The sequence below is a fragment of the Pinus tabuliformis genome, chromosome 3_1 (genome assembly GCF_031772625.1).
Source record: "Pinus tabuliformis cultivar Carrire ecotype Pingquan chromosome 3_1, CPIR1, whole genome shotgun sequence".
Classification (NCBI taxonomy): Eukaryota; Viridiplantae; Streptophyta; class Pinopsida; order Pinales; family Pinaceae; genus Pinus; species Pinus tabuliformis.
In genome coordinates, this window is record NC_142301.1 from 629,961,828 (window position 1) to 630,033,916 (window position 72,089).

General features: G+C 36.9%; 2 protein-coding genes across 2 annotated transcripts in view; both read left to right on the top strand.

Moving 5' to 3' along the window:
• Nucleotides 1-55,305: 55,305 nt before the first annotated feature.
• Nucleotides 55,306-56,508, top strand: LOC149188629 (agglutinin alpha chain-like). The gene is made up of 3 exons (XM_089413063.1): nucleotides 55,306-55,420; nucleotides 55,811-56,052; nucleotides 56,167-56,508. Exons 2-3 carry the CDS (start codon nucleotides 55,828-55,830, stop codon nucleotides 56,395-56,397), a joined length of 456 nt encoding a protein of 151 aa, XP_089269189.1. The 5' UTR covers nucleotides 55,306-55,420; nucleotides 55,811-55,827; the 3' UTR covers nucleotides 56,398-56,508.
• Nucleotides 56,509-70,132: 13,624 nt separating this feature from the next.
• LOC149188630 (agglutinin alpha chain-like) overlaps nucleotides 70,133-72,089 on the top strand; it is a 20,067-nt gene continuing 18,110 nt past the window's right edge. Inside the window, exons 1-3 of the mRNA XM_089413064.1 lie at nucleotides 70,133-70,218; nucleotides 71,111-71,352; nucleotides 71,720-71,896. Coding sequence (XP_089269190.1) covers nucleotides 71,128-71,352; nucleotides 71,720-71,896 — 402 coding nt within the window. The 5' untranslated portion in view covers nucleotides 70,133-70,218; nucleotides 71,111-71,127. The remainder of the gene's footprint in view (nucleotides 70,219-71,110; nucleotides 71,353-71,719; nucleotides 71,897-72,089) is intronic.

A 72,089-nucleotide genomic window follows, 5' to 3' on the forward strand; every position in this document is an offset into this window, starting at 1 on the left:
AGTTGTGTCCAATTTTCAGTCAAATCTGCAGTCACTAAAGCTGTCAGAGTTTGTGTCAAATGAGTAAATAATGACTCCATCGCCCAATGGTTGAAAGCACTGGTCTGCTCTCCCAGAGGTTTGCGGTTCTTGGCACCTCCAAGGAGCTACCATCCCCATTGGAGCCAATGTTAGAGTCGGTCTAGTAGCCCTCCACCAGAGATCAAAGCTCTTTGCATTTCATGATTAGGTGTCCCATCAGTGTGATCATGTTGCATTCCGTTAGGCATGCCATAATCCTGGTGGAGGGAGTTTGTGTCGTTATTCCCCTCTTGTTTGGCACTGCTGGTTCAGGTTTGTTCAAGTAAATAAAATCCTCAAAGGGTCATTCATCTTGCTTTAAGTTTTAAGGTCTTAGGTCTAGGGTTGAGTCCATTTTTGTCTTGAGAGGTCATAAAGGACCAGCAGGCCAGAGGGATGTCCTTCATTAAACATTATTTCAAAAAATTTCATCATTGTACAGCTAAATTTTCACCTTGTTCTCAAAAACTCTGTTTTTGAAAACAAAGGTCATTATCTCATTTTTGTAAAAATTCTCAAAATTTCAAATTCTTCAAATGTCGAAGTGCAGCCTTGGTCTCCTTTGCCAAAGCATCCTAGAAGCTATCCCTGCAAAACATTTTAGAAGAAATCATCATTTCAACCAATTTTTCAAAGAAAAGAAATCAAAGGTCAGAGCCAATTAATTCAAAAAGTGTCAACACTCAAAACATTACAAAGTGGGTTTTGGGCAAGTAAAAATCAAAAGGAAACCTATAAAAGCACATCACTCCTCATTTGCAACCCATTTGCCTCTTACAAGCTAAGTGAATCCTTGCAAAGTCGATTTGAGGAGTTCTTGAGCAAGTTGAGCAGTTTCAGGGGCGCGCTACACGTCAGGAGAGGCGCGCTACGCGTCAGGGGCGCGCTACGCGTCAGGGAGATTTTTTCAGTGTTATTTTGCACGTGCGCTACGCGTCAGAGGGGCGCTACGCATTGGGCAGGGCGCGCTACGCGTTGGGGTTTCAGCTCAACAAACTGCCAGCAAGTCATCAAATCGATTTTTCTCTCAGGCAAAGTGCAGGTAGGCTTCTCCTCTATGCCTAGATTTGGTTTTGCAAAATGAAAAAGAGAATTAATATGTTCAAATGCTATGTAAATGATAAATCAAAACCCTCCCTTGTTATGGAAAATTTAAAGTTTCAATGGTACTAGGGTTTCAAATTTCTCTTGCTGTCCAAGGTTGCCCATTTATAAATCCCTTTTTCCCTCATTTTCATCACCTTTCTCCCTCAAATTTTCCCTTGAAATTTCATCATTCTCCTCTTTAAAATTCCTAAAAGCATACTTAATTCCTAAACCCTACTTCACTTTAAAATCCCACAATTTTGTAATTTCCCATGCTTGTCTTCCCTAAATTCCTTCTTTGTGTTTATTCTCCCTAATTCCCACATGTTCCCCTATCCCTAACAATTCCCTTGTATTTATGTCCCCTTGGTGACAGCATTTGAAAAAGTCAAAAAGCAGTTAATTGGGTGCCAAGTCAGCAATATATTTCAGTCATCTTGCCTTCATAACCATGTCAGAAACCGAATCAGATTATGAGCAGAGCTATGACAGTGATTCAACACCAGAGGTAGAAGTGCCAAGGAGGCATCATAAGGGTGGTAAGGGTGGTCGGCATGTCAGAGAGGAGCCCACTTCATTGGCTCATTTGCAAGCTTGTCCACTTGCAATGTCATGTTTTCGGTATCAATCATGCTTTGGATATTGTGAGAGGATCTCACAAATTCAACACCATAGAGAGCTGGTCCGCTTGTTTGTCCTACATTTGCACAATGGCCATGTGAACCTGTTGTGCCATACAACAACCCCCCCATTTCATATCATTTATATTCCAAACATTAATGTATGAAATGGGTCCCTTTTAATTTTAATTTGGTATCAATGCTCTTGTCATCCAAAAAATCCAATAAATAAATAAATGCGCTTTAGAAAACCTTCGGGGCAAACCCTTAAAAAGAAATTATGAATAATTGGTCATTACGATAAAGCAATCGCAAGATCGCATATCGCAATGACATATGGATTCTAATGAAGCACCCAAACGTTTTCCGCCGATGTGAATTCGGGGCATTCAGCGATCGGCAATTCCCCATATATGTTTTATATCGACCATGCCAAAAGATCCGACGCGATGCGCATTCGGCGATCGGTGAAGTGCTTCAGCAGTGGTAATGTTCCCAAAGGCTTGTCCCGATGCGATGCGAAATCAGGAATCGGGCATCATTGCGCCCAAAGCTTTTTGCCGATGCAATATCACATTCGGCGATCGCTGATATTCAAAGCACGCCATTAAAACACGCTTATCACACCCCGATTGCGACCCGATAAAGCGCGGTTTTCAACAAAGAGCCGTTAAGTGATGGGATGGCGCAATTCAATTGTAATAAAAGCTTTATCTTTCACGCAGGCCTCCATCTATGCTCAACTGCCAAAACGTCCATCTGCATGCTTAAAAGGTTCACTCACCCAAATAACGATATTAGGAGCATTTAAGGAATGGCGGATTAAAAACGGCCAATTAATAGGAATTATGTCCTAAAATCTTTTTACAAATTGGATCTGCACCCATGTTAAAAGCTAAATCCCTCAGTTACGCTTCTATTCGTATGTGCTGTTTCACTTAAGAGTTTTTATTGCCATCTCTGTATATTACGCCCAATTTCTTCTTTGTGCAGAATTCATTCGCAGAAACCAGGCCTGAGATGATGGGAAAGAAGTCCAAGAAAGCTGCAGGTGCTTCCTCAACACCAACAGCAGCACAAGCATCCGCGAATACGAAGAAGGGATTAATTTCTGATACCACTTGCACGGGGCTCACCAAAGCTACTTGGTCAGGCACTTATAACTTAATTGAAGCTGAGAAACCAGAAAAGACGGTGGAAGAAGCTACTGTGGACTTGACCAAGAGGTCTGATTTAACTCTCAAGGATCTAGCCGACTCTTTCCTGCATAGGATAGCGGCCAGAGAACAAATTCTTCCTTATACTGACATTGTGCGATGGGCAATTGAAGAAATTCTCATCACAGACAGAATTTTTAGAACCAGAGATGGGAGGATCTTCGGGTCATTCAGGCCAGAAGACCTAAGGCAAATGTATCATTTGCCCGAGCCAGAGAAAGTATATAACAAGGCCTTTTTGGAGAAGTTTGCAAGCGAGAACGAGATCGAATCTGAACCTATCAAGGATTGGAGGCAAAATCCCAACAAACACAAGCACGAATCCTCCGGTAAGTACTCGGTAGATTCTTTAGCTTCTCCTTATTGTTATGCGGGGATTATGATGTGTAGACTGTGGGGTTTGCATGATTCTGCCAATTTTACCATTGAAATGGTTCCTCTAATGGAGGCAGCAGTAAATGGTTGGATTATGGATTGGGCCACTATTCTTTCAGATAAATTAGCAGTGGCTGTTCGAGATTTTAGATTTAAGACTGTTGTTACAGAGAGGAAAATGCCCCCGTTCTACTATAGTGCATATATCATGGACGTTCTTTGTTTCAATTCTGAATTTCCTGTTCTAGGGTGGAGGTGGACTGCACAGGACCCTTCACCCATCCATATATATTATCAAAAATTGTGGAAGTCTTCTTATAAAGACCATCTGTACCAAATCTGTAATGGTTTGATGGTGCCCATTTACTATTCCATTTTTGATAAACCCATTCCAAGGATTTCCTATGAAGCTTCCTTCGACTTACCAGCTGTAGCAAGTTGGTTTGGAGAGGAGAATTTTACCTATATTAGGGTTTTCGGGAGCCAGGCCAAGCCGCATGTTCTTCCGTTATATGTTCCAGACAAACTGTTAGCCCGAGAGATCTCCTACCAAATTATGGCCGAGAGTGTAACCCAAACTCTGAAGAAAGAGAAGAAGAGGGGCTGGCCCCCTTTTCCCTTGAGGATTGGTGTTTATACGCTGCATGATCTGAAGCATGCAGAAAAGGAGGCAACAAAGATGCAGGCTTTATCCCTAGCCACTATCCCAAGCAGACTCTATGATCCAAACCAAAGGGCCTACACTGCCCTAGAACAGGCCAAATTAACAAAAGTTGACCATCAAGAGGATGAGTTTGATGACCTGTTCGTAGGTACCGATACAATAAGCCAAACCAAACAGCTTGCCAGGATGAAATACAAAGATGAGAATTTAACTGAGTTCAATAAACTTAGAGAGCAGAGGTTGCAAACTCTGCCTCTAGATTTATTGGCAACAACCCCAGCATCTTCCTCAAGCGAGCCTGATCGGCAACAAACGAGCCAACCTCCTGTTATAACTAAGGAACAAAAGAAACAACGGGAGGAAAGGCAAAAGGAGCTGCAGGCAGAAAAGCAAGGAAAAGAGCAAGCTGAGAGGCAGAAGAAGGATCAAGAACAGAGAAAGCAGAAAGAGATAGAGGAACGGATGAAGATAGAAGAAGAGGAGAAACAAAAGAAAGAACTGGCAGATAGGCAGAAAAGGGAGCAAGAAGAAAAAAAAAGAAAAGAATTAGAAGAGAAGCAAAGGTTAGAGCATGAGAAAGAGCAGCAGAAGCAAACCACTGATGTCAATGTGGACACTACTACAGACCCCAGTTTATTACAAGAATGGCAACAATTTCATTCCATCATCTGTGGATTGGAATGTTCAAAAGATGGGGATAATTCTAAGACAAACGATACGCAGGATGTTACCTCTCCTCTGGTTCTAAGTGGAACCAGCGGCCCACCAAGTTCAAAGGAAGTTGAAGTTATGCCAAAAGACCCCTCCGACCAGGTTATTCTACATATAGAAGACATTCCGCCATTGGATGTTTTCTACAGCCCAAAACATAGGGCAGTTGTAAGTCGGTCAAGGAAGAGACGAAGGATTGATCAACCTTCTATCTTCCCCGAACCAACGGTCACGGGTAAGGTATTATGGAAGGAGGAATTGGATCCCGCCGATGACTTAACAAAGCTATCACAGTATGCAGGCGCTTACTCAGCGGCAACAATTGACAAAGCATCGGAAGTAAGCCTCCTATTAAAGAATAAGGACCAAGAAATCTCTGCACTGCAGGCAGAATTAGTTGAGGCAAGGCAAAGGACAATACAGGCAGAAGAACAATTGCTAGCAAAACAACAAGAAAATGATCAGCTGACTCAGGAATTGCGAGCAGAAAGGCAAAGGATCGATCAGGATGCAATCCAGAAAAAAGAAGAGCTGTCAAAGGCATTGGAGGATTTGCGAATGGCGAATGAACAAATGATAAAGACCAAGGATGAGCAAATCACCCAAATGGCATCACAGTTGGAAAAAATGAAGGGAACATCGCATGTGAAAGAATTTAAGTCGGAGGCACTATTAATAAACAATGCATTGATAGCCCATCTTAGACTCTTATGCCAACAGATCGATCGAGCTGAGCCCCTTTGTGAGCTAACTACAGCAGTGAATCAGTGGGTAGAAAAGGCCAGAGCTGAACTAGATCAAGCAGATGAGGACATTGCTGCATATATTGAATGGCAAGATACCGATTTGGGAAAAGCAGCAAAATTACCCAGGATTATGGAAACAGAGAAAAATATACTTTTCACTGAATGGCATACTCAAATGATGAAAGCAGAAAGGGCGGCTTCACGGTGTAAATCAACCGCCAGCAATCTAGTGGATCTAGTCAATAACACTCTTTACCTGGCCAATATGATTTCTAAATGTACACCGGGAAAGATGACTATGGCAAATGCATTACAGCAGACATGCTACCCTGTGTTAGAAGAAAAAGGAAAATTAATCGCGGGAGTAAAAAGCCTATCCTCAGAGGCATATTGGCTCTTTTTAATTAAGCCGCATACACAGAGATCTACCCTAAAGTGCCTTACAGACGCAATCGGGTATATAATTCCCGAACTCCAAGATGCCACATATGCTGCACAGCTCACTTCACGCCTCAACAAACCTCCGGAAGTTGAGCCGATGCTTGCAATTAATCAGCTCAGATTCAAAGGAAAGGAACCGACTTGATGAGTCACCCGCCCGCTTGCCAGATCGCCAGCCGAAATTGGATCAGAAGTTATTGATACCAGCTTTAGTAGCTTTTCAGTTTCTGAGATATTTAGATTAGATTAGTATTTATAGACCCTTTCATTGTTTTGGAAAGGGTCGTAAAATTTTGTAATAGACTTAAAGGTTGAAGTTTGCACTATTGTGCTTCAGTCTATATTCTTTTGTGAAACTCGACCAACGGTTCTTAATTTTGATTAGAAGGTTGTTTTACACAATTGCACATGACTGTCTGTTGTTTGGAATGCTTTCTGATTAGAAGGAAGGACTGCGACATAGTGATTAATATACTGGATTGATCGAGCAGCTTACATGGTACTATTATCTGTATCTGTGTTCTTTCTTATTATATGAATTGCTGTGTTAGTATCTTTGCTATTGTTGAATACATGTATGTGATATAACAGCAAATCTTCATTTCATTTCACTATTGAATGTTTTGTGATTTGTTATCTCTTTTACTCATGCATGTAGCAATGATATAAATGACTAAGTGTAGTAATTCGCTATTATCGCTCTGCATAACTAATTATGCAGAGCAATCTTAAATGGTTTAAACCTCTATGCTTTAGTGTTAGAGTCATCTATATGCCTGCCTTAAAGCACAGATTATCAAACGCTACGCTTTAGAAATCGATAACTCCCCGGGATAGATTATAGTTGTTATATTCCTGCTGATAATTTTAGTCCATCGCTTATCGCTAGAATAGTTTATAAGTCACTCATCCATCCCATTTATCTATATTTCTGGGAAACTGGTCCCATCATCCCCAGTCGGAGCCACTATTCCAAACGGAAAAGGAGCTGTACTAAGGTCCGGACCGGGTGGTTTCCCCAATGTTGTTGCTGCGATTTTCGAGGCTTCAACATTTTTGGCGCTAGAAGGAGGGCCTTGACTGTGAATGGCAAGCAGACCCAAATCGGCAAGTCATTCTAAGAGTAATTCTCCCTCCAAATCTCCTCATTCTTCTCAATCGCATGCTGGTTCGCCAGCCCATAATCAAGAAGAAGAGGAATCAACTACCACTGCTCAATCCCATCATATCCAAGAACAGCTAAGTCTTGAATCTCCTGAAGTCCAGTCTCTAATCCATAAACTTCAAAGCTTCTCGATCTCACCACAGAAATCTGAGATATCAGAAAGCAGTGCGACTTCGCAGTTCAATCTCACTCATCCTCTTACCAGACTTCAGAGCGAAAAACTTGGTATTGAACCCACTGAGTTTCCTTTACCCAAAAGGAAAAAGCCAAAGAAAAATACTGAAGGATCTGATAGTGGGGATTTTTCTTCCACATCCTCCATTTCATCTCCTCATCTGCAAAGTCAACCACCCACTCCTCCATTACATATTGTTGTTCATCAGGGAACAGGAGCCTCAATATCCCAACCTACTCACTCTTCATCTTTGATACCTCCCCAAACATCTGGAATTCCAACAGTAGTGTCAACCACTGTCGCTAGCATAATGGCAGACCCATGGACTAGGCCGGGTGCGGTCAACATGCCTGGACCATTGCATGATCTACCAGATGCTCCCGAAAAATGGCTGCCTAAATTTAATCCAGATAACGGAACCCAAGCTGAAGAACATATTAACAATTTTATGTTAGCAGTTAACTTAAAAGGAGTGACAGAGCAAGATGTTGTTGTAAGACTCTTCCCCTATACCTTACAAGGATCAGCAGGATCCTGGTATTTTTCCTTACCTGCTAGTTCAATTACCAGTTGGAACACATGCCAAGAGCAGTTTCTTACCAAGTATGGAGATGATAGGTCCTTAGCTACTTTAATAAACGATCTCTCCAATCTAAGGATAGAGCACAGGGAACCAATAAAGGAGTTTAATGCCAGATTTAATAAACTCCTGAATAAAATCCCTACCGATTCTAAACCAAGTGAACAAATCCGAAGCGAATGGTATATTACCGCCCTACCTGCCAACATAGCTATTTTTGTAGACAGGGCTGGGAAACCTACCTTAACTGAAAACATGAAAGAAGCACTTGCTGTTGAAAAGCGCATTAATGCTCTTGAGAAGAAAGCTGCTCTAGAAGACCGAAAAGCTAAAAAAGTCTCGTTTAAAGAAGATTCCAAGAAGAAAACCCCAAAGGACCCCTATGACATGGAAGGTTTACAAAAGGTCCTTAAAACATTGTCTAACGAAATGGTTGACATCAAGAAGCAGGTGGCCGAAACCTCAAATAAAAGACCATTTAGAACTTACAAGAAAACTGAATCAAAGCCGCCCAATGTTATATCCAATGCAGACTCAGACCAAGAAGAAGAGGAAGAGGAAACAACTTTACAAACCGATGATGAAGAAGAAGTAGCTGAATGCCATGGAATGTGGGATTTCATACTCCCAAACTCTCATAGAGAGAATGAAGAAGAAGCCTTTCCGATTACTACAAGAAGTAAAAGTACTTCCGAACCTGCTCAGGCAACATCGAAGAAAAGAAGTGCAGGTGCTTCTACAGCAAAAGAAAAAGTTCCCCCTAAGAAATCGCCTGTAGTAGCTCCCCAAAATCAGCCTTCAACTTCTAATTCTCCTTCAACATCCAAGACATTAGTGATATCTGATTCAATGGAGTATAACATTGTTGATGACATGAAGAAAACTAAGGCAAATATAACTATGTTTGAGCTTAGCAAATTAAAGCATCAACAAAAATTACTTCTCAAAGAATTAAATGCAGTTCCCTCTACTCCCCTTCCCAGTGCAAGAGCTGCCAACGATTCAGGTCAGCCTCCTGCAGGTATGGTTGAAGCTACCGATTCAGTTCTAATTGGAGATAAGTCAAATTCTCACACTCCACCCTTCCTGCTGACGTATGAGATTTATAATAGAAACCTGCACAACTGTTTAATTGATTCAGGGGCTTCATCTAATATAATGCCAGCTTCAGTTTGCTCTAAGCTGAATATTGAACCCCAGAAGTCTGCCACTCATATTGTACAGTTGGATAGGACTAAAGTGCAGGTTGTGGGAGAAATTAATTCTGTAACCATCAGGTTGTCTGCCGACCCTAGGGTTGTACAGAGAATTGACATTTTAATTGCTGACATACCTGAATTTTATGGTTTAATTTTGAGCAGAGATTGGTCCGAAAAACTGCATGGGTATATTTCCACAGATTGGTCACATATGTGGCTTCCCTACAAGGGAAAGCCAAATCAAATAAGGATCGATCGAGAGAAACATATGACCCACACAGTTACTGAATTTGAGCAAGAAAATCAACCTGTTGCGTTCAACAACAACATTTTGGGGAACTATTCATCAGAGTCATTCTTTGGCAACTTTGTTGCCCAACCATCTCCTTTTTCAGTCAATCATTTTACATCTCAAATTGAAAATTTTTCACAAACTGATAGGTCCAGATGTTTCAATGATGCTGAGAAAACTGTAAATACATTTGATAATACTTCTTTATTCTGGTCTTTATATTTTGATGGCTCTAAGTCCAGCGAGGGCTCAGGAGCAGGTTGCATTTTGGTTAGTCCACAAGGGGAAAAGACAATGCTGTCCTGTAGGCTAGAGTTCGAATGCACTAATAATACAGCCGAATACGAAGCTTTGGTCCAAGGATTATATAAGGCGATCGGCCTTAAAGTCCAATATCTTAAAGTGTTCGGCGATTCTGAAATCATTGTTAAGCAGGTAAGGAATGCAATTCATTTCCTTTCAAACCACCTTAAGCATTATCAGTCGCTAGTGCAAGATCTTACCTCACATTTTTCAGCATTTAACATTTCCTCGATTCCCAGGTCACAGAATTCGGCAGCCGACCTACTAGCCAACGTAGCTTCCAAACTTCTGCCTTCTCAAGACTACAGCCTTGATAGATTTTCTGTAGAATTGATTTTTAGGCCTTCTATTCCTGACAATGTCACTAATTGGAGAGTATTTAATCATGACGAAGATATTTTGCAATTCTTAACCTCTGAAAAGTCCTATGATAATCAAATCATCGAAGAAGACGAGCATGACTCCCAAATGAAGGAAATACCTCAAGAGAATGCGATTCCCAAACCAGTGGTAAAGCTCGAAGACCTTTATGATATCAAAGACAGGTTTAAACCTGTAATTAATGCAAAGCTTCAAAGTTCTACCCTTAGGTTTGAGTTGATTAATCTAGGTACTGAGCAAGCTCCTCAAAATATCAATTTAGGATTAGGACTTTCTTCAGTAGAAAAGGAAGCATTTATTAAACTGTTGAGAAAAAACAAACAGGTTTTTGCTTGGAAGTATGATGACTTAAAGACTTATGATACATCCATTATCCAGCATACTATTCCTATGCTTCCCGATCAGAAGCCGATTCAGCAGAAGTTAAGGAAAATTCACCCAAACTTGGAGAACCAAATAAAGTCGGAACTAAACAAGCTGTTGAAAGCCAAGATTATTTTTCTGGTCCGACACTCAAACTGGGTCTCTAATATGGTGCCAGTCAGAAAGAAAAATGGCGACATTCGAATTTGTATTGATTTCAGGAATCTGAACAAAGCGAGCTTAAAAGACAACTTCCCATTACCTACTATGGAGCAAATCCTCCAATCAGTAGCAGGTTCTGAATTGATGTCCTTTCTTGATGGATTCTCAAGATATAATCAAGTTCTGGTTCATCCCGATGACCAACTTAAAACCACATTCAGAACAAAATGGGGAACATATGCATATCAAAAAATGCCTTTTGGGCTCATAAATGCAGGAGCGACATTCCAGAGAGCTATGGATATAGCCTTTAGAGGGTTGATTAATCGGACAGTAGTCATCTATCTTGACGATATTACTGTATATTCTAAAAAGAGATATGATCATTTGCATGACTTGAATCAAATCTTTCAGCGATGCAAAAGGTATGGTATCTCTCTGAACCCAAAAAAGTCTTTCTTTGCTCTTGACCAAGGAAAATTCTTAGGCTTTATTGTATCTAAGGATGGCATTTATATTGATCCTGATCGAATCAAGGAGATTTCCGAAATCCCTTTCCCGCACAACAAGAAATCGATGCAGTCATTTTTAGGCCAGATTAATTTTGTTAAACGATTTGTTCTGGATTTTTCTCAAATTGTATTACCACTACAGACAATGATTAAGAAGAATTCAATTTTCAGGTGGGGATTAGAGGAAAAGCAAGCTTTTGATGTTATCAAGCAATCAATAATCAACGCCCCAGCCTTGAATACACCAAATTTTTCTAATCATTTTACATTATATACCATTGCGTCCGATGTGTCTTATGCTGCAGTTCTTACGCAGCCAAATACGCACAATTTAGAGGCACCCATATCATTCTTCAGCTCAAATCTGCAGGGTGCCGAATTGAATTACTCCGACGTTGAAAAACAAGCCTTTGATGTATTCAAAGCGGTCAAGCATTATAGACCCTTCCTTCTGAAAACCCATACAAAAGTAATAGTTCCTTTCCCGGCAGTTAGGCAACTATTAATTCAAAAAGAGTTGGGTGAGAAAAGGGCAAATTGGGTCACAGCGCTTCAAGAGTATGACTTAGAAATAAAGCCAGCAAAAATTGTTAGAGGTCAAGGTTTTTGCAGGATATTGGCAGGAGCATCAAACATTCCTGAATCAAGCGATATGGATCAGACTGAATCAATCAATCAGATAAGTGTCACTAATTCTGAATCTCAATATGCAGATTTAATATTTTATTTGAAGAACGGATATGCTCCTCCAAATTTATCTTACAAAAATAAAAGGGCCATTAGGTTAAAATCAAAGAATTTCACAATTATTGATGATGTGCTTTTTAAGAAAAATTATGATTTTGTTCTATTAAGATGCCTTGAGAAACCTGAAGCCCAAAAGGTTTTGCAGGAATTACATGATGGACCAGCAGGAGGACATTTTGGAGCTGACACAACAGCTCATAAAATTATTCATGCTGGTTACTATTGGCCTACTTTGTTTAAAGATGCTCACGAATACGTAAGGAAATGTCTGAATTGTCAAACTGCTAGCGGAAGACAACGTAAACCGGCTTTCCCTTTGCAACCAGTCAACATTGAACAGCCTTTTGAGCAATGGGGATTGGACATCATTGGGGAGATTAATCCACCTTCTTCCAAACAGCACAAGTACATTCTTACTGCTACCGATTACTTTACAAAGTGGGTTGAGGCAATCCCTTTAAAGACAGCAAATTCCGAAGCCATCATTGAATTCATAGATCAATTCATCATTACCAGGTTTGGTGTCCCAAACGCTCTTGTTTTTGACAATGCTTCTTATTTCTCAGGCAATGCCATGTTTGATTTCGCTATTAAAAGAGGGTTTAAATTAAAATATTCTGCTAATTACTATCCTCAGGGTAATGGTCTAGCAGAGTCAACTAATAAGAATTTGATCAAAATTATTAAGTGAACAATCGAAGAGAATCATAGGAACTGGCACAAATCCTTAGTATTTGCATTATGGGCTGATAGGATAACACAGAAAGCTTCCATAGGAACCTCTCCGTTCAATCTTGTATATGGAAAAGAAGCAATACTACCAACCAATCTTGTTCTTCCTTCTTTAGCCCTAGTGCAGTTTATTGAGGAGACTCCTTCTTCTTCTATCCAGCTTAGATATGATCAAATTCTCAAATTAGAAGAAGAAAGAGAAAAAGCTAAGGTTATTCATGCCAAGCACCAGCAAGTCATCAAAGCAGCATTTGATCTAGTCTCATCCGGTTCAAAACAATTCCAAGTTGGCGATTTAGTTCTGAAATGGGACAAAGCCCATGAAGACAAAGGTAAACACTCCAAGTTCCAGAAACTGTGGCTTGGACCATTTCAGATCTGTGAAAAGATAGGCCATTCAACCTTTATACTGCAAGATTTATCAGGGTTGAGAGATTCTCTCCCTGTTAATGGTCTGATCTTGAAGAAATTCTTTAATTGAGGAGGTAACCCCTTCTCCTTTTAGATTCATAGATTTTTATAGTTTGTAGGATCTGTAGAAAATAAGGTTGTAAGATAACTTCCATTGACCTTTTGCTATATTTGAAAAGTTATCTCACTGGAGTACTATCAATATTTGCTTTTGAATAATAGAACTCTTAACCAAGAGGGATAATTTCTGGGAAATTACATATCTCTGTATTCTGAAATCGCAGTCTATCTTTTGTAAACTCCTCCCAAAACATAAAAGTTCTATGAGTCATGTTGGGTTTTCAAAATTGGTCTCCAAAGGTTATCTATATTAAGATAGAAGCTAATCCATCTTCAGCATCTTTAACTCTTAACCTGTCATCCATTTACTCTTGAGGAGAAAATTGTTCATCCCGTTCACTAAAGTTTATGGTTACTCAGAGTGTAATTCTAAAATATAAAAGATTAAAGATAAGAGGTCTTATTACAAGCCTACTTACCATGGTCATAGGAAAATAATTTAACTGACATTACCAAAACTGCATACCAAACAGGGTAATGACTTGAAATTACAAGACAAGGGGTCTCATCACGAGCCAGCTTGATCAGTTAGATTACTACCAGTGAATGGCATTGTCAACAGCTGGCCACCAAACCAGGACAATGGTTTTTATCTTAAACAAAAAAGGAAATGAAGTACAAAATATGAAAATAGGTTTTGAATTCATTCTGTTTAGTCACACTCTTAAGTGAATGGAACAATGGACAATAGCATGGTTAAAAAGGTAACCCTGTCGAGACTATAAACGTTTGCTGGCAGCAGAGGCTCTACCTATGACAGAAGGGTTTATTTTAAAAGCTGAGTTGAGAAAAGTTTTCTATTTTATCATTATAAACCATCAAAGACCTATTTTAAAACTTAGAATGCATTTATTTTCTTTACAAAAAAGAGGAAGTCAACAAAAGAATTCTACTTTATTCAAAATGAATAGATATCTAGTTATATTAGAAATTTTCCCTTCCTGATTGAGATTCTATGTTAAAAAGTTTAAGTGTTTTTATTAGTTCCAGAGATAACTGGTTCTTCTAGCGAATCGCCAATTGTTGTGCCATACAACAACCCCCCCATTTTATATCATTTATATTCCAAACATTAATGTATGAAATGGGTCCCTTTTAATTTTAATTTGGTATCAATGCTCTTGTCATCCAAAAAATCCAATAAATAAATAAATGCGCTTTAGAAAACCTTCGGGGCAAACCCTTAAAAAGAAATTATGAATAATTGGTTATTACGATAAAGCAATCGCAAGATCGCATATCGCAATGACATATGGATTGTAATGAAGCACCCAAATGTTTTCCGCCGATGCGAATTCGGCGCATTCGGCAATCGGCAATTCCCCATATATGTTTTATATCGACCATGCCAAAAGATCCGACGTGATGCGCATTCGGCGATCGGTGAAGTGCTTTAGCAGTGGTAATGTTCCCAAAGGCTTGTCCCGATGCGATGCGAAATCAGGAATCGGACATCATTGCGCCCAAAGCTTTTCGCCGATGCGATATCACATTCGGCGATCGCTGATATTCAAAGCACGCCATTAAAACACGCTTATCACACCCCGATTGCGACCCGATAAAGCGCGGTTTTCAACAAAGAGCCGTTAAGTGATGGGATGGCGCAATTCAATTGTAATAAAAGCTTTATCTTTCACGCAGGCCTCCATCTATGCTCAACCGCCAAAACGTCCATCTGCATGCTTAAAAGGTTCACTCACCCAAATAACGATATTAGGAGCATTTAAGGAATGGCGGATTAAAAACGGCCAATTAATAGGAATTATGTCCTAAAATCTTTTTACAGATTGGATCCGCAACCATGTTAAAAGCTAAATCCCTCAGTTACACTTCTATTCGTATGTGCTGTTTCACTTAAGAGTTTTTATTGCCATCTCTGTATATTACGCCCAATTTCTTCTTTGTGCAGAATTCATTCGCAGAAACCAGGCCTGAGATGATGGGAAAAAAGTCCAAGAAAGCTGCAGGTGCTTCCTCAACACCAATAGTAGCACAAGCATCCGCGAATACGAAGAAGGGATTAATTTCTGATACCACTTGCACGGGGCTCACCAAAGCTACTTGGTCAGGCACTTATAACTTAATTGAAGCTGAGAAACCAGAAAAGACGGTGGAAGAAGCTACTGTGGACTTGACCAAGAGGTCTGATTTAACTCTCAAGGATCTAGCCGACTCTTCCCTGCATAGGATAGTGGCCAGAGAACAAATTCTTCCTTATACTGACATTGTGCGATGGGCAATTGAAGAAATTCTCATCACAGACAGAATTTTTAGAACCAGAGATGGGAGGATCTTCGGGTCATTCAGGCCAGAAGACCTAAGGCAAATGTATCATTTGCCCGAGCCAGAGAAAGTATATAACAAGGCCTTTTTGGAGAAGTTTGCAAGCGAGAACGAGATCGAATCTGAACCTATCAAGGATTGGAGGCAAAATCCCAACAAACACAAGCACGAATCCTCCGGTAAGTACTCGGTAGATTCTTTAGCTTCTCCTTATTGTTATGCGGGGATTATGATGTGTAGACTGTGGGGTTTGCATGATTCTGCCAATTTTACCATTGAAATGGTTCCTCTAATGGAGGCAGTAGTAAATGGTTGGATTATGGATTGGGCCACTATTCTTTCAGATAAATTAGCAGTGGTTGTTCGAGATTTTAGATTTAAGACTGTTGTTACAGAGAGGAAAATGCCCCCGTTCTACTATAGTGCATATATCATGGACGTTCTTTGTTTCAATTCTGAATTTCCTGTTCTAGGGTGGAGGTGGACTGCACAGGACCCTTCACCCATCCATATATATTATCAAAAATTGTGGAAGTCTTCTTATAAAGACCATCTGTACCAAATCTGTAATGGTTTGATGGTGCCCATTTACTATTCCATTTTTGATAAACCCATTCCAAGGATTTCCTATGAATCTTCCTTTGACTTACCAGCTGTAGCAAGTTGGTTTGGAGAGGAGAATTTTACCTATATTAGGGTTTTCGGGAGCCAGGCCAAGCCGCATGTTCTTCCGTTATATGTTCCAGACAAACTGTTAGCCCAAGAGATCTCCTACCAAATTATGGCCGAAAGTGTAACCCAAACTCTGAAGAAAGAGAAGAAGAGGGGCTGGCCCCCTTTTCCCTTGAGGATTGGTGTTTATACGCTGCATGATCTGAAGCATGCAGAAAAGGAGGCAACAAAGATGCAGGCTTTATCCCTAGCCACTATCCCAAGCAGACTCTATGATCCAAACCTAAGGGCCTACACTGCCCTAGAACAGGCCAAATTAACAAAAGTTGACCATCAAGAGGATGAGTTTGATGACCTGTTCGTAGGTACCGATACAATAAGCCAAACCAAACAGCTTGCCAGGATGAAATACAAAGATGAGAATTTAACTGAGTTCAATAAACTTAGAGAGCAGAGGTTGCAAACACTGCCTCTAGATTTATTGGCAACAACCCCAGCATCTTCCTCAAGCGAGCCTGATCGGCAACAAACGAGCCAACCTCCTGTTATAACTAAGGAACAAAAGAAACAACGGGAGGAAAGGCAAAAGGAGCTGCAGGCAGAAAAGCAAGGAAAAGAGCAAGCTGAGAGGCAGAAGAAGGATCAAGAACAGAGAAAGCAGAAAGAGATAGAGGAACGGATGAAGATAGAAGAAGAGGAGAAACAAAAGAAAGAACTGGCAGATAGGTAGAAAAGGGAGCAAGAAGAAAAACAAAGAAAAGAATTAGAAGAGAAGCAGAGGTTAGAGCAGGAGAAAGAGCAGCAGAAGCAAACCACTAATGTCAATGTGGACACTACTACAGACCCCAGTTTATTACAAGAATGGAAACAATTTCATTCCATCATCTGTGGATTGGAATGTTCAAAAGATGGGGATAATTCTAAGACAAACGATATGCAGGATGTTACCTCTCCTGCGGTTCTAAGTGGAACCAGCGGCCCACCAAGTTCAAAGGAAGTTGAAGTTATCCCAAAAGACCCCTCTGACCAGGTTATTCTACATATAGAAGACATTCCGCCATTGGATGTTTTCTACAGCCCAAAACATAGGGCAGTTGTAAGTCGGTCAAGGAAGAGACGAAGGATTGATCAACCTTCTATCTTCCCCGAACCAACGGTCACGGGTAAGGTAGTATGGAAGGAGGAATTGGATCCCGCCGATGACTTAACAAAGCTATCACAGTATGCAGGTGCTTACTCAGCGGCAACAATTGACAAAGCATCGGAAGTAAGCCTCCTATTAAAGAATAAGGACCAAGAAATCTCTGCGCTGCAGGCAGAATTAGTTGAGGCAAGGCAAAGGACAATACAGGCAGAAGAACAATTGCTGGCAAAACAGCAAGAAAATGATCAGCTGACTCAGGAATTGCAAGCAGAAAGGCAAAGGATCGATCAGGATGCAATCCAGAAAAAAGAAGAGCTGTCAAAGGCATTGGAGGATTTGCGAATGGCGAATGAACAAATGATAAAGACCAAGGATGAGCAAATCGCCCAAATGGCATCACAGTTGGAAAAAATGAAGGGAACATCGCATGTGAAAGAATTTAAGTCGGAGGCACTATTAATAAACAATGCATTGATAGCCCAGCTTAGACTCTTATGCCAACAGATCGATCGAGCTGAGCCCCTTTGTGAGCTAACTACAGCAGTGAATCAGCGGGTAGAAAAGGCCAGAGCTGAACTGGATCAAGCAGATGAGGACATTGCTGCATATATTGAATGGCAAGATACCGATTTGGGAAAAGCAGCAAAATTACCTAGGATTATGGAAACAGAGAAAAATATACTTTTCACTGAATGGCATACTCAAATGATGAAAGCAGAAAGGGCGGCTTCACGGTGTAAATCAACCGCCAGCAATCTAGTGGATCTAGTCAATAACACTCTTTACCTGGCCAATATGATTTCTAAATGTACACCGGGAAAGATGACTATGGCAAATGCATTACAGCAAACATGCTACCCTGTGTTAGAAGAAAAAGGAAAATTAATCGCGGGAGTAAAAAGCCTATCCTCAGAGGCATATTGGCTCTTTTTAATTAAGCCGCATACACAGAGATCTACCCTAAAGTGCCTTACAGACGCAATCGGGTATATAATTCCCGAACTCCAAGATGCCACATATGCTGCACAGCTCACTTCACGCCTCAACAAACCTCCGGAAGTTGAGCCGATGCTTGCAATTAATCAGCTCAGATTCAAAGGAAAGGAACCGACTTGATGAGTCACCCGCCCGCTTGCCAGATCGCCAGCCGAAATTGGATCAGAAGTTATTGATACCAGCTTTAGTAGCTTTTCAGTTTCTGAGATATTTAGATTAGATTAGTATTTATAGACCCTTTCATTGTTTTGGAAAGGGTCATAAAATTTTGTAATAGACTTAAAGGCTGAAGTTTGCACTATTGTGCTTCAGTCTATATTCTTTTGTGAAACTCGACCAACGGTTCTTAATTTTGATTAGAAGGTTGTTTTACACAATTGCGCACGACTGTCTGTTGTTTGGAATGCTTTCTGATTAGAAGGAAGGACTGCGACATAGTGATTAATATACTGGATTGATCGAGCAGCTTACATGGTACTATTATCTGTATCTGTGTTCTTTCTTATTATATGAATTGCTGTGTTAGTATCTTTGCTATTGTTGAATACATGTATGTGATATAACAGCAAATCTTCATTTCATTTCACTATTGAATGTTTTGTGATTTGTTATCTCTTTTACTCATGCATGTAGCAATGATATAAATGACTAAGTGTAGTAATTCGCTATTATCGCTCTGCATAACTAATTATGCAGAGCAATCTTAAATGGTTTAAACCTCTATGCTTTAGTGTTAGAGTCATCTATATGCCTGCCTTAAAGCACAGATTATCAAACGCTACGCTTTAGAAATCGATAACTCCCCGGGATAGATTATAGTTGTTATATTCCTGCTGATAGTTTTAGTCCATCGCTTATCGCTAGAATAGTTTATAAGTCACTCATCCATCCCATTTATCTATATTTCTGGGAAACTGGTCCCATCATCCCCAGTCGGAGCCATTATTCCAAACGGAAAAGGAGCTGTACTAAGGTCCGGACCGGGTGGTTTCCCCAATGTTGTTGCTGTGATTTTCGAGGCTTCAACAGAACCTTGCAGGAGTGGATTTCACCTTATCACCTGAAATGGTTGCTCAAGCCACCGGGATACCAAATGTTGAGGAAGAGTGGACCAAGCGCAAGCTGCTAGACAAATTTCATTATCAACCATACATCAAACCCGGATGCATGAGGCACCTTACTGTTGTTTTTCCTTTCAGATTCCTAAGGGATGAGTATGCACCCTTGATGAGGTTCATTATGCGTTATTTCACTTGTGAGGGCAGATTTGTGCGTTTATATTCGTACCATATCCGTTTGTTGATGCATTTCACCCGGGTACGAATGATGAACATTCCATTTTTCATGTGTCGAAATATAGAGAAGATGGTGCCCGTAGTGCAAAGGAAGAATCCCGCACAGCAGCTCAAAAGTATATATCATTATGCATTGATCGAGATCATAGTGATGCATCAGTTGGCACAGCAGGGTATTGCTTGGGAGGATTTCATTTCTCGCAACTTCTTCATGGTGCCACAGCCACCTCCCGAGGTTGTCCATGATGAGGGAGGGCCTTCACAGCAGTTTGATATTCCTAAGCCAGAGCATGTCAGCACTCCTCCTTATGTTACATATCAGAGAGGCCACAGGGCCTTATTTGCATCTGCACGGCGAGTATTATCTCCACATCAGGTGGAAGGGGTCTCGCCTTCTTCATCAGCACAGCGAGTGTTATCTCCACATCAGGTGGAAGGGGCCTCGCTTTCGACAGCAGCACAGGTACAAGAGAGAGGCAAGCAGCCCAAGATTGATGAGGGGCCATCAGGTGATCCAGGCATAGATGTTGTTGACCTTGATATCAGTTCTCCTAGCCTAGAGCCAAAGGAGATCATCCAGCAACTAAGGGCTGAAAATGACTTGTTGCAGCAAAAGTTGGAAATGGCAAATTGGACAATCACATACTTAGAGCAGCGCAACAAGCAATTAGAGGATGAACACACTCTTGATGAGTTGCAGAGGATCCGAGAAGACCGAAACTTGGCTCGCAAGAGACCCGATGATTTGACACCTAAGGAGCAAAGCTCTATGCTCATTCAGGTGAACACACATTTAGAGAGGTTGATAGCAAAGGCAAACAGGGACAAAGACATGCTCCACCACATGAAGAACCATTATTGGGCCCGCATGCATGTGTGCAAAGCAAAAATGAAGGTACTTAAAGCACGCTTGGCCAAGGCACTAAAACGGAGGAAAAGGCCCGATCCGCTTCAAATTTTGGCTGAAGCCACCTTGAGGGAGCATGGTGCTCAATGATACACCTCCAGCTCAAAATTCAGGAAATTTGGAGCAATTTTGGTTATTTTTGAATTTTTTGTGCCAAAAACAGGTTTTTGCCCTCAACGCGTAGCGCGCCGCGCACTACCCTTAAGTTGGGGAGGTCCATTTCACGAAAAATCAGCATTTTTGGATTTTTCATGGCAAAATACACTTTCTCAGCCACTACCAAGAAGTTTCATGGAGATTTGAGCCCCCAAAAGGTCAAAAAACAAGCAAAAAATGATCTTCTGCCACTTTTTGGACACACAGGAAGCAGTCTTGGGAGATTGCAATTTTGGAGGATCAAATGGCCACCAAATTGAGCAATTCCACTTGGGATGGAGAGTAGACATCCATACCTTTCCAACAAGCCCACTTGTGCCTCATTTGGATGCCGGGAAGTGCCTCAAAAGTGGCCTGAAAGGCGTGCTACACGTTGAGAAATGGCGCACTACGCGTTGGGAAAATTTGCCAGTTTTGCATCTTCAGCACAGGAAAACGCAGCAGTGACTAGTTTTGACTTTTTGGTTGGACTTTTCATCCTCCTTGATGTATTTGATGTAATTTCATGATTGACATGACACTTTTTACCTATTCTAGAAGATTCATTCATAAAATGGCAAAAAATTAATGAATGAATTGGTTTCCTAGCTTATAGAGGCAAGTTGTTTTGATTGCCTAGATTGTAGTGCTCAGTTTAAAATTGGTTGAAACAGCTCCTAGGATGATGAGCTCGACCCCTAGAGGCAAGGAAGTGTATTAGCTTGCCTATATTATGTACTTTCTTAGTCATTTTCATGGTTGGACTCTTGAGGGATAAGCTTAGACTGTATTACTCTTTGTATCTCTGCAATTTTGGCAAAGGAAGGACCAGGGTTTTGCAGCACTATTTGGGATTCCTGTGGTTATTTGTGTTGATGGTGTGTTTCTCTCATGTACTTGTAAGTTTGTTTTGTGTATCATTTTCCTACTCCTCTTTTTTGCACATTAAGTAAATGAAGTGTTAAGGTAGAATTCATAGTTTCTATGCTCTGCCTTTAAGTTTGCTTAATATCTATGTTTTCTTCTGTCTAAAGAGAACTCTCGAAGGTTTCTTGCTCTCTTTAGCTCCTCACCGGTCATTCCTATCCATTCACTTAATTCAAAGGCATCAAGACAATCTCCTACCTTGCCCCAAAAAGACCTCTGCAAAAACTGTGTCTCATCCCCGCACCCAAAATTGTTGTGCTCATTTTTCCAACAAAACTCTACAAATTTAAAATCAAACTTTCCCTATCAGTTTACTAGCCTAAAATCAGTGTTCTTTATTGGTCATCTCCGCCCTTTGAAGACCTTTTGCCGAGATAGACCCGGAGAGAGCCCTCTCCTGTCCCCGTAGGGCTAGCTACGAGGCTAAGTGGTTTGATGTTGCCTTGGATTTTGTCTTTTTCAGCCTGAGGCCAAATTCAAGCGCTAACAAACCACATTCCAGACATCTACTTTGATTAAGTCCCAAAAGTGATGGTAAAAGTTGGATGTGAAGCCATCAGGTCCAGGCGCTTTCCAAGCCTTCAGTTGATTTGAAGCCTCTTCGACCTCCATGATGGTGACTGGTCTTAGCAATAATTGATTATGCTCCTCTGTGATGGGTTTAGGAAAATGCTAAAGTATCTCATTGATAGCACCTTGTATGTCTGTGGGTTTCTATTGATGAATAGTTTTGAAGTGATTTGTGAGCTTTTTCTCTATGTCTTCCTGTTTCTCCATTTTGTCTCCTTGTGAGTTTTGAATGTGTGAGATTGTATTAGTCATTCTTCTTTGTATAGTTGTACGATGAAAAAACTTGGTGTTTTGTTCCCTTTCTCTTAGCCATCTAATTCTTGACTTCTGTCTCCAGAGCAGTTCCTCTTGTCTGCTTCTTTCATCTAGTTGTGTTAGTAGGATTTGTTCCTGTCTGGCATGTTCCCCTGTTTTGCCTTCTAGGATGATCTTCTGCTGTAGCTCTGTCATGCTCTGCTCAAGAGCTTTTTTCTCTTGAAGGATGTTGCCAAAGGTGGTGTAGTTCCAGGTTTTGATTTGTTTTTTGATATGCTTCAGTCTTTGCTGGAATTGGTACATGAGTGAGCCACCATTGGGAATGAAACTTTCCCATGCTGATTTGACCATTGTATTGAACTCAGGGTGGGTAAGCTAGAAAGCTTCAAACTTGAATGGTCTTCTGTTAGATTTTCCGGGATTTTTCCATTGCAAAGAAATGGGCCAATGATCCGAGCCAGCTAAGGGTAGGATAGAGGCGCATATATCACCACCAAGATGAACAAAATTGTCTGCAATTAGAAATCTGTCCAACTTGGATGCTATTTGCTGAGTGCCGGCTCTTTTGTTGTTCCAAGTGTAGATGTCGTTATCAAAAGGTAAGTCTATTAGACCATTGGGTTGAATGTAGTCTTTGAAGTTATTGCTTTCTTTGTCTAGCTTTCTTCTGCCTCCCAATTTTTCCTCCAGCCTTGTGATCATATTGAAGTCTCCTCCTGTGATCCACAGTGGATAAGTTCTTGGAGCATTAAGAATCTCCAATGTTTCTAATTGCCTAATTTTTTGCGTACTTTCCTAAGGGAAGTAAACATTGGTTAAATGTCCATGTATGTTGGTGCCGATCAGGTGGAACATTGCTTGAATGAAATAGTGTGAAGCATGGAAATTTGTTAAGGATATATGCTGAGTATTCCATGCTATGGCTAACCCTCCCGAGGCACCTGTTGCGTCGACTGTTACTGTTTGACATCCTGCCCAGGCTTTGGATAATATGGATTCTAATGTGCTGGTGCTACATTTTGTTTCTTGCATGAATACAATGTATGGTTGTTCTTGCTGAATCATGTTCTTTAACATTCTGTACTTCCCAGGACCATTAAGTCCTCTTACATTCCATGAGATGAGCTTCATGGTTGACTAGTAGGTAAGGATCGGTAATATTTGGTCAACTTGGAGCATCTTCCCGACTCCACTAGCATTTCCCCAATTAATATGGTACGTTGTAGATCTATCTTTCTACCTCTTTTCTTCCCATCCTTGATGATATGTTTCCCATCCCATTTGCATCCTTGCTATATGCCCAAAGTATTATGCTGATGCACTCTTGTGAGCACTACTTCCAAATTTTCTAGTTGTCTTTCCGGTATTGTATCGAACTCCTTCCTTTTGCAGGCTTGCTCTAGACTGAAAATGTCTATTTCACCAAGATCAAAGCTTTCTGGTTCTTATTCCATTAAACTTTGCTGACTGCCTCCTTCCTAATGGGTTGGTGGCTGAGAAGGTTCTGGCGGAGTATCATCGATGTCCATAATTTTATTGGACCATAGGGCTTTGTACTGAACAAGGTTGGTGTTGAGTTGCGAGTCTGAGGCAGGCTTTTCAGAGGAAATGGCATTCAAAGGATGATTGGTTTTAGAGTGGATAAGTGTTATGAAACTAGCTCAAGAAAAGATAGAAAAGATAGTTCAACGCCTTAGAATTCAACCTCTTCGACGGGCCAACCTCCTTTACATTACATAAATGAACAATTCTTGGATGATACAAATGAAAAGACCTCCTTTCTATATATAGGAGTCTAAGGGGTCATAACATAATCAGAGCCAACATAACAATAATAATGTAAGGGCACAATAATAACAATAGTGGGCTTCTATGGGGCACAATAATAACAATATGGGCACTACATTGGTACATAAATATAATAAGGGGGTTGTACTAATAACAATAAGGAATTACACTAGTAGTATAGGGGCCTAACATGCCCCTCTCCTTCAAAAATCGTTGTGCTCAACGCTTGAGTAGTTCTTGATGCTTCTATATAAAATTCTTGTCCTCCCATGTGGAATCTTCAGCAAGTAAGTTCTTCCACTTGATGATATACTCTGAAATTGATTGATTTCGTAGCTATCGGGTTCTTGTTTCTGTGACTGCTCCAGGTTACAATATGATTTTTCCTTCCTCTTCAATTTCTAGCAATATTGTTTGAATTGGGATCTTTTGCAACTTTTGAATAAGTGGCCATACTTCTTCATCCTTCTTCCATTCATCCCTTGCTTCGTTTGTCCAATCTAGTTGGATAATAGAAATAGCACAAAACAATGCTTCCACATCCTCATCCTTGAAGAATCTTCCCATTCGGTAAGGTCGCCATTTTTTAAGTGCATGTAGTATTGCCAACATTTCCTTCTCAAAATAGATTGCTTGAGATGTAACAGTAAAAATACCCAATCGCCTACATCAAGACATTTTTCTCTACAATGTTGATCTACCTGTTGTTTCGTTTGATTTTGCACCGAAGTGGCGTTATCCTTTAAAAGTTGGAGAACTTGTTGTTGATGCTCGATGTGATCTTTCACTGCTTGAACCTTTTTCTTCTTGATATGTCCTTCTATCTCTAGAGTTTGAGGCGTGGTAATTTCTTCCAATCCTTTACAAGATATGGTTGGATTCATTTCTTGATGCTCGATGTGATCTTTCACTTCTTGAACATTTTTCTTCTTGATATGTCCTTCTATCTTGATAGTTTGAGTGGTAATTTTGACCAATGAATTACAAGATATGGTTGGATTAATTTCTTCTTTCTCGATGTGATCTTTCACTTCTTGCACCTTTTTCTTCTTGATATGTCCTTCTATCTTGAGAGTTTGAGGAGTGGTAATTCTTGCCAATGCTTTACAAGATATGGTCTGATTCATTTCTTCTTTCTTTGGGATGGGGTCCTAGCGTATATCCTCTTCTTTTGATGTTTCTTGATCCTTTTCTTCCTCCTCTTCATATTCTATGTAAAATAATTTCTTCTCAACACACTTATGACCTTTAGTGCATTTGCTATCACAATTGTAACAAAGCCCTTTTTCTCTTTTTTCTTCCAATTGTTGTGGTGTAACCCTTGTAGGTTGTGGAAGGCTAGGAGCAACAACACTTCAATCTTTATAGTTGTGAGGGGTATGCTTCCTGGTTTCCATAATTTTGCTTTCCACTATCTCACAAAGCCCTTTTACTCTTTCCAATTATTTTGGTGTTGCTCTAAAGAAGGTGTTGCTCTTTGTATCCTCAAAATGTGCTATCATTTCCTCTGTGAAAATTGACCACGTAACAAGTTGTTTACGAGAACAAAGGCCTTCATACCATAAAAATTGATCTGGTTCTAAATATGAAGATGCAATACATACCTTTTGTAATAGTGGTACATCATGTAGATCAAAATATTGCTCCATCTGAAGTATCCAATTTACCAGATCCTTGCCATCAAACTTCCTCATCTTGCTTTTTCTTGATTTTAGGAGCTCAATCTTGAAACGACTATAACTCTATACTTTCAGATATATAAGTTCTAAAATTGCGACTTGTAGTAGCCCTCTACGTCCTCTTTCCAATGCCACCAGACCGATCCAAATTGGATTCTCCAAGAAAGAGTTATGCCAAATCTCCCACAGTGACCTGATTATAGACTAGTTCAGTAGAGCGAACTTGTACGACGTGCCACGAGTCATTGTTTCGACCTTTGGCTCTGAAAAATATATACAAGAACCTATAGTCCATCCTCTTTCTATAACTTCTTACGAAATTTCAATCCGATGCTCAGAGAGAAAGTTATGACGATTTTCCTCAGGTCACCTGTTTGAAATGTAATTCAGGAGTCTGCAAAAAGACCAACTTCCTCAGATCATGTCTCCGCAAATATAGCGCGAAAAGCTCTGAAATTTGGACACGTGATTTAGCGTGATTTCTTCTCAAATGGGTTTTGTTTTTAACTTCTGAAACGTCACAGAAAAAAGTTATAGCGAAAATGCCACGATGACCTATTGGAGTAGCGAAACCCTAGAATCCAAAGCTCTGATACCAAATGTTATGAAACCAGCTCAAGAAAAGATAGAAAAGATAGATCAACGCCTTAGAATTCAGCCTCTTCGAGGGGGAAACCTCCTTTACATTACATAAATGAACAATTCTTGGATGATACAAATGAAAAGACCTCCTTTCTATATATAGGAGTCTAAGGGGTCATAACATAATCAGAGCCGACATAACAATAATAATATAAGGGCACAATAATAACAATAGTGGGCTTCTATGGGGCACAATAGTAACAATATGGGCACTACATTCGTACATCAATATAATAAGGGGGTTGTACTAATAACAATAAGGGGTTACACTAGTAGTATAGGGGCCTGACAATGAGTGTGGGGGATAGATGGGTGGATGGAACGGAGCTTGGCTTTGCTGGAATAGGTGTATCTGATTCAGGCTATTCTAGATTTGTCAGAATATCAAAGTTGTTGCTAGAGGATGGCAAATCAGAAGATGGAGCAATGTTTTTTGGTGCTGAGGGAGGTTTTTTGGTATGCCTTTTCCTACTGGCTACCTTGGTGAATCCTTCTGGATCAGACTTGTTTCCAGTTTCTATGGTTTTAGGAGGCATGTTTAAGGGACAGTCATGAAAGAGGTGACCGTGGGCATGGAATCTCCTGCATTGGAAGGGTACATGTTCATAGTCAAGGGGCTGAATCCATTCAAAGTCATTGTGCAGAAGACTTACCGAGTCCGGAAGCACGTGGCCCAGCTTCATGTAAACGCAGATCCATGTGTAGGATGTGTATCTTCGAAGCTTAGTTTCCCCCACTGCCTTTATGAACTTGCCTAATCCATTGCTAATGCTTGTTAGTGAGTCCTCATCCCAGTATTCCAGTGGAAGCGAGTACATGTCGATCCATACTGGCGCCCAGCTGAAATCTTCCTTATCTGGGTTGAATCTTTCGACCCAGTCTCGTAGATAAAGACCCATTGCATTGAAGAAATAGGGTCCTCCATCTAGAACTCGGTTCCGGTCTTCAAGGCAGTTGAATATGGCTATGAAGAAGCCCTTAGGGCCCAGCTGTAGAGTTACATGACCTTTGGGCTTCCATTTCGAGGTGATCCAACCTTGCAGGGCTTTTTCAGTTGGCCAGTAACCTATGAATTTGCCAATCAGGGCATGATCTTTCATATATTGTATTTGCGCATTGATCCTGTGACTAGGCAGCTCGATCTTGGGCCTTTCTGTGGCAATGGGCTTGCATGTGGGTGATGAAGCTTTCTTTGGTTTGCCAGATGTTGCTTGTTTGTCCGCCTTCTCGTATTCCAGATCTTCTTGTTCATTCTTCTCCGTCTGTTGCGCAGGCCGTGCCTCTGGCTTCTCTGCATTCTCATTTCTGCTCTCAGTTGGGTTTTCATGATTATAATATTTGGGGGGAGGCGCTGATGCCTCCCCCATCAGACTGTTCATTGTCCTCTGCGTTCAGAATCACAGAGCCAGTCCTGACGAAATTTTTGTTTGGGCCTGAAAAGCTGCTTGCTCAGACTGTGCGCTGTGGAAGGGTTTGTCAGGAACCCTAGTTCCTTAGTGTGCCATTTTCCTCAGAGCTCTAACCAGAGAATAACATTACCTATTCAAGTAGAAACAAAATATAACAGAACCGATATGTAAAATAGTATGGAACATCAGATTACTAAACAGAACGGGTAAAAGAAATCAAACCACACACGGATTAGAAATAATGGTATAGGAGCAAATGTTCCACCAGGGCTGGGCCCTTAGCCTCCAGGGACACACCGCTTAAGATTACTCCAAAATAAAAGATAGAAAAACAACCAAAGTTTATATATTACACATCAAAACAGAGTTACAATAATCGCTTTTAGAGAGAGTCGATGATCAAAGTTTCAATTACAACAGTAAGTTTCATAAAAACCACAATAGTTTCATCACTTTGGCTAGCAATGTTGCCTCCTCTTATAACAGTCGAGTGGAAATATCAATGATACAACAAATCGTTAAGGTAGCGATCCCTCGGGATCAAAGGATCCTGAGGGATTTGCCATACTGTTAGTTCTCGATTATATTCTTGTTCTTTTATGCCGATTTGATACCTCCTCTTCCTTTTCCTAGCTTATACACTCTAGTTTAGATTGCCTTGTTTGGATATGGTTCCCTGTCAAAGGGACAATAGTTAACGTTGTCTTGTCTTTTCCTTTAGAATGACAATCTTCCATTTTCTCCTTTTTCTGCGTAGGAAAATGGTGATTATTAGTCATTTTATGTTGCATGCAATTCTTCTAGATTCTATCATAATCTTTTGCCATATACTTATTTCATAATGTAAGGGAGTTATTAATTCAAGGAAAATATGACAAAGTGAGTGGTAATTACATACCATTTCTAGGCTCAACACATATGTCCATAATTAGCACATAAAAATAAATAACCATTAAATAAATTTGCGTACCTGAATGGTTCATTTAGATGTGATGTTCCTTGATGGTTTTACATGTCAAAATCTTCTTAATCCCTAGCCATATGTCCATAATTAGCACACAAAAAGAAATAACCATTAAATAAACGCACATACCTAGAAGATTTTTCATTCTTCTTTGGAGGCAGTGTTGTAGACCATTGTTGTCCTTTGTTATTGACTGCTTTGGCCTTGATTTTTGGAGTTGCAACATTATTCTTTGGATTTTTACTTTGATCATCTTCCTTCTTAGGATCATCCTACGAAGATGTGGAGCTTGTACCTTCATCAACTGGAGCTTTACAAACTTTAATTTCCTTCATTTTTTCTTCTTCATCTGTCTTATCTTGTAATTTTTCTTTTTTCAATCCCTTGAGTTTGTTGATCTCATCAAGCGCTACATCAAGTTATTCTTTCTTTTGAGCAAGATCTTATTGAAACCATCTTTTCAAGATATCCCTTCTTTTTTCTTCCTCCTCAACCTATAGCTTGAGAAGAGTGGTATTCTCTACTTCTTTATTGAGAGCCTGTATCTATTCCTTCTGCTCCTAATTTTCAAACCTGAGCTTGCTTAGTTCAGCTGAAGAGGTTTCCAAATCCTTTTGCTTTTGGTCAACTTCATATATATATTTTTTATTAGATTCCTTCCTTTCAATTTCTGCTTCCTACGTCTATTGTTTGAGCTCGCTAATATCTACAAAGGTTGGGTCGAGTTCTTGTTTCTTTTTTTGGACTTCTCTCTTGAGGTCTTATGTTTCTATATTATTGATTTCTTGCAATTGAGTTATGAGATTGCTAATTATCTTCTTAGACTCTTCATTTTTCTTGATGAGTTCTTTTGTTGTCTTCAATTTTGCTTCCAAAAGTTTTTCTTTTCCTTTTGACTTTTGATTTCTTTTATCACCTTGATCACTTGATTTTGAAACTTTGTCTTACTCATTTCTCCAATTTCTTCATCATAATCAAAAGGATCCAAATTTTTAATGACATATTCACTTGATTTCTTTGTTGAATAAATATTATGAAGCTTTTCCCAAAGGGATTTAGCTGTTGAACATTGACCAACTTTTGTTTTCCCAGAATTTGACAAAACATTCAAAATTACATTCATGGCCTTTGAATTATACCTTTTAGCTTTGTTTGTAGATGTGTTTCCCGAAACAATTGATTCCCATACTCCATGTGCATGGAAATATACTTCCATCCTCGATTCCCATAACAAGTAATTATCTGCATCAAAATAAGGGGTTGGTACACAATACTCACTTTCTTCATATTTTGTTGTACATAAACCTTCCATTGAAATCCTTGCAACCTGCCTTCTAACTTTCCCATCTCTATGCTATGAAAAATACCTTCTGACGGTTAAGTTGTTACTGAAGGAGCCAAGCTCTGATACCAATTGTTGGAAATACTGAGAGGGGGGTGAATCAATATTTCTTAGAAATTAAAACTTTTAATCTTTTCCAGAGCATTAGTTAATATTCAATTATTTTTATTGTTCTTCTTCAAATGATCATAAACAATAATCAATAGTAGACAACACCATACAACAATACAGAAAAATAAAGCAGAGGACACAAATATTTTTAGGTGGAAAACCCCCTTAGGGTCAAAAATCACCGAACGCTTCTTTAGTAATTGTCTTCTCCCTGTTAAAATAAAATTGATTACATCAATATTTTAGCTGCAATTGAGGGAGGTGTCAAACCCTTAATTCACAAGCTACAACATGTTGGACTCTGCTAGACCTTAATATCCTATTGCAACCAGAAGGATGCCCAAACACCTTATAGATCAGGCTACAATCTGATGAGTGTCCCAACACTCTATTTAGCAACTGTTGTCGAAGGGGATGCTTCACTTCCTTGTTAGTTTATCAACCACAACTGAAAGGATGCCACAACTCCTTGTGCAAGCCACAACTTTCCCTAGTACCACCCTGCTACCCTAAAGTGTTCTCAGGCCACAACTCGAAGGTGACTCCAATCACCTGTCTTGACGAGCCAAAAGACCACGTTTTAAAATTTTCAGACTGGATCCCCTGTACTCTAAATCAATGTAGGATAGATGTAAGAAAGATGTAGAATAAATGTCAAATCTTGGTAGTCACTGATTACTGTCCCCACAAATTGATCACTGCACAAAGCTACACATTAAGTTTTCACTTGTTCAAATGCACATCACTGTCACTGCATACTGCAAAACTGTTGGTTATCACTGAATGTCATTGCTCATGAATGAATAGTCATCAATGCACAACCACTATCACTACACACATAGATCACTGCATAACTACTGGCTTCCACTGTACGTCACTACACTGATCTGCTCACGAATGAATAAGCATCAAGACTCAATATATCATGCTACCACACTATATCTAGTTGCACATGATGCTGCAACCATATGACATTACTATCAAATAATGGCGCAATCCAAGGTGCCTTAGGTCATCTAGATGACATGAAATTAGTGCTTTCAAACATGGCCCAAGGAGGGTTACTAGTATATGTTTAAACATTACTGCTGAGATAGTTAATGATCTAGAGCCATCGTCATCCACTATAGTCATGATATCACCATCCATTGAGGCTATCATAAACCAAAAACAATACTGTTACATCAATGCATCACATCAACTAGGCATGCTACAACATGCTTGTCAAAACAAGAATATTAGTCATCACAAGTACATTCCCAAAAGACATAAGTCATTGTTTCACTGTTGTTGTGATTAAGATATCATATTAATGGATAAGTTTCAACTTGTTGTCCTAAATGTTAGGTCAAATTCAATACGTCATGTCAATGCCAATCTATATCACTCTATGACATTTTATATCACTTTCAAGTCATATGTCAACTCACTGTCATAAACCATTGGTGAATTCAAGTCAAGATATCAAAGGACTGCTATAATTAATATACTAAGGTTAATTCTCTTTGTTCATGACTGTAATGATGTAGGTGTCACTGTAACATGTTAAGCTAAGATGTTCTGTCATAGTCAATACACAGACATCGTTATTACACAATATGACATATAACCATTCATGTGAGATGATTTATATTATTGCAAGATTACATAACGTAAGTATTATGATCTTATAATCATTTTCCACTATGTTTCTAAGTCTTTATATCACAACCAAGTTATATGGTAAAGTCTAAATGTCGAGTCTCTTATATAGGTATGTCATATGTCTAGGATGTTGATAGATAGGATTACTATAGTATGCAATATTACAAAGGATAATAGATGCTATTATTAAATATTATTTATGCCAATTATATATAGAACCAAATCACAACAAAATTTAATGATTGGATTAGTGCATTTATTCCTTACAAATACTCACTGATACACAATAAGATTACAATCAGAATTTCTGACAAACGTAGGTGATCAATGTTTCACTAGGATAATTATAGGGATATTATCACATTAAACTTCACAAGAACTCATTTGTGACTCAAGATATAGAAAAAAAGGATTGCTTTCTCATAACAACTCAATGAATGTTGATATGCTATAACAAACTTAACAAATCAAGTGTCTTGATACCTCATAAGACAAACTTGTTGGAGTGTTCATACCCTAACACATAGAAATAAAGGGAGTACAAGATCATTATTATCTTCTGATTGAAGGCACTGTTAGATAAGAGTAGATGTAACTTTTTTCTAGACAAGTCATAGCTAAGATATGCCCATTCGAGTCACAAAAAAAATTCAGACCTTCACTTTCTTTTAGCAAGGTGATATTCAATAAAAAAACTTCAAAATAGTGCTAGAAACTTCTTTACCTCAGGAGGCCGAAGATTCTGGTGCCAAAAGACCTTCGTTGGTGAAGTTAGACTCATGAATAGGTTAGGATTGATCTTCTCTCTTCCTCAAGATAGATCTAGAGTGTGAAGTTCAAACAAACCACCAAAGAAAATAAACAAACCAACCCCTAGTGCATTCTTTTTCCACTATGGTTCTCATAGTAGAATAAATTAACTATTCAGTTGTGTTGTGTTAAAAATGAATTTTCCATATAATTATGTAAATATTTTATGTACATCTTGACAACAAAGGAACCTAGGGCTCAGTAAGGAATTATCAGCAATGTAGTTCTTTATTGTATTACCAATCTTATGAATGTCTCTAGCAAGGGCTAAGACAATTTGCACTTGATGCAATTATTGATCATTTCGATGATTGGAGAGCTAGGTGCTCTCTAAGTACTTTTAGAAGTATTGTGTGGATGTCTTTAGCGAGAACTAAGATAGTATGCACGTGGTGCAATGATTTATCATTTTGATGACTAGAGGGTCGGTGCTCTCTAAGTACTTGTGGAGTATTTGTTGATCATAGATTACAAGTTGTTTGTTGTTGGGTTGTTAAACCATTGGATTTCTTGCGTAAAAGTGACCATGAATTATAAGAATAATAGGTGAGTAACGGTAACCTGGTATAGAGATTTTGTTTTGCTTCTATGAATTTGAGTTATGGCCAAGTGATGGAAAGTAGAATTTTCATATTTTTGCAGCTATAATGCTTATGGCTATTGATTTTTCTTATATTATAGCAATATTGTTATTACTTATTGGTATTTCTTGGAATGAAATCCTTCATTTTTAAGGGGAATTATTCCTTTTTGGGTTGTTTAGATTGTTATATCATGAGTAAAAGTTAAAGTTCCAATGAGAGATGAACATTGAGGACGATGTTCTCTTTAAAGGGAGGAGTATGTAATACTCCTTCGATGCTCATGAAATAGTATTAATTACTGTGTTAAATTACCAGGTTTAATGTTGATGAAATGGTTGATAGCAAGAAATATTTCTTGGTAAATAAATTAATAAATATTCATGTCTTGATTATCGGTTCTTGATAATGACCTTGTCATTTTTTATTTATTGGAGATATATTTTATGGAGGGTTTAGTTACAAGGAGGATGTTCATTATGAGATAGCACTTAGAATATTTCTTACCAAAAAATGGAGCGGGATTCACCTTCCTTCTTTGCATTGTTTTCTTACTGTAATGGTAAAATAATAAGGCAATAATTCCAAGCCTCGTGGATCCATAATTCCAAGCTCCATTCGTGCATAATCGACTTGCAAGACATGGTCTACATCTTCATTAGCTCTCGTTGGTTTTAACAAAAGATGGTTGAATAAAAAGAATGCTTCAGGCTTGCAAAAGATATGGAGAGAGAAAGAGACCACTTACATTCTTCCTATGAAGTCATTTTTGGATGGTCTAATTGACTATAACAATAGTTATAAGAAAAGTAACCGGTCCATTTTCTTGAAGGAAAATATGTGTTTAATTGGGTATCTTTGGAAATATTTCTTAGAAAATATGTATAATTGCATGCAATGAGGAGCGTGGAAAATATATGAGACTTTTGTGTGTCTTTTGAAAAGATAAGTTACAACATTTGCCTAAAAAGGAGAGTTTATATCTATTATGCATATAGAGGATTTTAATGATGTTGTGTTCTTGGAAAAAAAATGCTTGAGATATTCACACATAAAAGAACTTATGTGGAAAACTATGGATATATTATTAGTATTTGCGTTGTTTCCGCGCACTATATTTGTGGAAAGAAAACATACTTATATATATACATAAATTATAAAATATGATATAAAATTTCCCCAAGAAAAATAATAATATTCTATTTGACTTTTTTAGATTAATTCTTTGAAATACTTCCATGACTTCAACTATAAGTTAACCAAGGTAACTTTTGGTAAGTTTTCATGGGTTTTGAACCAAATAAAATTGATTAGATTAATTTCTTGAAAATAACTCATAAATCTCTATGCATGGAAAACACGAGTTACCAGATTTGTTGTTTTCAAGAGGTTGTAGAAAATTTGTATTTTTATGCTTAAAAGGGAAACTATTATGTTAATATTCTCTGGATAAGAATTTGTATTGCATGTAACGATAAATAATTATTGTTTTATCATTTGAAAAAGAATACATTGTTTGGTATTCTGTTATGGTAAAATATTTCCATGATGTGTTATGTTGATGGTAAAATTTAAATATTTAATAAATCTATGGAAAAGATTTCGAAGGATTCTCTTGCATAATAGATCATGGATCATGTGTAAGAGATAATGAGTTATGGTACTTTCTTTTGAAAAAGGAATATTTAGTTATGCGAAAATATAATATCCTATGCATAGATCAAATGCAGAGATAACATAAGTCATAGGAATCTTCTTTGGAAATAATATGGCTTTCTTGTGCGTGAAAGATAAGTCGATTTTGTTAATTCCTTTGCAACAATTTGCAAAAGAGATAAGTCAATTGTGTTATTTCCTTTGCAAGAGTTTGCAAAATTTAGATGTTTGGGTGGGTAAAAAGATAAATTATTTGTTTGTTGTATACTGGATAGTTTTATTTAATTGCATGATTTAATGCATAAAAGGTTAGCATTGTTATTATTTTAAAAAGGATTTCCTAGTTCTTATGCACAAAAGAAGGGTTGAATATGATACTTTCTTGAAAACAAATGCATGAGAACTTTGTACATAAAAGATAGAGAAACTATTTTGGGTTCTTGAAAATAAGTATGTGTTATTTGCACAAATAAACAATCATTTTATTTGAAAAGAACACATTTTCATAAGCATATAAACAATAGTTAATTGCATCAGTTTTTTTTTTTAAGGGAAAGTATTCCCATTTATAACATAAATAACTAGACCATCTTAAAGGAGGGATATGTGTTGCATACATTAAAAACGGATTATTATGATAAGATCTTGTATACACAAAGAATAGTCATGTTATATAGATATGTCCTTTGTATGGATAGAACTATTGAGCTATATTTCTTTAGAAAAAATATGTGATTATTTTTATGCTATCATAACTATTACATTAGTTTCTTTTGGAATAAGATCATGTATATGCATGCATGATTTGTATTATCTTTCATTTAGAAAAAATATACATTTGTATGCGGGAAAAGATAGCATGTTGTGTTAGCTTACATTGGAAAAGATTCTTTGGGAAAGAAGATGAATTTACATGCACAAAAACCATAGTATTGTGTTGGTTTCCTTGGAATATATATATGGGTAATGTTGGTATGCTTTACTACATTAGTTTTATGGATAAGAAAACATGTTTTTGTATGCCCTATTGTGCTAGATTTCCTCAAAAAGGAAACATGTGTTTGCATGCTTTATTGTGTTAAGCATTCTTTTGGAAAGTGTATGCATTCGCACAGGAATAACATTCATTGTGTTAGATTTATTTACTCATTTGCATGCACCAAAAGCAATATATGAAGGGATAGTTCTCTTGATAAAATTTATGTAATTTGCATACATGAAGATCATAAATGATGTGTTAGTTTCATTTAAAGGAATGTCTGGGCAGTTGTAGTGATTTGTCTTGGAAGAACATGTGCTTGTGTAACATAAATATTAGTTAATGTGGTATTTATTTTATAGACATGCTTTGATGGTTGCATGCTTATAACTAGTACATATGTAGTGTTGTTAAAGGAAGCATGTCATGATATTTTGCTTAGATTTCATGAATGTATATGAATAGATGGTGAAGCATCACTAGTATAGATTTATGAATTGGTTCATTAAAGGCTTTTTGTAATCATGATATCAATGTATGCTAATGAAAACAATGGTAGAAAAGGTTATGCTTAACATGGTAAAAGGTAAATAATTAATTATCGATGCAGATGAGTGCGATCTACAGGATGGTCCACTGAAGGAACAACGAGGCAAAAGTGATATGAAGATTGGATATTTGTGGGTAAATGATATCATGATGATTCTAATAGCCATTAGCTAGATATGTTGTATTTGAATGATATTTTCTTGCAATATTTTATGACAATGGTTAAGGGATGGACTCCCTTATAAGCCATTGAGTGAGGGGTGAACACCCTTACGAGCGTTTAATAACAAAATTAAACATTTTTCTGGTTTTCATCCTATGGGATTTCCAAGGTATATCGATGTTCAATGTTGTGATTGATTATTGTGTCAGTTTGATGATGCTAATTCCTTTCCTGATGTTCATAATGTCAATTATGTGATTAATTAATTTGGTTAAGGAAATCATGAAATATGTAAGGTTCATCATACATTTTATGTTAATATACTATAACAATGGTTGTTAATGGTTATGCAACTTACTATTCCTCTACTGAAAGTTACTCTATGTACTGATGAACATTCTATCTAATTGTTAATGAAGATATGGAATAGTGATTTGGATAATTACTCATGGGTAATTTGTGTAGAAAATTTCTAACTCCTTGCATTTTCATGTGAGGTCATCGACGGATGTTATAGTGAGCATCTCAAGTGAACTCACTTAACATATTAATGGAAATGTAGAGTAAATATCAATATAATCTCCCATGTTCAAATCCTCTAGAATGTTTAACCCATAGCTACATACTACAGGTTATGCAGTTCACATTGGGGTTATAGTATAAAAAAGAAAAATAATAGTGTAACCTATATTAATTATAAGTATTATACTAGTACAAGACACAACTTTAAAATAACCTATAATAAATATATTTTATGGCATTAAACTATGTTTATTGCTATAAAAATTTAATGATTAACCTAGTAAATATTTTGTGTTAAATATAAGTTACACATGCGTTAATGGGAGTTGGGAGCTATTTTAAATTTAAGTGTTTTATTTAATAGTAAAAAATAATTGTAAATCAGAATAACAACAAAGTATTACAATTTGATTTTTTAAAGATGCATGTTGGGTAAAGGAAACCCACTCCCATTATTGCAAATATCCAATACATGTCTATTAAGTGTTCAATAATATTATATTGAAATGAATGTTAACATATTAGCTACACTAATATAGTTTTAGTAAATCAAGTTTAGAATTTGTTTCTTTTAAGTGCATTATTAGGTTCGATTATCTAAATTTCATAAAGTGAGAAGTTATTTGGATCATGAAACATTAAAATTTATAATTATCAAGTTAAACATTAAATAATGTTTGAATGCTGTAGGAATTTACAGGGTAAGTTCCTCAGACAGAACACCAAAGGACACCGCTCACAACCAGATCGCAGATCAATACACCAGTATTTTTGACGTGGTTAAAACCCTCAAAGAGGGAAACAGTCCACGGCCTGAGCCAACGCGGCCACTTCAGGCAATTTATTAATAAAAGAATGAAAATTTACATATGTTTCTCTCATGCACGGATTACCCTACAAATGACCCTCCATGCGCTTTAAATAGAATTCATGGACCAATCGGGTGTCAAGCCACGGATCAAGTGTCGGTAATACCGAGGAGAGAATGAACCGTCGGATCACTACATATCGTGACCGTCGGATTGTAAGTTACAAAATGTACAACGGTAAAGAAACACACTTTACCTAACTCTATACCTAACTCTACACTAGACCAAGTTGTACTTAACTATTTCCTATGTGTCGGAATATCCTAACATCCCCCCTTAAGAACAACTTGGGATAGGATTGAAGGATTTACAAATATGACACAATAGGAGAAGGAAGGAGGCACTAGAGCCTATCCCCCCTTAGTGACAACTTCTTGAACTCCAACCATAAATCGAAGTTTAGTGAACTTCGCCTCTGTGAGAGCCTTTGTAAAGATGTCTGCAACTTGATCATCTGTTGAACAATATTGCACTTCAAGAACATGGTTATGAATGAGCTTTCTGATGAAGTGCATGTGCAGTTCAATGTGTTTGCTGCGCTGATGTTGGACTGGATCTTTGCATAGCTGAATGGCACTTTGATTATCACACCAAAGTGTAGTCGGATGCTGCTGCTCAAAGCCAAACTCTGATAGGATCTGACGAAGCCACAAGGCTTCCTTACTGGCTTCTACGACACCACGATACTCTGCTTCTGCTGACGAAAGAGAAATGGCACCCTGTTTCTTGCAAGCCCATGTAATAGGTCCTGAACCAAGAGTGAACACATAACCTGCAGTAGACTTCCGATCATCAGGGTCACCAGCCCAATCAGAATCAGTGAAACCAACCAATAGAGGAGCTGCTTCGGCACTGTAATGAATCCCAAACTGAACTGTACCTCGAACATAACGAAGTATTCTTTTAGCTGATTTCCAATGACTTTCACGTGGGTTTTTCATAAACCGAGCAACAAGGCCGACAGCAAAGGAAAGGTCAGGACGAGTATGGGTTAGATACAAAAGTTTTCCTACAAGTTGACGGTATAAGGTAGCATCAACTTCAGGAGAAGTACAAGTGACTGAAAGTTTGACTCCAGACTGAAATGGAGAAGGGGCTGGCTTACAGTCTTCCATGTGAAAATGACGCAGAATATCACAAGCATACTTGGACTGGGAAAGGGAAATACCTTCCTTGGTTTGCAAGACTTGAAGACCGAGAAAATAGTGTAAGTGTCCTAAGTCTGTCATTTCAAATTTCTTTTTAAGGCTGGACTTCACATGGTTTATAAGGTTGGGATCACTACCAGTAAGGATAAGATCATCAACATAAAGAACAAGGATAATAAGGGAGTTGCCCACTTTCTTGGTGTAGACAGTATTGTCAGAATGACACCTAGAAAAGCCAGATTCTAAAAGAAAGCTATCCATTTTGGCATACCAAGCCCGAGGAGCTTGCTTGAGACCATAAAGGGATTTCTTAAGCCGACATACAAGGCTAGAGTATGTTTTTATGAAGCCAATGGGTTGTTCCATGTAGATTTCTTCATGCAAGTCCCCATGTAAGAAGGCAAATTTAACATCCATCTGATGGACTTCCCATTTGAAGGAGGCAACAAGGGAAAGAACAAGGTGGATAGAGTTCATTTTGGCAACAGGGGAGAAGGTTTCAGTGTAGTCAATGCCTTCAACCTGTGAAAAACCTTTAGCAACAAGACGAGCTTTATGTTTATCAACTTTCCCATCTGGTCCATACTTGGTTCTGTAAACCCATTTGCATCTAACAAGTTTTCGTCCCTTTGGTAAAGGAACAAGATCCCATGTATCATTTGCCAACAATGAATGATATTCTTCATTCATAGCTGCTTCCCAATCTGGATGGCCTGAAGCTTCTACAAAGGTGTCAGGATCATAATTTACTGGAGCTTGAGCCAGTAAAGAAGAGGCTCTGTCAAACTGAGAACGTGTGCGTCGCTGATCTGTAGGATCACCGACAAGATCACCTGCTACATCTCGAGTAGCACGAACCCATTTTGGAAGCTGAGGAGCTGAAGGAGGATCCTGAGATGGCGGGGGAGGATTGTCATCCTCACTTTCATCATCTGAAGAAGAAATGTTTTCAAAAGTAGAAGTGATAGGGAGAGGTGGCACATCCGCCGGACTAGGCTCGCAGACCGATATATTTTCATCAAATTTTACATCTCTTCTAATGATAACATTTTTGGACTTAAATGGAATAAGTCTATAGCCTTTGACATCTTCAGAATATCCAACAAAAGTACATTTTTCACTCTTAGGTTGTAAAGCTTTATGCTTTTCATCTGGAATATGGGCCCACGCTTCACTTCCAAAAACACGAAAGTGACTTACATCTGGTTTGATTGAGCTCCATGCTTCTTCTAGAGTGATATTCTTTAAAGCCTTAGTAGGAGTGCGATTTATTATGTAATTTGCACAGTTAATTGCTTCTGCCCAAAAACTAAGACCAAGTCCTTTAGATTGTAGCATACAATTAGCCATTTCCTTTAAGGTGCGATTCTTCCTTTCAGCTACACCATTTTGTTGTGGAGTATATGGAACAGTATGTTGCATTTGAATTCCATTCTCAGTGCAAAAGTTGATGAATGTGTTTTTAACATATTCTCCGCCATTATCAGATCTTAGCTTAAGAATTTGATGTCCAGATTGTTTTTCAACAAAGGCCTTGAAGGCCAAAAATGTGTTAAATACTTCACTCTTGAGTTTTAAGAAGTATACCCAAGTGCGTCTGGAGAAATCATCAATGAAAGTTAAGAAATACTTGCAGCCAGAGAATGAAGCAACAGGAAGTGGACCACATAAATCACTATGCACAAGCTGTAAAGGGGCTGAGGCGTGCCAAGAGGCACGTTTTTCAAAACTGTCCCGATGATGTTTTCCGAGTACACATCCAGAACAAACACCATCTCTGCAAGATACCATAGGAAGACCTGTCACCATATTTTCTTTACATAGATGCTGAAGGGAGCGATAGTTTAAGTGACCAAATCGCTCATGCCAAAGTTTGCTCACTTCATCATTATGAGCAACAAATACTGAGGGAAGATTTGATGACCCAAAGTTGTGAAACTTATACAACCTTGTAGAATCATCAGCAATGCCAGTAGCCAAAATCTGTTTAGGATCTTTTAAGTCCTTGATTACAACATCATGAGGTGAAAATTCAACGATTTTACCTTCACCTGAATGAGTTATCTGATATATAGATAGAAGGTTGCAGGATAAGGTTGGAACACATAATACGTCATTAAACTGACCATTGTCTAGATGAACAGTTCCAGTCCCTACAACAATAAGAGATCTATCATCACCAACATATATATTTTTGGTGTTACAATCATTTAAAGAAGAAAACATGGCTTTGTTTTTGGCCATGTGATAAGAAGCTCCAGAATCAATGAGCCACTCATGAGAATGAGAAGAAGAAGATACATTTAATGCATAGCCAGACCGAGATGCTTGACAACCACAAGCAGAAAGTGCCATTCCTGAAGATGAAGTTGAAGTTGAAGATTGCCCCAAATGAATGTTATGCTTCTTCATTGCTGCTTCCAAGGCTTCCATCTTCTTAAAGCATTTTGATTCTAAGTGGCCATCTCGATTACAAAAATTGCAATGTCTATCAGTCTTCTTCCCTTTGTTTTATTTGTCTTATCATTTTGTTGAAATGATTTTTCATTTTGGGGCTGAAATTGCTTAGGACCCTTGTTTGGTTTAGGACCATTCTTTTTAGGATATGACTTCTTAGGATTCTTTGAATTTGGTTGCTGCTGGGCGGCTAACGCTTTCTTGGAAGAGTTTCTAAGATTAAGAAGACCAAGGTGTAAGAGTTTTTCTTGTTCTCTTATTAAAGAATCACAAAAAGAGTCAAAGGAAGGGGACTTGTAGTCTGTTCCTTGAGAAATGAAGGCTTCTCTTGTAGAATGGAAGGTGGAAACAAACACAGAGTAGGCTGGTCCCAACTTAGTAAGAATGGAATAGATAAGGTTACTATCTTCTTTCTTAACTTTAACACCTTCCAAGAGATATCTAAGGGTCTTGAACTTGGACAAGAAATCTTCAATGCAAGAAAAATTATTAGGGTCCAATGTAAGCAATTCATTTTCAAGTTGATGGGCTCTAATTTCATTTTTAATGCCAAAAACTTTATTGATTTGTTTCATTGCTTCATCAGGAGAATCAATTTCTGCAATATGGAATCTAAGATCTGGAGAAATAGACATTCCTATCAATCCACGTGCTTGATCTTGCCTATTTTCCCATTTAGCAACTTTATCTTCATCCTTCGGTTTCTTTTCTTGGCCTGAGGCTATTCTGTAGAGACCTTTACTTCTAAGTAAATCCTCAATGTAGGCCAACCATTGGAAGTAGTTGGTGTTGTCAAGGGTAACTTGGTATTGACTTTCCATTTCAACGGAAACTGAAGCTAAATATGCTGAAAATAAGTGTTCCAATGGATAGATCTCAAAAAATTAGGCTGGTTTAAAAAAAACGGCTCTGAAAACGGCTTCCGGATGAAGAAGTTATGGCTTTTTGAAAAAAAAGTTGTTGAAGTTGCCGACGAAGTGCGGGAATGTGCGGAAATGAAAAAGTCCGCCCCCACAAAATGGAGACTTGAACCCAAGACCTCTACTCTCTAAAAATAGCTTTGAACCAATTGAGCTATACAAAAAATTTGAGAGAGAGAGAGAGAGGCTGGGGGTGCTTTGGGTTGCGTGCTTGCTTTGAGAAAGCTCTTTTTCCCTACAAAACAAAAAACACAAAACCCAACACGGACATGCAAAGAAAACGAACCTTACGGCTCGAAGTTAGCTTTAGCCGAAAAACTAAATATTTTCAAAAATGAACCTTGCGGCTCAAAGTTAGCTTTAGCCGGAAACTAAATATTTTTCTCAATGTTTTTGATTTTCCGAGATCACCCTAAGGCGCAGGGAAAAGAGCATACTCATGAAAAAAATCCTTCCTTTCTGTTTCTGATTTGCCTAGATCGCACAGAGTCGTAGGGCAAAGAGCATACGCAGAAATGAAAGGTATAGATCCGGTAATAAAAAAGGCTAAATAAACCGAAACCGAAATAAACAGAGAGAAAATAACTGTAAACTGCAAGTAAACACTGTATACCTCCAGATCTTAAAAATGACGCAGCTAGGGCTACCGGAAACCTTTTCGCGTGAAACGAAAGGGGTTCCTCACTGGAACAGATGCTCCCAACACAACAGAGCAGTCCTCTCGGCCCGAAAGCAGTCAGAAACAGCAGATCTAGGAAACGACAGTCGGATGCAGTTCTACTGGCTTCAGATTTGGATCACCAACGGACGCGGCCCTCAAATAGCTCCGATACCATGTAGGAATTTACAGGGTAAGTTCCTCAGAGAGAACACCAAAGGACACCGCTCACAACCAGATCGCAGATCAATACACCAGTATTTTTGACGTGGTTAAAACCCTCAAAGAGGGAAACAGTCCATGGCCTAAGCCAACGCGGCCACTTCAGGCAATTTATTAATAAAAGAATGAAAATTTACATATGTTTCTCTCATGCACGGATTACCCTACAAATGACCCTCCATGCGCTTTAAATAGAATTCATGGACCAATCAGGTGTCAAGCCACGGATCAAGTGTCTGTAATACCGAGGAGAGAATGAACCGTCGAATCACTACATATCGTGACCGTCGGATTGTAAGTTACAAAATGTACAACGGTAAAGAAACACACTTTACCTAACTCTATACCTAACTCTACACCAGACCAAGTTGTACTTAACTATTTCCTATGTGTCGGAATATCCTAACAAATGCATTAGATTGAAAATAATGCTAATTAGATACTCTAATATAATTTTAGGAGACAACTTGAGAAGATGTTGCTTTTAAGTGTATCATTGAACTTAATTATCCAAGTTTAATGGAGTGAGAAGTTATGTTGATAGAGTGAGAACATTGAAATTTGTAATTTCTATGTTAAATATTGAATGGTGTTTGAACATATTATATTTTAAATAATGTTAATTTTCTACTTCAATTTAGTGTTAATAGGCAAAGTTTATAATGTGTTTCATTTAAGTTCATTATTTACTTGATTATTGAAATTTGCTGGAGTGGTTTTTATTTTTACCTAGACAAAGTACTGGGATTTGTAATTTCCAAGTTAATATAGAATGTCATCACATAATTTGAATACAATGTTCTATATCAAATATTGAAGTTGAACCAAAATTTACATGTATGTAGTAAGTAATATAAAAATTCTATAAAGTTAACATGAAAATAATACTTGATATAGACAAACATTGAAAAGTGTTTCTTCCTACATACTAATTAGCTTTTCATATGACATAATTGCATTCATGACCCACTTTTGCATAATCTTATGATATTTGCTTAAATAGACGAAACACAATGTCCAATCCATATTTTTTTATCATGTTATTTTTGAAATGTTCTTTCTTTGTCATCTATGCTCAAACTATGATATCAATTCAAAATTATCCAAGTTTTGTGTCATTTAGATTTGGTATCCAATATTGTTCTAATATTTTTGTCTAGTATTTCTCTTATCTAGGCTTCCACTAATCAACTTCAACATGAAGAGTCTCACTTTCATCATATTAAGGTAACATTTTGTTGATATCCTCCCTAGGGATGTGTTGTTACTACTACAACACCCTCCAAAAAACTTCACTACATTTAAATTTTGGAGCATATCAATCTATCGTATCAAGTGTCGCTTTGGTCATCAAGTGTCATTTCAGGTCATTTCACATGTTTCAAGTGTTTTTGAACATTCCTATGTGTCTTCTCTATGTTTAGAACATCTCTGGTGCACTTCATGATTGTAACATCTTTGTTTGTTGTAAAACGACACTTTTGGTCGCATTCACACACACTTTGTTTATTGTACTTAGGGAGTGTTTGTAAACTAGTGTTTTGATGTGTATTCCACATTCTTCACTCATGCATAAGTTTTATTGATAATTTTGTATCTGTCACAATTGCTTTTACATCTAAACTCATTGTGTTTTCCCCTCGTTTTATCTCTCACACTTAGACAAAATTTGGTTGCACAAGCTAGCCCACTAAGGCTAGATGAGTGCATGGCACACTCCTAAGTCTTAGTCAGGACCCCTTCCTTGTTCCGAAGTGCACCCTCTGCCCTCTAAGAGCACATAACACACTCCTAAGCATCATTCCCCTTCCCTATTTTGAACTGTGCTCTTAAAGAAAGCCTTCCTCCTTGTTGACTGCATGACACATCATTCAAGCAATATCATCATCCCTTGACAATGTGCCTTGTGCCCTCCTTGGCTCCCTTGAGCGCATAACACACTTGGGAAGGCCATATCTCAACCCTTCAACCTTAATACTTGCGCCCTACACCCTCTTGTCTTCTTGAGAACATAATGCACTTGGGAAGGTTGAAGCTTCATCCTTTTAGCCTTCGACAATGTAACCTACTTCCTCCTTAGTTCTCTTGAGTGCGTGGCACACTTCTGAAGCCTCAATAACATTCCTTCATCCTTCAAATCTGCACCCTGAACCCTCCCTTGAGCTTCCTCTCTCCATTTGAGCACATAAGTGGACCGTAAAGCCTCGAAGCGCTCAACCTTCACTCCTTAGTAGTTGGCCTTACACCTAGAAGCTTCCTTGCTCCTCCTGAAGTGCATTGTTAAGTCATGATTTATTTTTTTTTTTTGCATGAGACATTTTAAGATAGAGATTTTTTAGACTGATGTTTTATTTCCATGAGTGATTTAGTGGTAGGTATTCTATAATAGCATGGAAAAGATGCATGAAGAGATCTGACAAAGAGGATAGTTAAAGGAAGCATTCAAGAATAGAGAACATGTGATAAGACAAAATGAAGAACATTGAAAAATTGATGATCGAAGCAACCCAAAAGACTCCATATGATCAAAGACCCTTTGGAGGGTGAAGACAACAACATGCAAGATTGAAGCTACAAGTGGCAGTGTTGTCACCTATTAAGAAAGTCCATGTCATCAGTCACTGTGAGTCCAAGTCATCAATGCTAGTGAGTTGTCATGTTATCACCGCATGATGATGTGGAAATCATGATGTAATGAAGTAATTATTGTAAATAAAAAGAAGTGGAATTCCAAGAGTCATGTATGGACAAAAGAGCCATATGTAGAAGTCCAAAAGACATATAATTTCAAGAGTCATGTAATTCCAAAAGTCACATGTAATTCCAAAAGACTTTTAGAAGTCCAAAGGTCATTAGAAGATGAAAAGTCATGCGAGAAACTCAAGGTTCATGAGGACATGAAAGGTCATGCCTCAAGTTATAAAAGGAGCGTCATTACTCAAGAAAAATATTTTTCACCTTGGATTCTCCCACAAGGCATTAGAGAGATAGAGATAGTAATTTTGGGGAGCAAGTAGTGGCTCTAATGATCCACTATTAGAGCTAGCAATGTTCATTGTACTCATGTACCTTGGAATTTTTTCTTAATATTTGAAGACATTCGGCCAACACATTTTCATGCATGGATCGTGGTTGTTTTGAGAATATTCTTCTAATGTTTGTGGTTTATGTTAGCTCTCATATGTACTAAAGTAATTGGAATATTTCAGTGATTTTGGTGCTAAACTTGTTGGAAAATGTGTTGTGATGATTTTAATGATCGTTGAATCTATGTGAACTATTTCACTTTGTCTAACAATTCTTCCTTATTTATGTGCGTGTGCCTCCAATAGATTAGTACTATTACTTTTATTTTAGAGTCTCACTTTTCTTCATTTTAGTGAAATAACCTTGATGTATCTACAATCGAACATTCCACAAGGCATGCTCTCTTGCTCATTTAAAAGTACATGTGCACTAATCTCTCATGCTAATTGCTTAAGCCAAAGTAAATCTCTAAGTTAATGGCATCTGGACAACAGTCTAGATGGGACTCCTACACCAAACAGTGTGAGGTCTAATTGGGACCTCATATCGAGGAGATCCCCTATATGTTGGCAGGTTCTAGCACCATCAACATTCTGGCACTAAAAGGAGGGAGACCATTTTTTTATGGCTGATAACTCATCACATCCAAATAATTCATATTTTGGACAAGGCAATAATATCCCAAGTACCACCCTAACTCCTATTCCTAAGGTAGGAGGGTCTTCTCAACCTTGTTGAGAGTTACCCTACGAAGTTACCTATGACCCACCCTAGGAAATTCATCCTATTACCCATTGGTTTGTGATAGCTATCGATTTGATTCCTATTTCCCATAATCTTCCTCATCATCCCAAGAAAAAATAAACCACTCATACTATTGTATTGGTTACATCGGTGGAATATTTTGTCTTTTCCACTTTTGAGGAATTATCAGTCTTCAAAAGACACAATCCAACAAGTGTCGCTTCCCCCTATTCACGAAGAGTACAAGTAATACCTTGTTCTTTCTAACACATAATAGTCAACAACTTATTTGAGTTTAACAGAGGCTTGCATGGTGAAGGAGAATGCTCATTAGACTCAGAAAAGAAGAGGAGGTGAAGGCATAACTAATCAAAACCTAGATTGGATAGCCTAAGGGTCACTAGCTCTTCTAGATAACCTTCATAGAATGCCTATAGATTTGGAGGCGTTGTTATCTAAGTTTCATCCTGACAAGATGACTAAGATAAATGATCATATTGATGATTTCTACATGCATCTACATATTCTATAGGTATGATGCGATGATGTTTCTTGTGGGATTTTTTCTTTCTCGTTAGAAGGTAGAGAAACAACATGGTATCATAGTCTTCCTGTTAATTCAATCCATGGTTGGAGGGAGTTTAAGAAATTGTTTTTGGAGAAATTTGTCGATGATAAGACTTCCGCCATCTTATTAAAAGAGCTCAGAAATATTAATATGGGGGAAAGGAGAAATTCAAAGATTTCAATCAAAAGTTCAATCATATGTTGAAAAAGTTCCCCCTAAACACGTAACCTCGCGATTCTATCACTATAGATTATTATACAGATGCCTTGCCAACAAACATTTATGCTTTTGTTAAGGGAGTCGAAAATTAAACAATGGATTTAAACTTTACAAAAGCAATCACCCTGGAGAAAGACTTGCGTGCCATTGGAGTTATTACTAATGACGATGAATCTAAAGACTCTAAGGAGACTAGAAAGAAGTATCAACCTTATTCAAGTAAGACTAGAGAAAAGTATTATGTTTATGTTGAAAGATTGAATAAATATTTAAAGTCACTCACTAATGAATTCTTAGAATTAAAGAGAAATTAAAGTGAGTATTCTACACGTAGCAAACCCCCTAAGTCTTTCTTGTTTAGAAGGAATAACAATAATCAACTAACTAAGTTTGTCCAAAGCTCAAATGTTGTGTTGAATGTTTAAAGTATTGGCATGGATGACTATTTCTCCTTTCATCAAGAATGCCATTCAAAGGAAACATTCCCATAGTGGAACCACAAATAATGCTTTGGCAGTCCACATTGTTGATACTTTATTAGCAGATGAGCAGTCTAAATAGATAGAAGAAAAAAATGAGCCTACAACAGATGAGGAAAGTACAAGTATCAGACATTCAGTTACTACCTTCAATTTAATTATTAGTGCTGACAAGAAAAGTGTTGAAGAACCACCTCAAAGTGAGGCTCCCCTCAGAAACAAACTAGTCATTATAATTTAAGGAGAAAAGGGCCCATTTATGAACAGGAAGTGACAAGACAAGAACTGAAAAAGAAATTGTTAAGAAGGATCTCACCACCGACCAATCTTGGTGAGAACACATAAAACAAGTCTGGAAATTTTGTCGCTTCTAAGAACACTTTTGCTAGTAGTAAAAAAAATTCTATCACTTCGGAAGTTTCTAATAAAGATACACCTCTAGGCACTACACCACTGCTAACTAAAAACTATTGATTATAATGTGGAAGACATGAAAATATCTCGTGTTAACATTTTCATCTTTGAGCTCACAAAGATAACAAGCCAGTGAGAGTTGTCTGTCTAAGCGTTTTAACAATCTTCAGTAGGTGACAAAGCTTCTACTTCTCAAAAGGTGTCTGGTAAGTCTCCTAAAACTCTCAAATCTGTGGTTAACATTGTAACTTTATATTCTAACAATATTCCCCCCCCCCCCCATTTTTGCTAATCGTTGAAATCTTTAATTACAATTTCCATAATTGTTTGGTTGATTTAGGTGCATCTCTGAATGTAATGCCATTATATATTTCTAAGAAAATTAATGCTAAATGGGATAAAACCAATGCACAAATCATTCATCTAGACAGATCACTTGTCCAGGCCATTGGTGAACTCAAGAATGTTATTATCTACTTGTCATCAGACCACCGGGTACACCAATGCATTAGAATTGTAATTATGGACATCCATGAAGACTAGCATACTCCTAAGTAGAGATTGGTCTAGTAAATTGCAAGGGTATTTTGCAACTAATTGGTCACACTTATGGCTTCCATATAACAGAAGAAATAGCCATATTTGAGTGGAAAGTGAAACCTACATGAAATATAATGTGACACCACTTGAGGGTCATAATGAGTATGTTGGCTTTGCAGACATAATATTTGGAAATTGATCATGGGTTTTATCAAGAACAACCATCACCCATCCCACTAGATACACAGTTGGAGCTCCTTCCTAGCACCCCAACTGGTGTTAATGAATCTTGTAATATAATGTATATAATAATAATAGTGTAGGTACCAATTTAATAGCTGACAATATTTGAAGTTTATACTTTGATGGTTTAAAAATGTAGGATGAATCTAGAGTTGGTTGCGTTCTCATAGACCCACATAACAAGAAGTACATCTTGTCATGTCATTTGAAGTTTGAGTGCACAAATAATATTTCTGAATATGAAAAAAATTTCCTTGGATTAAAGAAAGCCATCAACCTAAATGTAGAACTCCTCAAGGTAATTGGTGACTTAGAAGTGGTTACTCACGAGGTACGGAATACTATCCATTGCGTCTCACCAAGTTTAAAAAAATACCAATAGGAGGTATGGTGAATTATTACTAATTTAAAAGATTTTAATAATATTTATATTCCTAGAATTAGAAATGCCGCAACTGATACATTAGCTAATGCAGTCATTAGAATGTTGCCTTTGAGAAATGGTTTTTCTATAGAGATTTTATAAAAACCATATATGCCTGATAATGTAACTAATTTTTGTGTTTTCAATGATGACCAACAGATACTGCATTTTATGGCTAATGTGAACATGTTCAACTATGCAGTCGTCTAAGAAGATGAGCATGATAAGGCTTTTCATGAAGCAACAAATGTAGTGAAGGGTAATACTCTGCCTAAAGGTGTAGTGTCCCTGGAAAAATTATATGACTTGCAAAACCAGTTTAGAGTATCAATTAATACTAAGAATAAAAGTTCAAAGTTGGCATTTGAACAAGCCAACCTAGGAACCCAAGATATTATAAAATATGTAAACCTTTGTACATGTTGTTATCCACAAGAATGACAATCATTTATTCACCTTTTCAAATAGTACCAATATGTGTTTGCATGAAATTACGATGATTTGAAGACATATGATACTCATATTATCCATCATGTCATTCCTGTTAAAGAAGAGGTGAAACCATTTCAGCAAAAGCTAAGGAAAGTTCATATAATGCTAGACCCTCTATTCCAAAAGGAATTAAGGAAACTACTGGATGCTCTAATCATTTTTAAGGTCTGACATTCTACTTGGATTTCAAAGTTGGTCCCTATCAGGAAGAAGTCCAGTGAGATAAGGTTATGTGTCAAATTTCACAATCTCAAATGGGCATCAGAAAATGATAATTATATGGTGCCATCCATGGAACAAATCCTCCAAATAGTATCTGGGTCTGAGATGTTCTCACTACTAGATGGTTTTTTTGGCTACAGTCAAGTCATAGTTGCAAAACTAGACTTCCTCAAAACCACTTTTAGGACCAAGTGGGGAACATGTGCCTTTAAGTGCATGCCATTCAGGCTTATCAATTTGGTGCCACATTTCCAAGAGCAAGGACATTGCTTTCTGTGGCTTGATTGGCCAAAGTGTGGTAGTTTATATGGATGATGTAATTGTATGCTCTAAAAGAAGATCAGACCATGTGCATCATCTGAAACAAATATTTGAGAGATGTAGTAAGTATGGTATCTCTCTCAATCCCAAGAAAAGAATCTTTAGTGTGTTAGAGGGCACTCTTGTAGGACACATCATTGCCAAGAGTAGAATCAAATTTGATCCAGAAAGGTTTAAAGCTATAACCCAATTCTCATTCCCTATAAACAAGAAGGCTATGCAATATTCTTAGGGAAGATTATTTTCCTGTGCAATTTCATCTCTGACTATGCTTAGCTAGTTAAACCAATGTAAGAGATGATAAAGAAAGGTGCAATATATAAATGGGACAAAAAAGAGAAGGACGTTTTTTCTCATATTAAACAAACTATTATTGATGTGCCTGCATTGTCTAGTCCTGATTATGGTAAGGATTTCCTGCTTTACACTTTCACTTCAGATTCACCTATTGCAGCCTATTGATGCCGAACAATTTGAAGGAAAGGAACGACCTATTTCTTTCATGAGTGCAGGCTTACATGGGTCAAAACTAAACTATCATGCCATCGATAAACAAGCTTATGCTATATATAGGGCAGTCAAGCATTTCAAGCCCTATCTCCTTCAGTCTCGCACAATTGTGAATGTGCCTCAGCCAACAATTAGGATGCTCTTTGTGTAACAAGAGTTAGGTGAGAAGAGGGAAAATTAGATGAATTGTTTGCAAGAATATGATCTAGAGTTTAAACCATTTCATATTATTAAGGTTCATGACCTCTTTCAACTTACAGCTAAAGCGAGAGATGTCACAAAGCAAGACTTTTAAGGATGAGAGAAGGAAATCGAGATGTATAACTTTGAAAAAGTTCCCCAGAAAAGCTCAACAACACCATGGTATTAAGATATATGGAAATTCTTAGATCTCAACACATTTCCCACACATTTATCAAACAAACAAAAGAGGGAAATCCACCTTAAAGCTCTATCTTATCAGCTTGTTCATGGAGTGATTTTCAGAAAGCACTATAATGGAGTTTTGTTAAGATGCCTAGAGCCTCAAGATACATAAAAGGTGTTAAGAGATTTGCAGGATGGACTGACTAATGATCACTATGAGGGTGATACAATTGCACATAAATTAATGAGGGCTGGTTATTATTAGCCCAACTTATTCAAGGATGCTCATGCTTATGCTTGTAAGTGCCCAACTTTTCAGAGATGTGCTGGACGAGATAAAAAATTAGCCACCCCACTGCAACCAGTAGTAGTTGAGGAACCATTCTGACAGTGGGGACTAGATGTTATTGGAGAAATATTTCCACATTCGTCAATGCAACACCAATACATTTTGACAATGACATATTATTTTAGTCGGTGGACAGGAGGAGTTCCTTTAAGACAAGTTAATGACTAGGAAGTCATCCAATTCCTAAAACAAAACATTATAACTAGGTTTGGTGTTCCAACGTCTCTTATCTTTGATAATGTGACTTATTTTTCTTCATTGAAACTTTACGATTTTACATTAGAAAATGGTATCATACTAAAGAATGAATCAAATTATTACCCACAGGGAAATGGTTTAGAAGAATCAACAAACAAAATTTTCATTCACATTATTAAGAAAATTGTTTTCATTGAGAAAAGGAACTAACACAGTGCTTTGGTGAACACATTATGGGTTGACCATGGGACTCCTATGTCTTCCCTCAAAACCTCACCGTACTTCCCGGTATATGGTAAATAAGCTATCTTGCCTCCAAACTTATATCTCCTAGCCTTGCATCTCTCCTAAGAGTCCCAAGGCATACCATGTCTTCGGGTTCAAAGCAGGATAAATGATTTGTTAAAACTTGAGGAAGAAAGGCTCAAAGCTAAGGAAATATTTTCCATACATCAAATTCGTATTAAGCACTGGTTCGATAAGAAATTTTCACAGATGAGGAGTTTCAATGTGGGTGACTTAGTATTGAAGTGGGATAAAACCCATAAAAAGTAAGGAAAACACACAAGTCATCCTTATTATATATAATTAATATTTTTGAGTACAAGAGGATAGTGAGGTAGATCGAACTGAGTAAGTCATGAAGGTTAAGTATAGCCAAAAGGCTATAATGGGCCTTTAATGTCAAATTTGGCTGACTTAATGTTGATATGGTCAAAAAAGGAATTATGGAAGCAATTCATATATAGAGTGAGGTTCAATAAAGAAAATTTGTGACCAATTCTCATATCTTAGTAGTTTTTTTTATCCCTGTGTAAATCATTGAAGGTTTGAATTGGATTTAGAATAAATTTGTTGATTTAGTTGAATGGGAAATAGATTAGCCAACATGAATGACGAGTTCTTCATTGCTGCGGGAAGAATTAATCATTATAGAGCGATCAAAGGAGATGGAATCCTTTTTGTACATAATAGAAGAAACATTATGGTAATTTGCATCAGTTAAGGTTATGTGCAAGGTTCCAATTTTTGGGTTTATGGAGAGTTGATCCACCTATTGACATAGCTCTTTGTAAAGGTTTAATGTAAAGGTTTCAAAGCGAGTGTTAATTTACGAGAACAAGAGTTTATCTGCTACGCATTAGTAATCTAGTGGCATGGTAATCTAGTGTTGAAGGTATCTGGGTATGGAAGTATCTAGTGTAGACCCCACCACAACTTGCAAATATGATCTTGGATTTTGGAATTGACGCCAAAATTTATCTGGATTGGAACATAGATATTCACTTCTATCATGAGCAAAAGAGATATCATAATCTAAAGGAGTATTTTGATCAATGGAATATTCAAATTGATAATATATACATATTCGGTGAGAGGGAAAATATAGGGATCATCTACATCCCTAGATTGAGGCACTAGTGGAATGCTATCTCGATTGAAAATATATTTAGGTAAATAGCTATAGTGAGTTTAAGAACCATATGGGTTTTGGATTGCACAAGAGGTTGGCCTTAACACCTTTTGGAAAAGCAACCAATTATAGCACTAGGTCTTGTGGATGCTATACATTAAGCCGTGGGTTCTCAGGTCTTAGAAAATTGGGAATTGCGAAAATGTTTGCAATGTTAACATTAATTGTATAAGAAAGCTTGAAAAGCGTTGATGACAATGTTTAAATTTTAAACCTCAATTCACAATATTGATTTAAAGGATTTTTAAACCATCCCCACACATGAGATCTAAGCATAATTAAGAGGAATTCATCAAATTCTTTTGAGCCACCATATATAAGTGGAAAGTAAATAAATTAGCATCAATACACTTATTACCAAAACTAAAGAAAAAAATCCAAAAACATGTGACATGTTTTTAAACAACATAACTCATCAATAAAATACACTTATAACCTACCAAAAATATCATTAAAAAAAGAAAGACAAACCTAACTACGTGAAAATGTTACTAAATTGCAAAGCGCATCCTTAGAATTCACTTACCATCAAAATCAAAATCAAAAAAAATAATCACATGGACATGTTGTTAAGTGAAAAGTCCCATCAATGAAATGCATTTATAGTAAAATACACTTGAATGAAATCAAGGTGACAAGGCCTATCAATAAAATGCTTTGCGATGAAAACTAAAGGAAAAGTAATCACAAAATACACTGGTGGTTTAAAAAAGTGAAGGAATCATAAAATGACGGTATAAAATGCATTTAAAGTCAGCAACCAAAGGGAAAGGAATCGATGAAAAAAAACAAAAACAAAGGAAAAGGAATCAATCAAAAAGGAAACTAATCAGTGAAAAAAAATAATTTAAAATCGTTGAAGACATTAGGAAAAGGAATTAATGAAAAAAAAAGGCCGTAGTATAATTAGATGGAGGAATTGGTGGGAAAGTTATGGAAATTTCAGTCACATTTAGAGAAAATCCAGCTAAGATTTTTGTAAATCCAAGTTATAGTTGTTAAACTTCAAAATTTTAGGTGCCCTAAATGTTTTTGATGGTGCTGAATCTACTTCCACCATCAAAAACATGATTCAAACACTGTCTATACAAGATTTTTTGAAATATTTTTACCCGGATTCCAGCCACTTTTAACCGTCCAAACAATTCCTCCACCTCATTAAACCACCCCAAAAAAACGAAAAAATCATTGAATACATTTGCGATCAATAACAAAGGAAAAGGAATCATTCATGGGCATGTACAATAGGTGCGAATACAATCAAAACCAAAAGGAATCGCAATGGAATCGTATTTTGAGATGAAAGAGAATAAGCGCGCTGGGGCCCTTTTCGCATATCTTTCGGTGTATAAATAAGGAACCGTAAATGAATATCAATGCATTGCTTCGAGTCTTTCTGTGCAGAGACCAGCGGAGAAGAAAAGGAGAATTAGTTCTCTATATCCACCCAACTAACCGAGTTTAGCAGGAGGTAAGCGATATGTGGTCACTAACCGCCTCCTCAAATGTTAATTTTAATCTACTGATTTCATATTTGATTTTTTAACTTTTAAACATAGATTTAATATGAGTAGCTCGACATGTAATTTTTTTCGAACGGATATAAATAAAATTTCAATTTTGATCACGAAAATTTTTTTACACATCATACTAATTATAGAATAAATTTCTGGATTATAGAATAAATTTCTGTGAAATTATCATCTATCAGGTTACATTTTTCTTTTCTATTTAAGTTTCCAGTTGGATGATAATTTTGATTTTGCGATTCAAAATACTTAATCTTTTGATTCTTAATAGATTTCATAAAAAAAAATGTTGATTATTGAATTGGTATGTACCTGCTACTTTACGTGGTCAGTTTGAGCCCTCAGAGCAATGGTGAAGAACTACTATGCCACTCGACTTTACGGGAACAGCAAGAGCGGAAGAAAGTGGGACGATGGCACATTTTCAGGCATCAGAAGGATTGTTATGACCACGACCGCTGACACATTAACCTCGCTGAAAGTGACGTATGCTTTGGAAGGCCATGATCCTAGTGTTCGTACTAAAGAATTCGGAGGCCTTACACACGGAGGAGCCGGCGACGATACAGTGGAGGTAATTCCCAGCTGCATGCATCTTCTCGTTTCATCCTCTAAAACTATATGAGTTGCAGGCTTATGAGTAATACGAAACTGTGGGCTTCCTTGACCTCGCTGAATGTGGTTGCAGTATATTCTGGATTTTCCTCGCGAATACGTAGTTAAAATAACTGGCTGCGTGGGTCGGGCTGGAGGTATTATGTCTCTGACTTTTCAAACCAATAAGAGGAAACTCGGACCATGCGGGCCGGAGGATGGAACTCCGTTTGAGACTGATGCGGATGGCGTGATTGTGGGGTTGTTTGGAACCGCGACAGGCGGTTCCCTTAACTCACTTGGCGCCTACATGATGCTGGACTGAAGTCCACAATAAAAATAAAAAATAGAATAATGGCCATAGACTAATAACTCTATGTCTAGTACTATGTAATAAAAATACTCAATTATGTTTTATGTTTACGAAGCTTAACCAGATGTCGTTGTCATTTACATGATGACCGTACACTTTTAGGTACTAGATGATAAAATGCTCTATTTACTTATTTACTTTTTATATTAGTTAAAGTTATGCTCTATTTACTGCTGATAAATTACACTATATTTACTGCTGATATAAGACTAGGGTACCATTAGGTGAGAATTAAGGAGGAATACATCAACATGACAACATTCAGAGCATGATATGGTCATCATGGGTTCGTAATAGTGCCATTTGGGCTATCCAATGCACTAGATATATTTATATGCCTTATGAATGGCATTTTTGGAATTATTTGGACTAGTTTGTCCTTGTATTTTTGAATGACATCCTTTTTTATTAAAAATATAAAGAAGATCAAGAATATCAATTGGCGATGGTGTCCCAAGTGTTGAAGGATCCTCAAATATACGAAGATGATCAAATGATCATTTCACCAACGATAGATTTATTATCTAGGTCATATCATCTAAGAGGAAGGTGTGGTAGTTGACCCAGAGAAGATCAAAGCTTGCAGATTTGTGTGGTGTTGATTATGTGATTGTGTTGTCGGATGAATATGTACTGAAGGAGATTTATATTATCTATAAGCTATTTTAATCAATTTTGAATATTTAAGGAGCTTTTGAGAAAATCTATTTTGTTCAACAAAATCTGGTATTTGATACTATTATATGCATCTGTGATTTTATTTGAATACAAAAATAGTGTTTATAAAATAATATTTTCTTCCATTCTCCAATAAAATATTACTTTTCTGCCATTCTCCATTAAAATAATAATTGACCTCGCTTTTCTAATAAAAGATTATTTTCTCACCATTCTCCATTAAAATAATAATTTCTGCTTTTCTCCCACAAAATAATATTTTCTCCTTTTTATTTAATATCTCCAAAATTGGAAAAACTCGATAGTGAATTTTTCTCTCACAAAAATTGGGGACATGACAGTCCTCCCCATTAAAAATTCTTGTCCTAAAGCAATGCATGAACAATCTCCCACCACTATCTGCTTACGAAAATGGTCATTGCAAACAATACCAAGGTCCCAAATGTGCCATTGAGTCATCCTTGTCTCATGTGCTATCTTGTCATAAAGGAGTCTCTCGATACCAAGATCCCAAGCCAGTCTGATCAACACGAAACATCCCTTTCTCCACCCATTTTCCAACCATTTATAAGCCCTAGAAGTACTCTACATATTGTCTATGAGTAGAGCATCATGATAATATAAAATCCTAAGAAAATCATTTTAAACTTGCCATACTGAGTATTCAATCTCATGTACTTTAAGAGTAGGATCCTAAAGGTACAATCCAACCCCTATGGAGATGAATTATCACTCGCATGAGCTCCCCTTGATCTCCTCCTGCTGATCATCCTGCCATGCTAGTGAAGTCACCCATGCTAACCACAAACCACTAAAACCCAACGGAAGATCTGAATGATCTCCCCTTGTAGGAACCATATCACCCCTAAGGCTAGCTAAACCATGAAATCTTATGATGCTTGGATCCCATTTCAGTCCCAGAAGGGAGCCACCATGCTGATGTTGTGCCACTATGGGTATGATAAACAACCAAACGTGCACAGACTATATCCTCCTCTCTTGGAACATGATGGAAAAGAATTTGTGAAGGCCATGCTCATCATTCCCTGGCATCTACATGATATCAATTTCTAACCATCTACTGCTAGTATCGAACTGACGCAAAAAAAAAAAGAAGGAAAACTGGCCTTACCATGTAACGAAGGCCATGGCGCTCCCCCATATGTCAAACCAAGAGTGATTTGGGTCACTCTATGTCGTGATCTCGCTCATAATAAATAGAGTGACCAACCATCCAACTGAATCCCTGGATCCCATAGCCATATCGACTGCAGCATAGTCCTAAAACTACTGGCACCAACTTGTTCCACGTCTTGGGTCCTTGCATGTAATCAATATATGTACTCCATGCACCCTAGATCAATCTGGTGCATGCTAGATTGCCTTGCACCTACCATACCACACTGCAAGATCTGTTATATTCCCTCTTGTAGGTGCTTCCAAAAACTGTCTAGAGTCTAAACATCTGCATGCAAGATGGGTCCACCAACCACTATTAATGCTTCTGAGACATATTGGAATGTATTTTTCAATAGGTGTCACACATCTCCCTAAATATGGGCCCAAGGGTGGAGCACATGCTACCCCTGTAATAGATTAGACCATCCCTAATCTTGCACCTGCCAACTCACACTCTAACCATATGCCGTGGATGGAAAGCCTCTCTCATGATGCACGGTGTCTTATCCATATTTCTTAGATGAACCCCCTAGGTCATGTTGCTCATAATGAGAGCATTAAGAAATGATAGCCAAGTCCCTTGTCTAAGTGTGCAATGTTGGAGAGTGTTAAATGGAAGCTCATGGTTAGCCCTGTGATCAACTCGTTCTCCAAATATGGGTGTGCCAAATCCAATGGTGTGTCTAATGTCCTCGTCAGAAGATCTCTTTGGTGGAAACACTCTAACAACCTGTTGTGCATCATCATGCTCTGTTGTCCATAAATATGCACCCCTGCATTCCTCTGCATAGCACTGAACTCCATGAAACAACTCTATGCATTATTGGATACTAACACTCACTATTATACCACCCTGTACCATATGGCATCCCATATGTATCAACGCATCTACCATGGTGCTAGTAAGCCCTCCACAATGTGCCATATCTCCTCATCTTCCCTAAAAAACATGAGCGTTTTAACTCCCCACAGGCTAATGAAATTGACACTACTCATGTGCCTATCCTTAGTAGCTCTTGTGTCCAATATACCAGTAAGAGAGCATTGTCTATGTGCAATGCCATGTATGGTGGCCTATCGATACCACCTCCTACCAACTCTCATCATAGTGGGATAATCACCCAATGACCCCATGCATAATCAATATGCCAAGAAAACTAATGAAATCTATCCGCTCCCCTATCAAACCAACCTGTCACTAATGTTGATGGAGATATGAAAGTGTGTCGGTGCTCGTTCACCACATCCATCACACTATTAATACCACCACTAACCAAACACATGTTGTGATAAAGAATCCCACCTAGATCCCAATGATATTTTGGCACTTGGACTCCTCCTGTAACCCATGGCCCCTTCTAGATTATGCTCCTATCCATGGATATATCTAGGAAACTAGCTAGCTCCATTGGATACCAACTCAATATCTCTCACCATCCAACCCTAAGAGAGGGATTGAATGCACATACACTGATACACAAAACAACTCCCACCTATGGATGATGCACGTTGCACAACTCATGTTGCATCATCTCACAATCCTATTTAACACATGAGATCTATCTTGATTACTCTACCTCTTTCTCTTCAATGTGTAGAGGTTACCAACAATGCTATCAACCCCACTTATGTATTTCTGAAGAGGCCTACTCCAACGCTCTAATGTGTACTCCTCTAACTATACCATTAGGTAATCTAATTGTTATGCACATGAGTTAGCCTTGCCGATGTCTCGACAAAAAATTATTTCATGCCATCTAGGTCCTCGTTCTATTGCAGAATGGTCTCTCAGACTGTTGTGGCCTTCTTTTTCATTGCTTGAAATTGGACCTGGAGCTAATGAAACCGATGTGGGCAGCTAACATCTATAAACTTGGTCACAAATCTAGGTACCTATGTGTCTCTTACCACCTCATCATTGGTGGGTAACTTTGTGTCCCCTGACACCTCATCAATGGGAGTATGCTCAATTGTCTCCTCCAATGTGTCAATCGGGGCTACCAAAGGAAACTCTAATAAGGGTGGCTCCTGTGTCACATTGGGTGTATCCACATGCTCCTCACAATCCTATGTTCCCTCAGTCTTCTTCTTAAATCCTCCTTAGGCTCGCTATCAGTGTACATGTGCCCTAGGCCCCACAATCTAGAATAAGATCTCCTCATGGTCCCATCATCTAACTCACTCTCATCCTGTCCACTCCTCTTGAAGAGGTCTGGTTCTCAGATTCTGCTGACTTTTCGCACATGGTGTAAGTGGATTCATTCCCATGGCATGCACACCTCTAGTGCCTCTTTTATAAGGATGAGGATAACTTCATTTTATTCCCTTATTGATACACAATTGGGCTAACATCTTTATCATCTCCTCATTGTTTATGAGGATATCCTCCATGATTCCTTATGTACTCAAGCCCTTTTGTACCATTATAACATCCATAAATTTCACCAATAATTATGCATGGATTCCTACACCTCCACGATCTTGCTATATTCCCCACACCTAGCCGAGATCATGCTCTGATACCACTGTAAATTTTCATTTTATAACTTTTCCTAATTTCTTGGGAAATTGCTTAAAAATTTCTACCATAAATTTCTCCAAGAAATTGTAAAACAAGAACCATGAAATTGCAACAAAAATAAAATAATACTTCTAAATAAACCCATAAATGAAAATATTGTAAATAACACAAGAAATGGAGAATTGAGCAACTTTATTTACTTACTGGAGCAATTACATATGAATCTCTTGATATAAATAATTGCAGTGACGACCACAAAAAATATGTTGCAATAATAAATCGGGCCTCCAAAATAGATTTATAAATAAATAAGATGCACCTATGAATTATTGCCCATAAATTTTATTGTTGTTGCTGCTGGAGGTGAACTATGATTTATTCTCTCAAATCTACTCCAAAATTTTTGCAAAAATAACTGGAGTCTTCTCTCACCGAAATCTACCAAACCCAGAAAAATCTTGGGCTAATTCCAGTTGACCCTGAAGGCCCCAAAAAAAGTGAATTAACCAAAAAAATATTGTTGTTGTTGTTGGAGAACAATTGGAATTTATGCCCTCAAAATTACTCATAAAATTATGAAAATTTAATCTGAGGCTCCTCACACCAAACCCATAAAAACATAGAAATGGTTTGGCTTAACTCCAAGCGAAAGTCAATCCCACAATGTGATAGAAACTACCCAACTAACAAACAATATGCCCTACAATAGGAATGCATGATTCTAGCCCGAATATTGCCCATAAAATTCTATAAAATTAGCTATAGGCTACTCATGCCCAAACCAACAAAACCTATAAATCGTTTGGTCTAATTCTAGCTGACCCAAAATGCCCAAAATAGAGTGAATTTCTAGCTACACATCTTTGCGCCCAACAAGATGGGAACTATTGAGAAATGATAAAACTCTACGGTAAATGGCTGAGAGATTGTGCACAAATATCCTCTGACAAATAGCTATCACTCCCAATTAAAAACTCCCACCAAATACCAACACCAAACACCAACAAAAGCTCTCTTGTCCAACCCCTACACATGCTCTATAAGAGAAACTTCAACCCAATGAAAAGATACAAGAACAAATTTGAAAATTGGTGCCAAACTCCTCCTATAACTAGTATAAAATCTCCTACAAATACCCAGAACCTGTAATAGAAATATGTTGATCCCAATAACCTCCGAGGTTTTTCTTTTGCTCCTAAAAATAGCAAATTTTTGTGTGAATTTTCTCCAAAGATTGAGGTGGAATTTCTGCCTAGTAATCCCTTGTGTTAAGTAGCACTAGTTTTCTTAGCTGAATAGCTCAAGAGAACTCAATTTTAGATGTCAAATAGAAATGATAAGATAGAATGATTTTCAATTGAGTTCCTCCTCCTTTTATAATTCTTCATGGAGCCTCCCTCTAGCTTCTAAATCCTCCTTTTCTCTTTATTATTTTATTGGTGGGGGTTATTTTCCCTTTTCTGCAACCATTTGAATAAAATAATAATTTGTCGTCATTCGAATAAAATAATAATTTTCTTCCATTCTCCAATAAAATATTATTTTTCTTTCACTCTTCATTAAAATAATAATTTACCTCTCTTTTCTAATAAAATATTATTTTGTCACCATTCTCCATTAAAGTAATAATTTCCACTTTTCTCCCACAAAATAATATTTTCTCCTTTCTATTTTATATCTGCAAAGTTATCACAACTCCTTAGTGAATTTTGCACTCACAAAACTTGGGGACATGACAACAACTTAGTGAGTTTTGTGAAAAGTCCTCTTCTTTGATGCCCCGAAATCGTTTAAAAAATTCATCCATAAATTTGTTCTAATTTATTACATATGCTATTTTTTTCCACCACATGTACTAGTATGCATCTCATTGCAGTTGCATGGATTTGTATATGATATTTTCATCATCGATATATATGTTATAGATCTCAAAGCATTCTTCAACATTGTTGAACCATGCCACACTACTTTTTTTTTGTTCTCATTGAATTTTGACAATTCTAGTTTTGCTCAGGGAAGATATGTGAAGATTTCTTGGATATATGGTTGGTATCGGTTCTGGATCATCATTCCATGAGCATGCATATTTAACTATGGATTTGGAGTATTAAGTGGGGTACAAGGTACATTTATTTTTGGGTTTGGTATGTGAGCGAAGTTAGGTGAATTGGAATTTTCAAAAGCATTTTTTTCTGGACTAAATGTGTTTTGTGATTTGACACGATTTATTATGAGGTTCCATAACTTAATTGGTCTTTTAATTCTACGTGATCTCTATTGAACAAGTTCCTTAGTTTTATTTGATCTTCTCGAACAACATCCGAGTAACTTTTTATTGATATATGCTTTTAACTATGCATATTCCTTCTAATGTGTTTCATTTCATTCTTCCATCTTGACCAAATTTGTATTAAAATTGCTCATAGTCATTGTCCTTGTAAATGGTGAGGTTTCTTTTGGCCTGTTTTGACTAATTTTGGCGAACCCATATATATATCTATATATATATATATATATATATATTATTTTTATTTTATTATGAGAAAGTTACCACTATAAAGAAAAAAATTATCTATATAAATTATTTTCTCATATAGGATAGAATGTACCATGGGCCAATGTTTTACTAAACTATAGACCTATAAACCACCAACAATAAAATTGAAATATACTCTTCCTTTATTTTTATTGTTATTTCCTTTTTTCAATCCTATCTTTCCAATACCATGGGTTTTTGAAACCATGAGCTTTGATACCAAATGTTGTAAACAACTATATATATATATATATATATATATAATTTGAATGATGAATATTACAATAGGTCCCCTGTTATAAATACCTAGGCAGGATGCATTTCCACTACTAGATGTGTCTTTACAAAGGGCACATAGATTGACTAATTAATTAATTATCATTTATTATGTTTATAACAACGTGATACAGTGTGACCCAAATATTCCATTTGAACACCAAAGGCACACCTAGAAGGATTTGTATATCGTTTTTACTATTCTAATAGTGTTAAGACCCTCTCAACATTTTGTGCATGCTCTTCCCAACACATGTTGTAGATTAGTATGCCATCAAAAAATATTGACACAAATTTTATAAGGAAGGGTTTGAAAATAGAATTTATCAAGATTTGATATGTTGAAGGTGCATTTTAACTCCAAATGGCATAACCAAAAACTCATAATCGCATTATTTTGTTCTGAAGGATGTTTTGTGAATGTCTTCTTACCTCATTCTTATTTGTTGATATCTAGAATGAAGATCCAACTTAGTAAAGAAAATCGATCCATGAAATTCATTTAATAATTCATTAATGACAAAAATAGTAACCTTATATTTGATTATAATTTTATTGAGTTTTTTATAATTTTGACACATACACCACGAACCATCATTTTTTATAACATCGCCATTGGTGATGAGAAACCATTCTAGCTAAGTTGGATGATGCCAACCTCTAACATTTCTTGAATGATATGCTCAATATTACTATTATGTGCATGTGGATACCTATAAGGCCTAATTTTATGTGGTATACTTCCAGTTTGCAAATAAATATCATGGTCATGATCTCGGGTAAGCGGAAGATCATTAGGCATCTATCTAATATGCTAAAATGAGTGCTAATAACTTTTTGGAGATCCACTAGGGAAAAGGATATAGCTGTTTGAATATCTAATGAACATTATTGTTAAATTACACCTTGTTGTGCATTTTTAGAAATTTTGTCATGTTATTAGAGCTTATCGCCCTTTTGGGTTTCTCTTTATGAAAGGATATTGAAAATTAATGACTATTGTTCCCATTGATTGTAACCATTGGACCCATAACACAACATTACAAACACCCATTTGGATTTCAATCATGGGACTATCCAACAAATACTCCCCCATATTTAGCTTAATACTATGGCACTTTCCTGAAAAATTTATGGTACCTCCATTTGCAATCATTACTTGAAATTCTAGTGTTGGATATACAAAGTTTTTCCAATTTCTAAATAATGAATTTATGGGTACTATTTGAATCAATCAATGTTGTTACCTTTTTCATTTTGGTATATCCTTCTATATTCAAGGTTTTTGGAGTATTAATGCCATTTAATGCATGAAAAGGGAATGACAAAGAAATCTCTTCTAGTTGTAGATCTTGTGAAGGTTCCACTTCTTGATATTCTTGATCTTCATACTCTATGTAGATTAGTTCCTTCTCACTACATTTATGCGCCTTACTAAACTTGTTAGCACAATTGAAACATAGACCCTTTACTCTTCTTTCATCTGTTTACTTCAGAGTCAACCTTGTCACTTTAGGAGAGAGGGCATGATTTTGTCTATAGTTATTAGTCACTAATTTTCTAGTGGGCATATTTTTAGTTTCAAGATTCCTTTCCAAACTGAAAGCATTATATATAGATTTAGGTTCAAAGAGATGCACCTCATGTTGGATTCTTTGATTTAAAGTTCCCATAAATAGGTCTAACAAACTATCCTTTGAAATATTTTTTACTATAAGACTCAACTTTTGGAATTGTTGAATGCACTCTATAACTAGACCTCTTTTTCGAATATTTACTAATGGACTAAAGGATGCATTTCCCTTAATGTCTCTATAATTTGTTATAAATTCCTCTTTAAATATGGACCAAGATATAGCAAAATATTTTTTCCTTTCACAAATCCATTGATACCATAAATGTTGGTGTTATTCTAAAAACATGGATGTAATATTTACCTTTTGTAAGGATTTCACTTGGTGTAAATCAAAGTATTGCTCCATATGAAATATCCATGATATAGGATCAATACCATCAAACTTCCTCATATTGATATTTAGAATGTAGCAATTCCTTGGTGCTGACTGAAAGCCATATTGATGTGGACATTGGATTGAAAATTCTCAATTATGGTTTTGTGATTAAATATTTTTGCTTTAAAATTCTGATAACCCACTCCCCATATAAATTGAGTTTCAACACCATACTTCTCCTTATTATTTCCTTTTATCTCTTCTCTATTTTAAGGATATATTTTAATAGAATGCTATATAATTATTTTATTTATTACCTAATGGATTTTTTTATATATTCCTTGACATTTTTCATTTATTCCTTATTTTCATTCATATTTTATTCCATTTCATCTACCATTATTTTTTAAGGTTTTTTTAGAATAAATACACCTTTATAACCATGAAACCATCCATCCTATTGACATTCTTTAATAATTAGGAGAACCTAAATTCTAAGTCTTCACTTTATTCATAAGTCCTAAATGAGCCTTCAAGAGGTTTAATTGGTGTATTATCTTTTGATCCATGTGAGAAACTAATAATAATAATACTCTTTATTACAAATTCCAATCACCCTAAAAAATGGATATTCTAATCAAAGCCTAGGCCACTTGTAAGTTATGTACCTTTAAAAACCTTAATTTGGAGAGTATTTGAATGGTTGAAATTTTTCTTGATATATCATTGAGATTTGAGCCCTTCTATATCTAGAACTTTGGTTTGTATTACTTCAATATGTCTTCTCAACAATTCCATACGTTTGAACTGAACTTTATATGCCAAGTGAAAGTTATGATAACTTTCTTAAAACTTGCTATTTTTTTTGTCTTTTCCTGCAAGCACACTTGTACAAGATGACACATATCCAATTATTCAAATCTAATTATGACATGTGTACATGAGGTACTTCTATATGTCCCCTAATATCCCAAATATTCCATAGTTTGAAAAGTATCAAAAAAGAAGTTATAACACAAGCTGACCTATTTGGAATTTATTTCTAGATCCTTCACAAACCCTAAATTCCACAAAGTATAGCAAACCAAACTTTGAAATTAGAACTGAACATTCTCAAATATTTCTCCTCAATATGATCCAAGTTTCACAATATGAACTTCATAGAGAAACTTATAGTGAAAAATCCAAAATAACCTATTTGAAACTAATTTCAGGAACATTCAATAACCCTAACTTCTTTAGTAGATATATCCAAAATTATAGCAAACCAAGATTTGAAATTTGAACCAAATTTTCCTCAAAATTTATTCTCAATGTGAATCAAGTTTCGTCATTTGAAACCTCCCATCTATATATATATATATATATATATAATTTCAAACTGGCATGTTTGAAATTGATTTTAAGAGCATTTAAGATCCCTAACATTTTAGAGAATATCTAGAAAAATATAGTGAAATGAGGCCTAAAATTTAAACCATATGTTCTCTATGATTCCCCCTCAATATAATTCAATTTTCAACACTTGAAACCTCCGCCCCCCCAAAAAAAAAAAATAGAGCAAAAATTTCATGATGACCTATTTGAAGCAACAAAACGAAGGGGAAAACCTCTTTTACAATGTAGACAATGTACATGACAAAATTTGATGATACTAAGTATAGGTATTCTTAGTATATATATAGGAGAGAAAAAGTACACTTATAATAGGGACCATGAGAGTTTTTAGTCTACACATTGATATAACCATATAAATGTAATCACTCAATATCTATGGATTAATAAGGGATTTAGGGTTAACATGGGGCTTATATAGGGCTTAACAATTTGAGTGGTCTCATAAATGCAAAGAGAATTTTCAGCAATTGAAAATGTTGTTAACCAATGCACTAATACTTAAGCTAAATAGCAAGTCCTATCAATGAAATTCACTTATGATCAAAGCTAAAGGAAAAATAATCATAAAAAATGAATGTGTGGGCATGTTGATAAGTGACAAGGCCATGATCTAATTGTTCATGGAAAAGTGTTATATTAATAAAAATATATAGAAATTTTCCAATGCACATGCACACACACATATGATTTTAATATATTATTTATAATACTAGTGTTCATTTAATAAGTTGATTTCTTTACATTTATATGCATATGTTTGGGTTTTTCTTTTCAATTTTTATTTTTTTCTTTTCTTTTCTAACATGTGTTCACTTTCCGTCATTATGTTTGTAATAACATTAATTTCCATATCAGGTTTCAAAAATGTTGCAATTGTAAGCTTGAAAAATAAGGATGTTATTAATAGTGCATTTTTTCAATTGGGGATTCAATTTAATATTTTAGTTGTAATGATATCAGTTGTTAAGCTCATGGTCTCAAACAAGTTGTAATTCTAATAACCTCTCAAAATGGTTGCACCACTAATGTCACTTCTCAACTTAAGGGTTGATTTCAAGAATTTTGTTACAAAAATATAAGTTGATAAGACTATAGTTGTAACCATTTTATAATAAACACATGGACATATTGATAGGTGGCAAGGCCAATCAAAAAAATGCACTTACAATCAAAACAAAAGAAAATGTAATCATAAAAGAATACATGTGTGGGCATCTTGATAGGTGGCAACACCCATGAATGAAATGCACCTATGATCAAGACCAAAGGGAATAAAAATACAAATGTGTGGGCATGTTCATAGGTGGCAAGGCCATTAAGAATATGCACTTACTATTTAAAAGAAAAGAAAAAAGAATGATAAAAAATTGAATGTGTAGACATGTTGATAGGTGGCAAGGTTATTATCCAAGTGTTCATTGAAAAATGTTATATCAATAAGAATATAAAATTCCTATGCCTCCTTCTCCACACACAAAAATATATATACTTTTAATATATGTTTTTATCGTTTTATTTTTCATTTCATAAGTTGATTGTTTTACATTTTGTAGGCATGTGGTTTGGTTTTTCTTTTGATTGTTTTTTTTAGTCTTGTAACTTGTATTTTATTTTCATCATTACTTTTGTAACAACATTGATGTTTAGTTCATGGTTTCAAAAGTGTTGTAATTGTAATCTCAACAATAAAGGATGTTATTTATAGGACATTTTCGATTTCTGTTGCAATGGTATCAGTCGTTAAGGTCACGATTTCAATTTCAAACAAGTTAGAATTTTAGGCCCCTTAGAAATGATTGCACTAATAATGTCACTTCTTAATTTAATGGTTGATTTCAAGAGTTTGGTTGCAAAAATATAAGCTATTAAGACCATAGTTTCAAACAAAAAATATAAGCTATTAAGACCATAGTTCCAAACAAGTCATAATAAAGGCATAGGCATATTGATAAGTGATAACACCAATCAATAAAATACACTTACCATCAAAACAAAACAAAAAAGTCATAAATAAATACATGTGTGAGCATGTTGATAGGTGGAAACATCCTTAAATAAAATACCCGTACGATGAAAACCAAAAAGAAAAATAAAAATAAAAATGTGAGCATGTTGTAAATCCCATAATAAAATTTACTTAGAGTAAAGCCAAAAACATAAAATTATAAAAAATAAATGCTAAACATATTGATAAATAACCAATCTTATCAAAAAAAATACTTATTAAATAAATAATAAAAATAAATATTTAAACATGTTGATAAATGGCAAGACCATAACTGATAAAAATATAAAAACATAAACCTGTTAATGAGTGACCAGACTTATTAATGAGATACAATGAAAATGAAAAAAAAAAAAATCCAAAAGACACAATAACCCAGTCCTATTAATAAAATACATTTATAACCACGACTATCATGAAATGCACTCAATGAAATGAAAAGAAAACGAATCGTAAGAAACTAAACATGTTGATGGGTGATAATAGCCATTAACATATGCACTTATCAAGAACCAAATCATAAAAAATCAGAAGTGAATGTGTTAATAAGCAGCAAGGTCCATGAAAACCATCATGAAGAAAGAAATCACGAAGAAGTAAAGTATGGAAATATTGAAAAGTGAAAGGACCTAACAATAAAATGCATTTACAATAAAAACCAATGGAAAAGGAATATCTGCATGTGCATAACTGTACTGAGGATCAAACCCAACACCAAAGGGAAAGGAATTGATAAAGAAAATGGAATCATTGAATGCATTCGCAACCAAAGGAAAAGGAATCATGTCTATCGGATGCCAGAATATTTTGGGAATCTGCAATCAATTTAAAGATAGTCGTGAAACCCAACAGTGAACACCAAAGAGAAAAGAATCGATAAAGAAAATGAAATCATTGAATGCATTCACAACCAAAGGAAAAGGAATCATGGACACGCGGATAGATGGAATTCCAATCAAAACCAGGACCAAAGAAAAAGAATCACGAGCATGTGTATAGGCGCAATTACAATAAAAATAAATAAAAAGGAAAAGGAATAGGAATCATCTTTTAAGATGAAAGAGAATAAACACGTTGGAGCATGTTCGCACGATATCTTTCGGCTTATAAATAAGAAACCGTAAATGAATATGAATGCATTGCTTCGAGTCTTTCTGTGCAGAGACCAGCGGAGAAGAAACGGGTAATTAGTTCTTTATATCCGGCCAACTTATTGAGTTTGCAGGAGGTAAGCGTTGTGTTGTCATTAACGGCCTCCTTCGATGTTAATTTCGATGTCATTAATGTTAGTTTATTTTTATTATGAGTATGTCATGATATTTGGATTTTTATGTATATATATTAATATAGATTTATTTTAAATATAGATTTAATATAAATGGATAAGAATTTAAATTTTTCACTGTAAATTTGTAAGTATTTTGTCTTGTTATTTTTTTGGTTAATATGAAAGAACCAGTTGGAATGCAGCTGTTGATGTCGATTAAGCATAAGATCTAGCTTATCCAGCATAAGTAGCATAACTAGTTGGAGTACCTGTTTCAGGTCCAGCAGCAAAGCAAAAAAAAATCAACTTTGACGAAGATCTTTACATATCATACTGAACTATAGAATGAACACCTTGCCTCAATAAACATCCCTTAATATTATACTACTGGTCCTGGTCCTCACGTTATTGTATTTTTATTTTGAATAAATATTAAACTAAAGTAATTCATTGCACATGAGGTGCATGATAGGACGGCTGGGGCGGTTGGCTTTCGCACCCCCCAGCCGTGATCGAGTCCTGCGGCGGCCCCTCGCTGGGCGATTTCGAACGGCTATGCCATACTCTGCTGGCTTCGGCCTTTGATTCTGCTGGCTGCGGCCATATTCTGCTACTGCTGGCTTCGGCCATATTGTAAAAAATATCTGTAGGCTTCGGCCATATGTGGATTTTCTCTTTGAAAAAAAAACTAAAGTAATTCATAAAAAATTGATTATTAAATTGGTATGTACCTGCTACTCTACGTTGGTCAGTTTGAACCAGTATTTTTAATTTTGTATAAATGTTGAACGAAAATAATTCATAAGAAATTGATTATTGAAGTGGTATGTGCCTGCTGCTCTACGTTGGTCAGTTTGAACCATCATAGCTATGCGGCAGAACTACTATGTCACTCGACATTACGGGAATAGCAAGTGCGGAAAAAAGTGGGACGATGGAACTTTTTCAGGTATCAGAAGGATTACTATGACCACAACTAGTGACACATTAACCTCGCTGAAAGTGACATATGCTTTGGAAGGCCATGATCCGAGTATTCGTGGGAAAGAATTCGGCGGTCTCACACACGGAGGACCGGGTGACGAGTCAAAGGAAGTAAGTTTCAATAGTATGTATTTTTTTAGTATTATAATGGTAAATTTTGGGAATATTTTGAAATTCCATAGTTATCAGAAATAGGTTATTAATATGTATTTTCAATTATTATGACTATAGATTTTGCAAATATTTTGAAATATCATAACTCTACAAAAAATAAATATGTATTTTCTATTATTATAACGATAAATTTTAGGAATATTTTGAAATCTAATCTCTCCAACAAAAATAGATCAAATAATTAATTATTTCTTAAATATCAAATTTCAAAATATTTTTAAAATCTACATGAATTTAACTGTCCAAAAACCTATGACTAATACGAAACTTTGGTTTTCTCTGACCTCGCTGAATGTGGTTGCAGTTTATTCTGGATTTTCCACGTGAATACCTCATTAAAATAAGTGGCTATGTGGATCGGGCCGGCGGTGAGCGGGGCAACATATTTGTGATTAAGTCGTTGACTTTTGAGACCAATAAAAGGAAACTCGGACCATGCGGGCCAGAGGAAGGAACTCCTTTCGAGACTGATGCGGACGGTGTGATTGTGGGCAATTCCTATTTCCACCCCCATAGCAAAGTTAATGCTATGGGGTACCTGTGTCAGAGCCCGGCGACAGCAATCGACGGCATCGATCATACCCCTCCGACCTGCCCGCAAAAAGCCCTCATCGATCATACCCCTCCGACCTGCCCGCAAAAAGCCCTCCGACCTGCCCGCAAAAAGCCCTGTA

Excerpts from the sequence above, each read along its gene's own strand:
- LOC149188629 (XM_089413063.1), top strand. The coding sequence starts at position 55,828 with ATGGTGAAGAACTACTATGCCACTCGACTTTACGGGAACAGCAAGAGC. Across the intron at positions 56,053-56,166 it reads CCGGCGACGATACAGTGGAG|TATATTCTGGATTTTCCTCG; the intron begins GTAATTCCCAGC and ends ATGTGGTTGCAG.